At 34.0% G+C, this 72,089-nt stretch overlaps 6 protein-coding genes, 1 long non-coding RNA gene and 1 pseudogene across 7 annotated transcripts in view; 4 read left to right on the plus strand and 4 right to left on the minus strand.

Annotated features, from left to right (window-relative positions):
• Window positions 1–9,541: 9,541 nt before the first annotated feature.
• Window positions 9,542–12,241, plus strand: LOC120127629 (nuclear transcription factor Y subunit C-1-like). Its single transcript, XM_039145488.1, has 2 exons — window positions 9,542–10,319; window positions 11,944–12,241. Exons 1-2 carry the CDS (start codon window positions 9,601–9,603, stop codon window positions 11,945–11,947), a joined length of 723 nt encoding a protein of 240 aa, XP_039001419.1. The 5' UTR covers window positions 9,542–9,600; the 3' UTR covers window positions 11,948–12,241.
• A 1,946-nt stretch (window positions 12,242–14,187) lies between these two features.
• On the plus strand, window positions 14,188–15,715 carry LOC120127632 (protein transport protein Sec61 subunit gamma-1-like). Its single transcript, XM_039145490.1, has 3 exons — window positions 14,188–14,344; window positions 14,467–14,582; window positions 15,546–15,715. The coding sequence occupies exons 1-2, from the start codon at window positions 14,251–14,253 to the stop codon at window positions 14,580–14,582; spliced, it is 210 nt and encodes a 69-aa protein (XP_039001421.1). The 5' UTR covers window positions 14,188–14,250; the 3' UTR covers window positions 15,546–15,715.
• A 658-nt stretch (window positions 15,716–16,373) lies between these two features.
• Window positions 16,374–17,845, minus strand: LOC120127628. Its single transcript, XM_039145487.1, has 3 exons — window positions 17,590–17,845; window positions 17,412–17,504; window positions 16,374–17,314 (listed from the first exon to the last, which is right to left on the minus strand). The coding sequence occupies exons 1-3, from the start codon at window positions 17,635–17,637 to the stop codon at window positions 16,376–16,378; spliced, it is 1,080 nt and encodes a 359-aa protein (XP_039001418.1). The 5' UTR covers window positions 17,638–17,845; the 3' UTR covers window positions 16,374–16,375.
• Window positions 17,846–20,019: 2,174 nt separating this feature from the next.
• Window positions 20,020–30,873, plus strand: LOC120127555 (annotated as a pseudogene).
• Window positions 30,874–31,113: 240 nt separating this feature from the next.
• On the minus strand, window positions 31,114–32,993 carry LOC120127556 (ubiquitin-like modifier-activating enzyme 5). The gene is made up of 5 exons (XM_039145425.1): window positions 32,593–32,993; window positions 32,347–32,433; window positions 32,149–32,270; window positions 31,707–31,873; window positions 31,114–31,238 (listed from the first exon to the last, which is right to left on the minus strand). Exons 2-5 carry the CDS (start codon window positions 32,398–32,400, stop codon window positions 31,114–31,116), a joined length of 468 nt encoding a protein of 155 aa, XP_039001356.1. The 5' UTR covers window positions 32,401–32,433; window positions 32,593–32,993.
• Window positions 32,994–33,109: 116 nt separating this feature from the next.
• LOC120127582 lies at window positions 33,110–36,067 on the minus strand. Its single transcript, XR_005516555.1, has 5 exons — window positions 35,700–36,067; window positions 35,146–35,212; window positions 34,065–35,028; window positions 33,879–33,915; window positions 33,110–33,398 (listed from the first exon to the last, which is right to left on the minus strand). It is a non-coding gene; the product is annotated as an uncharacterized LOC120127582 (long non-coding RNA).
• Window positions 36,068–62,557: 26,490 nt separating this feature from the next.
• Window positions 62,558–64,086, plus strand: LOC120127593 (F-box protein At1g67340-like). The gene is made up of 3 exons (XM_039145450.1): window positions 62,558–62,847; window positions 62,943–63,105; window positions 63,193–64,086. The coding sequence occupies exons 1-3, from the start codon at window positions 62,696–62,698 to the stop codon at window positions 63,913–63,915; spliced, it is 1,038 nt and encodes a 345-aa protein (XP_039001381.1). The 5' UTR covers window positions 62,558–62,695; the 3' UTR covers window positions 63,916–64,086.
• A 1,132-nt stretch (window positions 64,087–65,218) lies between these two features.
• LOC120127557 overlaps window positions 65,219–72,089 on the minus strand; it is a 16,189-nt gene continuing 9,318 nt past the window's right edge. Inside the window, exons 5-13 of the mRNA XM_039145426.1 lie at window positions 71,279–71,484; window positions 70,591–70,908; window positions 68,951–69,357; window positions 68,655–68,841; window positions 68,311–68,561; window positions 67,555–67,666; window positions 66,980–67,072; window positions 66,239–66,382; window positions 65,219–65,631 (exon numbers count right to left, since the gene is read on the minus strand). Coding sequence (XP_039001357.1) covers window positions 65,515–65,631; window positions 66,239–66,382; window positions 66,980–67,072; window positions 67,555–67,666; window positions 68,311–68,561; window positions 68,655–68,841; window positions 68,951–69,357; window positions 70,591–70,908; window positions 71,279–71,484 — 1,835 coding nt within the window. The 3' untranslated portion in view covers window positions 65,219–65,514. The remainder of the gene's footprint in view (window positions 65,632–66,238; window positions 66,383–66,979; window positions 67,073–67,554; window positions 67,667–68,310; window positions 68,562–68,654; window positions 68,842–68,950; window positions 69,358–70,590; window positions 70,909–71,278; window positions 71,485–72,089) is intronic.

Here is a 72,089-nt window from a genome sequence, read left to right on the forward strand (position 1 = left end):
ATTTTCTTATAAGGAGGGGAGAGTTGTAACATCCGCAATACCGGGTTAGTGACTAAATTGAAAAGTTTCAGATTTGGTGATTAACGTATAAGAATGAAATAATTTAATGATTATTGGAAATATATGATGAAGGTTATTTAGTAATTATTAAAGAAAATTAAGGGTTAAATGGTCATTTGACCAGAAATATTTTTATCTTTCTTTTAAAGGTGATATAAACGTGGGAAATGAGAAACATCCAGAGTTCTCTTCTCCTTTCTTCTTCTTCATACGTGGGAGAGCAAGGCAAAGGTGAGAGTTTTATTAGTTGATTATTATTTGAATTTTAAGTTTGGTTTTGATCTTTAGTTGATGGATAAACTTAAGGAAAGCTTGGGTTACGGTAAAATCAAAGAATGGAGGGGTTAAGAGAGATTAAAGATTTGAAGTTTTTATATGAAATTTTGGAAAAGAATTGATAAGTAGAATTTGAAGTTAAATTTGACTTGTCAATAGTTAAATTAAGAGATTTGGAGTGATATAAAGGAATTTAGAACATGTTAAAATTTGAGTATGATTATTGAATTTCATAAGAGGAAAGGTTTTTGAGAATTAAGATGGGATAAATGAGTACAAATGGGTTTAAGTATGTGTGTTTGAATTTAGTATATAAAGAGGTTGAAATAGGAAGTGTTTAAGTTTAAATGAAGTATTTTTCGTGCTGAAAATGTAATTCTGGGCTAGGGGAATCGGTACCCATTCAAGGGGAACCGATACCCCTTCAAGCGAATAAAATTTCCAGAATGTCATGGGGGAACCGATACCCCCACAGGAGGGAACCGATTCCCCCTAAAGGAAAATTGTAAATATTGGTTTAATAAGTTCGTTTAAGTTGCTAGTATCAAATTACAAGGTGTAGGTATCTAATAATTGTCTTAAAATGTATAATTATGTAGATTCAGAGCCTAAACGAGTTCCATAATCATTGACAAGTAAGATCGATAAAAGGGAAGATAAGAGATTGGAATGGACTAGTGAGGCCAGGTGAGTGCATACAAGTTAGTTTATGATGTTTAATGGAAATAAGACTTGCGACGAGTCTATTTCCTATATTATAATGCATTAATTTATGATCATAGGCATATGTTTGATTTGGGTATATGTGATATATACAATATGTGTTAAATGATTGTGTGAATACATGTATTGTGATAAGTATAGGAATTAATATGAATGGTCTATATGATTGCATGGGAATGTGAAATAGGTTATATGATAAGTGACCATACATGTTAATAGTATAAGTGATCAATTATAAGAATTAATATAATAGATTTATATGACTACATGAGAAAGGTGATGAGTTAAATAAGATTAGACTATAGAGTAATATGAGAATAATATATTAGTGAAGGGAATTGAGTATAAATGATGATACCAAAACATAAGATAAGTATTTACTTATAGGATAATATGATAATATATGAATATAACGTGTAACTTTATGAGGAAGAATTGGGTGTTATATGATTTAGGTATGAAAATGATCTATGCGTAAGTAAATTACGTGATTATGTGACTATGTGTGAAATATAGTAAATTAGGTAAGTATAAGGTTTGTAAATATATGGCTATGGAACAAAGTATGTAATAATAATACAATGTTATTTGATTTATGATTTTGATATGTGCATGGATACATGAAATGGATATAGGTTATTATATATGTTACATGATTATATGCATGTGTGATATGTGCTATGAGACAAGCCAATGTGAAATGAAATAAGCCAAGTGACTATAAGAAATATGTTATTGTAAGATCAATGATTACACGTACATATGGTACGTGACAGAAAGGAAATGATATGAATAAGTGAAGTGAACTGTTATAAATGGCAATGCCCATGTTATGTGTCATGAGAGCTAGGGGTATAGTTGGCATGCCAATAGTCGAGGGTCTATGTTGTCCTTCGGGACATATATGTATTCTTTGGAACATGTGTGAAGTCTGGTGAGACACATACTTGATCCTTGGCATATGTATATGATTCTTAAGGAATGATATGTGGTCCTTCGGGACATATATGTATTCTTTGGAACATGTGTGAAGTCTGGTGAGACACATAATTGATCCTTGGCATATGTATATGATTCTTAAGGAATGATATGTGGTCCTTCGGGACATATATGTATTCTTTGGAACATGTGTGAAGTCTGGTGAGACACATACTTGATCCCTAGTATATGTATATGATTCTTAAGGAATGATATGTGGTCCTTATGGACATTATTATATGGCACTACGGTGCAATTCTACGCGGCACTACGGTGCAATTCTATGTGGCACTTCGGTGCATTTATATGAGCTGTGGTGACAGCATTAGTGCACAACCTCCATAAACTCACATATCTATAGTTCTCACATATGTACATGGGCTAATCAAGAGATATAAACAAATATATGTTAGTTGTATGATAAATGTTATAGAAATGATATGATGTTGTGTGTGTATAGTGTTTGATTGAAAAGGTTAAGCATAAAAGTATGTGATTACATGATAAACTGTTAATGATGAGTTATGTGTATGTATGTATTTACTGTAATTAATCTGATATGATTTTATATGATACGAAGAAAGCATGTAATTTGGTATAACATGATAGAACAGAACATGCATGTATTGATATATGTTATAAAGTGCATTATAAGTTTTTATGCCTCACTAAGTCATAGACTTAGCGTGTGATTGTTTCACACGTAGGTTTCGAGAAGAGTAAAGAGTAATGCGGAGCAAGACAGGTCAGTTCTCCTTACCAAATGTCAGATCAGAAAATATATGTACTGTATATAGAGTGTAGTTGGTATGTAGTCTAAAGATATAAATTGTATGAACTCTGATATATTTTGTAAACGTTTTGAATAAGTTAAATGTTATCAAAGTTTTTAAATTACTCACTATTTTATACGAATAAATGTTTGAAAAGTCAATGTGACACTTCGGACTCGTATCCGGGTCGGATACGGGTTGGGGGTGTTACAATGTGGGATTGAGCATTACCAACACTTGTTTCCAATACAATGTGATTATTCAGGAAACAATTAACAATCATGCACCTTAAAACAACTGAATCAACAACCAATTGCATTAGTATTATACGATTAAATATGTCATAATTAAAAGTCTATCTACAATCAATCGCGATTATTGCAATTTTAAACAAAACATTCAAAAATAATATAACTATTTAAGGCTCAATCCTACATAGTATTGGGAACAAGTGTTGGTAATGCTCAATCCCACATAGTATTGGAAACACAATTGGGAATGGTATTTAAGGCTTGTCTTTCCCATTTCCTTGTTGAGTGATAGAGAACAAAGGGGACTCTCGCGCGCGCGCCGCCGCCGCCGTCCGTCTCGTCTCAGGTCGGGTCGGGTCGGGTCGGGTCGTGGTCGTGGTCGTGGTCGTGGTAATACGTGTCTTCGACACGTCCGCACGAATACTATCTTTTTAGAGAAAATTCTTAAGAAACAAATGCAATACCGTCGTTGCAATTTTGGACTATCGCAACGAATTTGGAATAAATCGCAATGAACTTGGACTACCGCAACGAATTTGGAATAAATCGCAACGCGAACTTCGACTATCGCAACGAATTTGGAATAAATCGCAATGCGAACTTAGACTATCGCAACGCGAACTTCGACTATCGCAATGAACTTGGAATAAATCGCAACGCGAACTTGGATTATAGCAATGCGAATATGTAAATCGCAATACGATAGTCGAAGTTCGCGTTGCGAATCTGGAAACTGATTTGCGATACCGGAGATCGCGTTGCGAATTATCGATCGCATTGCGATTTAGTTGGTCATTTTGGCAAATCCAAAAAAAGTTAGTTAAAATCGTATATTATAAGGTATTTTTGGTCTCTGAGGTTATTTTCTCTTATTTTAATTGATGGATTCGTTAAATCAAATATAATTAAAATATTTTATTCCTTCCCTTTTTCCTAAGCAGAAACTATTCAAATATATATATATATATATATATATATATATATATTAAAATATTTAATTAAAATCTTCAATTTTCAAATAAGACGTTAAAAATAGAATAAAATATGTAATTACAAAATGATGTAATTAAAAATTTAGAGATGATAATTTAATTTATATTTGAAGGGTTTTTATGAGACCCTGATTCAACAGGGATAAATTTTTTTCTTTTAAAACTCGGGTTTAAGAAGAGCGGATCTAAATTTATGGTAAAAGCTTTTTGACCTAACTCGACTCGGCCTAAGATAATTAGAATTTTGACGTTATATATATGTTAGATTTTTAGGTTTTTCTTCATTTTCTTTTTTCTTTCTTTTTCACGCCGTTCAGTCGTCTCTCTATGACAAGTCATTTTCCTTCTCTATAAGAATTATCTCCCTTTGATCGTTCAAAGGGTGGCGTTACCATCCTTAAATTCAACGGCGCCACCCATCATTTTTTTATCTTTATTTTATTTTATGCAATACAATTTATAAAATATCATCGAATCTTGATCGATAATAATATTGCGAGGCATCATCTTCTCCATGATTGTCTTCGTTCGATGGTGTTGTCATCGTTCGATGACCATTTTTATGTTTCTTTCTCCTTATGACTTGGCCTTCTTGTTCCTCGTTGATTTGAGGTCTATTTTGTTTCAAGATCTTGTCGATTATAAGTAATGTCGAGCCTATGATGTCTTTGAATCGAATTTTTGGTTCTGTTTGTTGATAATTGCTCTAATGGTTGGGATTCCTCATTGATAATGCTTGTGTTTGATTCTCATATTTGATGTTTCTATCAGAGTTCTATCGTGACATGACCTTACCTGAGGCGTACATTCTGACTTTAGGTACAGTTGTTAATCATAGTTATGAATTTATAAGTTACAATATATATTTTTTATTTTCTGAACAATATGGAGTGATTACAAATTAATATTCTCGAACTCGTATTTTTTTAGAGAGAATGATATTCTCTTTTATTACTAAGGTCACTCAGCGAGTTCTATAAGTTACAACTTATAATATACAAAAGGCATAGTGATAGAAAGGCCCTTGATGTTTGACTAAATAAGCACTTTGGACCTTTGGTCCTTAATTTTTTTTAAAATATTTTGGTTCTTAACGTTTTATTTTTGAATAAAAAGACATTTCCATAAATGAAAACATCTAGTAAACAAGCATTTAATACTCCAAAATAAATATGGTTCTATTTCAAAATGAAACGTTATGGAATAAAACACTAAAAAAATAAAAGCTAAAATGATTGTCTAATTTTGAATTCCTTAGTAACATTTCATTATTATTTAATGTTGGAATCTTCTCTGATGTTTTCTTGATGGACAAATTCAGACAATTAACTGACGAGGGAAATAGAGCTGAAGAGTTTGCTTGGGAAAAGAAAACTTGCCCAGATGGATGCTGTGGGGGCAAAAGGATTTGCTTTGAAGGCTGAATAATTGTACCCGGAGCTCGATGGTCTTCCTCGGTTGCTTACAGCCCTTGACATATACATATATGCAAGTAAAAGATCAAAGGAGAAGTTGACTGGTACAGGGTGCTTGGTGTTCGACCATATGCCGATGAGAACGCAATTTGGAAACAATACAGGAAGCTGGCTCTCATTCTTCATCCGAACAAAAACAAATCCGTAGGTGCAGAGGGGGATTTCAAAATTGGATCCGAAGCTTGGAATTTGTTGTCTAATAAAGCAAGGAGAATTGCTTATGACCAGAAGCAGAACTTAAGGGGCAGTTATACGTTGTTTTTCATGGGAAACCATCAACAGAAGTGACCAGCTCTAATGGTTTCCGTGATTTCTTCAATGCTAATAATTGAAACACGGGTGATCTAAACGGTGCTACTTATTCCCGACCTGCTCCTCCTCACTCAAGCAAGAACTGATGCATTTTGGAGAACCTGCTATTCGTGTAAGATGAGTTTCGAGTACTCCAGAGTTTATGTCAACCTCAATCTTCCTTGTGTCAACTGCTGGCACCCTTTTTTCACTGTTGAGACATCGGCCCCATCTATAAATGGAAGTAGCAAGTATACTCCATTTTCGAGGTCTTCGTGCAGAAGTTCCATCAGGTTCATAATGCAGGATGGGACAGATTTTCTGGCTTGGGCTCATCTACCAAATTTTCTCGGACAGATGCATTTCATGGATCAGCAAGTAACAAAAATGGGGCACTGCAAGCTTCTTTCGCTGCTCGAGTTGCTGATGATACTCATCCAACCAGTAAAACATCAAGAGAAGCCGCAAGGAGTCAAAGACAGGTATCAGGACGGGGGAAAGCCTACATATGAGAGTTCCTTCTCAAAAAGCATACGCTGGTTTAGGTACTTGGTCTTTGGGTTGGTTTCCTCTCTGCAGCAGCAGCAAAAAAAAAAAAAAAAGAAAAAAAAAAGAGAGAGAGGGGCCTAAAAAGAGGTGAATTGATGCAACGGAGATAGGAAATCACATGGCAATGGAAAATGAAGGGGTTACCCTTCCTTGTCTTCAAAAGAATGGGATGCTGCTGGAATCTCTAGTAATAGCATAAAGGAGCCTCCACACCTGGGAATTCAGAATATTGTGATGGAGATGGAAAGAAATCTGCAAGAAGACAAATTCATGGATCCTGACTTCTTTATCAAATGCTTCAAATAAACCCAAGATTTCAGATGAGGAGATAGACAAGAAGAATACAGGAAATGGAAAAGATGCTCAAAGTAAGAATTCCAATGCACACAAATCTGCTGAATTTGTTGATATCAAGTCTAGAATTCAACCCAAAATGTCCTGTATTGCCGATTCTGACACCGATCCTACTACAATGGGACCTGAACCTGTGTCCATGAGTGTTCTTTATCCAAATTTTCATAATTTGAACAGGATCTTGGGGAGTGGTTTGGGCTGCTTGTGATGATGATGATGATGATCCATAGGGTGATATGGTTAGAGCCATTTAAAATGCTTGGCTTAACTCTAAAAGCAATGTGGAATTGGCTCCACTAAACCGGATCGGTTTTGGCTTTTACAAAACTAGTGGGAAGTTCTTTACAGGAACCTGTCCTCCAATTGGAAAACGCTTAGGCCGGACGAAGTCATACACAAACGTGACATGGTTGAGGTGCTGGAAGCGTACAATGAGCTTGACGGTGTTGCTGTTGGCCAGCTCGTTAAGGTGCCTGGTTTCATTCAAGACGCAAAACGCAAGCACTCGGGACCAAGTAAAACCTTGGTGATTCAAGAGCTGTTTCGTTTCTCTCACCAGCTCCCTTCTGATTTGCTAACTGGTCAAGAAGGTCACAACTCACAAGTCTTGTAAGGGCTGTCTCAAGCTTGATCCTTCCGCTACTCCTTTAGAACTTGTCTCAGGTGAAAGAAATGGAGTCAAAAAGATCCAAAGGAAAAGAGCTGGTGGAGAATGACCAAGAAATGAAGCCAAATATAACTGACGAAGAGATCAGGAAAGAAAAGGAGCACCAGAAACCCGGGCTACCTGTTTATGTTAGACGACACCTGAAAAAATGGAAAAACTAGGGAAACGGTTTTGGTGCATAGGGTTTTACAGGTGTTTTATTTTTCACGGTGGTAGGAAAGAACATGCAGCAAAAACAGTAGAAGTAAAAGAATATAGAATAATCATAGTTTTTTTCTCTTCTCCTCGGCGGTGGAATGTGGCCTGTGGAACTGGGCAAAAGCTGCAAACCGATGGGATCGGTAAGACTCACTTCAAAGCAATAGGTTCTTCAAAACTGGTTTTCTTGTTTTCTAAATCACAGCACGGGCTCTCAAAGATTTAGGATACCTTTGGTTCACGAAATGTAACATTATGGAAATAAAAGATTATCAAGAAATTGAATTACTGAAAATATTGTATTTTGTGTTTGGTTGGTTTAACTGGAATGTAAGATTACCGTGTTTGGTTAAAGGAATAAAAGATTATTAGAATGTATATTTGATCAAATTGTCCTTATTATGTATTTATTTTTTAACAAGTTGAAAAATATTTATATATTTTCTTTTAAAAATTTAAATTCATAAAATTTATATAATTTTTTTACAAAATTGAAAATATAAAAAGGTTTAATGAAAGGGTAAAATTTATTTTAACCCCTGAATTTCATATAAAATTTTAATTATAGATTTTTTTTTGTAAATCTAAAATAGTTTAAGGATAAATTTATAATTTAATTTTCGTAGAATTTTTATTATTCAATGACAAAATAAGATTATTTTTAAAAGAAAAAAAATTTAAGGGTATTTTAGTTTAAAACACCGGTAATCCAACAATACCTAAAGAAAGGGAGGTAATGACATTCCCAGTAATATACCCCAAAAAATCTACTATTGATAATGTAAGATTACCGGAAATGACATTCCCGACCAACCAAACGGGGAAATGTAGATTCCATTCTCATGTGAATCTCACATTCCCCAACCAAACGCACCAGATATGATTTGATTCATAGAAGGTTAAATTATCAATTAGTGTAACCAATGAAATATTTTTCTTTTTTAAAGTTTTTTTTGGGTTAAAATAGTTGTGCTTTTGTGCGTGCACTCCTGCATTTTTAACAGTTAAAAATATTTTAGTTAGATAATATTTTCTTATAATCAACTTAAATTATTAAAAACTAATATATTGTCATTAATATTCGATTTAGAAAATGAGATTGTCAAATAAATATTATTAAATTATTATGATTTAATTTTAAAAATTATATTTATATAAATTTTAAAGAATTATTTTATTACACTATTTAAATTTTATAAAATCTTTATATAATATATTATTAATATATAGTATATTAAATAATGTTTCTATTCGCCTTTAAAAGGGGAAATGAAAATTTGAGTTCAACTTGCTTAACTTTAGATCATGAATTAGAAGCATGAATAAATTTACTTCGGTGATCAAAGTAAGAGTAATTAAATAATGTTGTTGTTTAACTTTTTTCTCATTTAGGTGTCTAAATTTTTTTGGTCAATTTATATATCTAACGTTTAAGAATTTTACAAAATTTTGATACTAAAGTTTTAAAAATTTCAATTTAACTACTCAACTTTTAAATTGCGCTTATTTTAATCACTTTAATTTATTTTTTAATAATTTTTGTGACATGAAATTTATTATTATTATTTATTAATACAATTAACAATTTTAAAAAATAAATTTGAAGTTAGGGTGATTAAATTAGGAATAATTTGGAAGTTAAGTAATTAAATTAAAAAAACTAAACTTTAGTGACCAAAATAGAAATGAAAAGATAGTTAAGTGATAAATTATACAATTTATCTATAAAAAATATCACATGTAAATCACCTGTTAAGTTTTTAACGGATAGGTAATAAATGAAACATAAATTAAAAATTAAGTATGATTTTTAAAAAATTAAAATTTTAAATATTAAACTGAATCAAAATGGATAGTTTAGACATTAAACTCATAATTTACTCCAATATGAATACAATCACCTTCCCAATCTCCCACCATATCCCTTTGATCAATCAAAGCCCAAGCTCATCCATCCATTAGTTTCTGTTTTCCCTTCATTTGCCTCAAAATCTGCCGTTGATCTGTCATCCAATGGACAGCAACAAGCAAGCCCAGTCCTCCTCTTATCCTCCTCAGCCCACCACTTTTTCTATTACACATCCTCCCAACTCCGCCGCCATTGCCGGCACTCCACCGGTACCCTTCCACCACCTCCTCCAGCAGCAGCAGCAACAACTCCAAATGTTTTGGTCTTACCAGCGCCAAGAAATCGAGCAGGTCAACGACTTCAGGAACCATCAGCTACCTCTCGCTCGCATCAAGAAGATTATGAAAGCCGACGAAGATGTCCGTATGATCTCAGCTGAAGCCCCCATTCTCTTCGCCAAGGCTTGCGAGCTTTTCATCTTGGAGCTTACCATCCGTTCTTGGCTTCACGCCGAGGAGAACAAGCGGCGGACGCTTCAGAAAAACGACATCGCCGCGGCAATTACTAGGACCGACATTTTCGATTTCTTGGTGGATATTGTTCCCAGGGACGAGATCAAGGATGAGGTTGGTTTGGGTGGGATGGTGGGTGCCACTGCTAGTGGAGTGCCGTACTTTTACCCTCCCATGGGTCATCCAGCTTCTGGTGGTCCAGCTGGACCTGGCGGGATGATGATCGGGAGGCCTGCCGTCGACCCCACCGGTGCTATGTATGCGCAGCCTCCCTCGCAGGCTTGGCAGAGTGTTTGGCAGACGGCGGGTGCTGACGATGGGTCGTTTGCGAGCGGAGGTAGCGGCGGTGAGCGAAATCTTGACGGACAAGGGTATGCGGAAAATTACTTTCTTCCATTCTGTAAAATTTTTGCTCTTATTTTACTGAAAATTGAGTTCTTTCTTAAATTATAATCATTTTGAAGGATAGGTAACATCTGCTAGAGCTAAGTTTAATTTGTTATTTGAGATTCTATTTATTTTATACGGTTCTGAACTTCTGATAGCTAAATTATTTCCAATGCTTTGAACTTTGGTTAAAAATGAAGCTGCTTCGATATGCTTAGTTGAGTATAATCATTGTAGGTCTTGTTGGCGTGTTTGTATTTTCAAAATGTCTTGGTTGCGGTCGTGTTTATTTCAAGGACCAGTTAATGACAATGGCGGGTTTGGTTGGTGATTGTAGTTTGATCATTGTAGGTCTTGATGTCTGGTCTGTATTTCCAATATTGCTGTCATGCTTTGATGCTAATACTGGTCAACGACATTGTTGAATTTATTGGTTGTTATGGTATGAAAATCCCATCGGGTGCGTTGCAGTGATGATGTCGCTGATTCTTCGTCGTAGCACATGATGCTTACGTTTTACTTAAGCAGGTGTCATTTCTATAGATGCTTTAGTTTAGTTTTATTTGATGAAACATATTTTTTGTATTCTCTGGCAATAGTTGTCATTTAGGAAAAGCTTGGGAAGAACAGGAGAACCTGTTTAGAATGAGGAATTATGTTTCACATTTCTATAAAAAAAAAGGAATTATGTTTCACATTGTTAAACAAGATGATTAAGACTCAAGAAAGCTTGACAACAGAAAAAAAAGGGAGAGTTTACTTGGAACAATTTGTCGAAGACATTTCTTGACAGAACATAGATGACATTAAATGTTTTCCTATGGTGACGAACAAAAATGGTACTGTAAACCATCTTGAATTTGTTGAATAACAAAAAGGTGGTATGGGCAAGAAAAGTGAAGAACGGGCGAGACTTTAGGTGGGGATGGGGGCGCTGGTCTTAGTCATTCTTGAATGCTGATTGGTTTTTGGTGGTTCTTTTTATTTTAGTTGTCTATCTGTAATCCAACAACTGTGCTTGTGTTTGTTGCATTTTAACTTCGAACCAAGTATTTTTCCTTAACTACATAACCACGTAGCAATCAGGATATGTGTAGTTAATCTTATTGACATGGTTGTTTTTTATTACTTGCGTTCTTTGCACTTGCATTATATGTTTTACTGTCTGGCATTTCTTTTAATCATTGCATTGTTTTTAAATTATCATTCATGTTAAGAATGTTTGTTTTGTTTATTTCCTTCGGTTATGTAAAAGCATTCTCCTCCTCCTGTGATGCAATCTCTTTGTCTTTTTGCTGCCTGTCTTAGTTTTTTCGTGTTCCAAGGGCTGGACCTTGGTCATGACTTATCGTAATTCGGGATTGCCTGGCCTGATATTTATTATCGTTGACCACTAAATATCTTTAAGCGGTCATTTTCTAGTGTTCAACCCACATTGGAAGGATATTCTCATTTTGTATATCCAAAAAAGTGGCAAATCCAGGTTATTTGAGCATCAATTGTTGAGTTGTCAATGAAAAGAAAGAGGATTGGTTTTACCACACGATCTACCATTGTTTCATACCGGTCATTGTCTGAACTCTTACGTGATTTTGTTGTTTTCTGCAGTTAAGCAATTCATTGGTCCGATATGAGTGCTCGATGGTGTTTCAAATCGGGAGATGCTCTCGGGTAAATTAATTGGGAATTTTGTTTGCTTGTGGTTTATGAATGTGAACCTGCCTGCCATTGGTTATGGAAGGCTACTTTTTAACTGTGATTTACTTAGGAAAGACCCTTAACTAATTGAAGTGCAGCAAAACAAATGGCGTTTGCTGCTATGACTTTGCCTAATCGAAATATCTTCTAATGTTGTGCAGTTCTGGGATTATCCCCATGCTGTGTACTAAAAGTTATTGTGCATCTTTATAAATTTTCATATGAATGAACATAATTTTGAAGTGCATTATCGGCGACAATCTATGTTGCTCCCATTTTTTTTTCTTTTGTCGAAGTATTCACGCCTATATCCGATGCATATCTAGACATGTTATATGGATGCGATTGGCCGGTTCGCCGAATACGTAGAAAAACTTTGGAAAAGATTGAAATTATATTTGCTTATCTATATTCGAGTCCTGAGGATCACCATAGTTAAGAACTTCCCTTTCATGTTCATATGGTTTTCATAGTAAGATTTGAGAATCATTTATGTTTATGGCTTACGCATTAGTAGCAGCTTTTTATCCATATTTGTGAATCGCCTGACGTCATATATAGAATGAGTATTGTTTAACTCATGAAACTTTTCAGTATATTTAGCAGATTATGTCATTATATCCATGGTTGGAAAAGTTCGTTGCATTTCCTCCGGATATCCTCCGCTTGTCCGAGTTTCTATATCTTTGCATTTAATTGTTGTCGCCGACAAACTCTATTACGTAATGACCAAGTCAATTCGCTTTGCCGATTTACGAATAAAAATTATGATCCTAAGTTTGACATTTGCACGCACCTACTAGATGGGCATGGAACCCGAACCCGACGGGTTCCGATCGGGTCGTATTTTTAAAAAAAAAAATTGGATTAGGGTTGGTTGGATTTTATATTAAAATATTTGGATTCGGGTAGGAGTCGGGTTTAAAGTTAAAATAATCCTACCCGACCAAAACAGTAACCCAATTATTTTTTTTTTAATTTTTTACAGCTTTACTTGTGCTTTACAACTTTATTTTACTCGCTTCTCTATGTCCTAAACAATTATAGTTTTTTTCCTTTACTTTACTCTCCTTGTATGTCCCAAATTCGGTGCTTTACAGCTTTACTTTACACGAGAAATTGTTTATTGCCGGGTCGGTTTTTTAGTAAATAAAAAATAAATTGGATATAGTCGGGTCGAGTTTTATTAAATAAAAAATTAACTCGGATCGGGTCGGATAAAATTTTATTTCTATCGGGTGGAGGATTTTTTATTCTCGGATCGGGTCGGATGGACCAAAAACCCGATCCATGACCATCCCTAGCACCAAGAGCTCTTAGTATAAAAGCTTTCCGGCACAGCGGATAGGGCCCGATCTCCCTAGAATTCTCTCTTTCTCCTCTCTGGCATTGCTCATCATCTTCATTCTATTTAAAACATCCGGTCACGACATTCTATTCAAACTAGAAAGGGATTAATCGTTTATAATATTAATATGGCTTAATATAAGAAATAAGTGCCTAGGCTATATTTAAAATTAATTTTTGGTGTCTAAATAATTTTTTTTTTAAAAACAGGTTTTTAAAGATTTTTTTGCTACACTTTTAGGTGCCTATTAAAAATAACCGTTAATTGGTACGTGTCACATCCATATTTTTTTTCAAAAATATTTTAAAATAATATTTTATTTAAAAAATAATATATATATATATATATATATATAAATGTGACACCTGTCACTTCATGATTTTTTTATAACGGTAGATACCTAAATATATAACAGATAAAATTTTAGGCACATATTTTAGCGAAAAAATCATTAGACACTCAATCATTTTTCGATGCATAATTTAGGCAATTATATTTGTATTAAACCTATTAATATCAACATATATATTTCAATATATGAAAAGTGAAAAAGGTCGCCGGGTTGAATTTCGGAACCCAATCACGGTCCAGCTATACTTTCTTTATATATAATGGGCCTAAAATATAAGCCTAATGTCGGTCTAAGTATAAGGAAAGGTTGGGTTGGCTAAGCCGGCCGAAGGTGGCAGTGGGTCCAGCCAGAGGCCCATTGACACAGATACGGCCGAAAATGGTTTCCAAATCTGACTGCCATCAATGACGTTTTATGAACACCACGCCTCCTCTCAAATCGTCTTCCTACAAAACAAGTATCTTGGAAATCCCCTCTCTTAAATCTTAGCATTCGATTTTCGTGTTGAGAGAGAGAAATGGACGCCCTTGACAACGTCGTAGATCCTTTGAGGGACTTCGCCAAGGACAGCGTCCGCCTTGTCAAGCGTTGCCACAAGCCCGATCGTAAAGGTATCCCTTTCTTCTTCCCTCTTTTTTGTTTTTCAGAGTTGGATCTGTTGGGTTTTTTCCCCTTCTTTTTCAAGGATCTGATTTCTGGGGAATGTTTTTTTTTTCTTTTGCTTTCCATGCAGAGTTCTCGAAGGTGGCGTTCCGTACAGCGATTGGTTTCGTGGTGATGGGATTTGTCGGGTTTTTCGTTAAGCTCATCTTTATTCCCATCAACAACATCATCGTCGGATCCGCTTAGGTAATTTTCCTTATCTGATTTTGCATGCATGTTTTAATTTATAAAGTGTTATTTTCATTTGGATGAATCTAAATTGAAGGATTTTAGTGTGTTTATGGAAAAGGATTATATTCAATCTGCTTAAAATAAAATTTGGAAGCAATAGCCTTTTTCTTCATATAACTGAATTGGGCTCTGTTGCTTACAAACGAAATTTATTGGAATTTTTAGCCTTTTTTCCCATATCAACAGCTGTGTAATTTTAGAAGACTTGGCTTATTGATTCTCCACTAGAGACCCTTTGATGAATTTGTTCAAATCTATTGTCTTTTGTTCTATAATCTATATGCTTGCAAAATTAGCAACTTAGTTCGCTCTTTGACAAACTAGCATTTCACGTGGGTCTTGCTTGGATCCGAGGATTAAGACAATTTTGAATTTCGATTTCATCGAATCATTTATTATTTTGTTGATCTGGCCTAGTGATGCTATGTTGAATTTGATATATGCATGTGTGTATCATCTGTAGCATTACTGATGCTATGTTGGGTCTAAAAACCATCACTCTGGTCCATTCTAGTTTCTCCTTTGGTTAGGACAAATGAGTTTATGATTTACCTTTTTCTTTACACTACCTTTAAATCTAATCATTCATTTCTAGGGACATTGCTTCTGAGATCCAGCTGCTGTTTATTTGTTTCTTTTTGCCAAATTTTAGACTATAGTTGAGGCTGCGATTCTTGTTTAGCTTTCATCCTTGGCCCTCATGTATAACTGTGAAACACAATCTCATGATCTGGCTCTGATGTTTTGTGATTTAGCAAAGTGTGTTTCTTGAGTGAATAACCTTAATAGTGTCGATGTCTAGCGAATTAACATCAATACAAATTTATAGGTTTTAATACTTGGTACTTTTAGTTCTTAGATATTCATGGATATCGATTTTAAATCTTTATGATTTGGTTTTCGATATATGAATTGCAGGCTTGTAGAAACTACTGGGGGATGTGACCAGATGGGATTGTTGCAGATTCTTATGAAAGAAGGATGTTATAATGCCAGCTCTTCCCTTATTTTACATTTTATTAGTTGAACCAGTAGTCTTGAATCTAGTCTGAACTCACTTGGAATTTCTTTGAGCAATTTGTAATAGATTATGGCTGATATAAATAGTTTCAGTATTATATGACTCTTTCAGACAAATTTAGCACAAAGTTTGAGTTGGGAACATTTTGGTGGATTTAGTATTCTATTATAATTTTATCATGTTTTTGGGTAAAAGAGATGAAGAGATTCATTCAATCAAAACAAATCTTTCTACACCATGGAGGACGTTGGTATCAATAAATTCTCTGTTGTCCAAGAGTTAGTGAAATCTATGATCAAAGAACCCATTGAGCGGTTTCAATTGTAGAAGAGGGTATTGTTTTTTTGTGGAGATTTCAGATTTGAGCAGTTGCGTCTATAAGGGGGTGTGTGTGTCCATTATTAATAAATTTATTAATCTTTGACAAGAGCAAGAGGAAAGAAAAGTTGGAACTGTGATCAACCTTGGCTACATGAGGCATGAGCTATCGAGACTTGGAGTCATTGGTGAAGTTCTTGCAGTCAGGTTGATGATGTTCGAAGGGCCATTTGACAAGGATATAAGCATTAATTCCAATGAAACTTGCTGCAATTCTGATCATATTTCATATGTGGGAAGCATTAATTCGAAGGTTTATTCCTCATGAAAAACTCATTTTATTTGTTTCAAATTCCAATGTATCTATAGCTATAAATATTAAAACAATTGAAACATATGATGTAACGTATTAGCTGATCTGAGATGTCGATATTGTTGTATCAAACGATTTCTTCCTCACCATAAGGCAAGTTATCCTTGATGATTGAGCATGTGTATTCTCCAGACTGCAAAGCACGAAATCAGGCCGATGAAGTGCGAGGGTCAACCGGTCTTGTCCGACTACTATACCTGTTGCATCAAGAAGAACGTGCCATGAATTCCTATGAGCTTCCGAAATCCAATGCATGGAGTAACGCATTCCATTAACGTCGGCCGGATATGAGAACAATCCCTTGGGGCTGTGCTTACATTTTTTCCTGAAATATTGGCTGAGTTGTGATCCTTTGATTCTCAAATCCAACCAAGTTTCTGGTGCCAATATCACTTTTGATTCCTTGTAACTGGCAAATTCTCTCACATAATCAAGTTCTTCACCAATGATGCTCATGTAGAAATTCCCTTTAAAAAAGGGGTAGCTTTCTCCTACAAGCATCATTGCATCCTTGTAGTTCGGTGTGAAGAGAACTAGGTAGTCGTCGTCCGGTAATCCGCAATGTTTCAGAACTTTGTTTCGAGCTTGGATTTCCGGGATCGAAATGAAACTTCCGGGAAAAGACGATTTCTTCGTGAGGATGTCGAGCAATCTCGATGGTTCCAATTGAATCCGGTACAGGTCAGAATGGCTGCTTCCAAAGAAAGGCGAGGAGGACTCCCTTAAACTAGTTCTTGGTGATTTCTTCTTATCATCAATCGCTAGCTCAGAGGACTCTTCATTGACACAAAGACTAGAAAGGTCTATATTTTCTAACTCAACTTGACCCGCATACTGTGGATATTTTGCCAACACATATTGTTCAACATACTCCCTTTCCATCGGTGTGATTGGCCCCGACCATCTGAGATCGAGACCGTGAAGCGTCGAGATCGCCTCGGCTACGATATGCGCTGGAATCACAGTATGCGCTTTCTGTTTTTCATCATACGCAACAGCCAAAACTTAGTTCAATGGTGAAATCTGCAGAAACTTGTAAGAAAAGTAAACAAAAATGGCAAGGATTGTTTACCTTAACAACCATGCTGCTTGGTCTGCTACTTTGTATAAGTGATTTCGGAATAGATGCGAAAGGGGTTTCTTTGACTTCATTCTCCATTATACCCTAATTTTGTTTTTCAAAATACTTCAATGAGAAACTTGGATGAAAAGCTTGCGTTACAGAAACTTTGTGGGGTAAATTACTTTACCTTGGATCCTCCATGTGAAACCACCTCGTTTTTGTTCTTACACCCCATGGAAACTTGGGACAAAAGAAACAGACGTCTGAACCAAAACTGGTGTTGAACAACAAAACTGGAAAATTTTTCAAGAAATGGAACAATCAAGGAAGATATGCAACGATGAGAGAGAAGAAAGAATACCAAGTCAAACTAGAACATCTGTTGCTCCATTTGAGAGTCCATATCTAAGGTTATTAAGAAATTCCGATGAATAAAGATATGCTGACAGTGACAACAGCCATGGTTGATATCAGACAACTTTATCATTCATTTTATTCGTATACGATATCTCACACGTACTCGAATCTAAAATGTCACAAGTATCCGAACCTAATGCTGGCCGACTCTAATAACAGAAGCTTCGATCCACCTGTGTGGTGTGCAATAGCTGGAGGTTCAAGGTTTTACCGTGGGATGGATTAAAATGTGAGTTGAATTCTCATATGGTTTTTGTTTAAAATAACAGAACAGAAAATGAAATCAATTATGGAGGAAACGTCAGCTTGGGAATATTAAATTCTTGAGTGTAAAGTGACCATTTCCAGGTATTATATTTTTCTAGCAAAGCTGAGTGGGGAAGGAATCTTGAGGATTGGAAGACCAGGATTGGAGTCAACCCTTTTAGAATTGTGAAACAATGTGGCGCGTTGAGATCAGACCGGACACTGTAATTTAGGTAAGAGGTGCAAACTTAAGAAATTATATTAGAAATTTTAAAGGTGCGAAGTTATAAAATTTTAGAGGATGCGAAGTTGATACTCAATAAAAAAATATAAAGAAAAAACTTAAAATATAAAGGAATTTCAAATTTTCAAGGATGCAACCACATTCCCCTCGATCCATCCCTGGTTGAACTCCTTGGGACTGTATTTTTTTAACTTTTAAGTTATCGCAAAAAGGGTAGTTGCTTGCTTTGCAAGAAATTAAACTAAGCAATCACCATGGTGTTATATATATATATATTCAATAAAAAAAAAATATCATCCTATCTATTGAACATCAACAAATTTGATTATTTTACTTTAGAAAATCAAAAAATTAATCCAATTGTTAGTACGTAAATGAATTTTAACGATTATTTTTGTTAATTTATTGCTCCCAAGTTACTTGAGTGTTAACGTTTGCTACTCTTTACGTATAAATGATTGAATTATTAGTTTTAAAGTCAATAATATACCGACAGTGTTTAACTATGTTAAACTTAAACAATTAATTCAAAAGGGTATAAATTATGCTCTTCACATAGATGCCCTTGATTGAGACCTTACAAATAGACAAAGGCAAATTTATAAATTTTAAACTTAATTTTATGTAAAAATTGATATTAACAAAATTAATTAAACAATACTTATATGCTTTTAAATAAAAACTATTCAAACACAATTTCCAGTTCAACCTAACCGCGCAATTGCATTAATTTATCTATAAATATCATACTCCTACGAGGAAACTGAAATATAATATTTTTTTATTAAGTTAAGATTATTATAAAGTATTATCCGTTCTAAATACTCTCAATCATTTGACACCATCATTTAATCACTCTGATATAGTCGCTGATGCTCAAACCAATAACCTCTAAGAATAACAATTGCTATATCAAAATAAATAATTTTAGTATCGCATATATGTTATATATATATATATATATGATATTATCTTTGATATTTAATTATTTAGTAAATGGGTTGGTTGAAGTATTCGCCATGGGACTTTCCTTGAAGCTGCCCTATGAAAACGACTACAAAACAAGGCTGAATTCATACTTTGACTCTCTTTTTCTCTCTCCCTTTCACTCTCTCTTATCATATATTATATATTTTTTATTTTGTAGTATTCGAATATTCTATTTTCATGATTATTAACTTTATTATTGAAAAATAATAATTATATTGATGTGAAATTTGGTTATGATAATTATTTGAGACTACAAAAGTCACTTACATTTTAAACAATTATCTTGAAATTGAAAAATCTATAAAAAATATGAAATATTATATATATATATATATGATTAAAATCTTTTATTTTTTAATTGTTTCTTATAGTGGCGGATTTAGAAATTTAAGAATAGAGTCCAAAATTTTAATTTTTTTAAGTAATGGGTATGCAATAATTTTTTTTTCCTTTTTCTTAACACATTAAGTTAAATTTAACCATTTTTCAAATAATGGGGATGCATTAAACCCCTACTTGGCTCCTATGGAGGCTTAGTGCATTTGCCACTGGTTGCTTATATTTTATAATTTGAGATATAAATATTTATTTTATATTATAAAAATAAAAATTTAATTTAATTTGAGTAATTAAAAACTTTAAATTTATTGTAGAGTGACTAAATATTTGATGGAAACCCTAGCGAACAAAACCCTAAGGAGCGAACACTGCAAAACGATAATGGTGTCCCGTCGGCGGATCCCTTCTGTTTTACCGCTGGGGAATCCGCTTGATATCAATTATGACGTCTCTGAGATGGAAGGGATCACCCTGAAAATCCCTGAAGCTTTGGAGAGACCTAGATCACCAACTGAGAATGTTCGTGCGATGAAGAAAGACATGAATGATGGCAACAATATGAATTCTCGTATGATGGCTATGAATTTCTGTCCATGAATATTCGTTCTTGGATGTTGATTGATCGGTCAAAACCGGATCACTTTATAAGGGTTAAGGAGTGGGATTTGCTTTTTAGGGCAATTTTATGGAAATTATGGAAACATCCAGACCCGTTTATGAGATTTTGGTGGCCCTGGGCGAACTAAAAAATTAGGCCCCTAATTAGATGTTTAAATTATAATTTGTATTTGTGTATTCGATCGCGTTGTGTTTATCGTTATTGTGAATATAACATATGATATTGTGATCACTACAAGTATCGTGATTGTGAATTTTTAATAACATATATTATTGTAGATATAACGATTGTTGATATCGCAGTTTTAGACAATGTCATTCAGCTGCATAACAGATATTATTGTGGTTATATACTGTTATTTAAATAATTGTTCAAAATAATAAGTGCTGAAAAAATAAATTTTAAGGGTAGTTTCATAATAATAAGTATTGAAAAAATAAGTCCCTAATAACAAATATTAAAAAATATAAATTTTAAAAGTATATTCATAATAACAAACAATTAAAAACTGAACATCCAATAAAAAGTAAAGGAAAAGTTGGATTCATAACAACAAATAAATATTAGAAAAAATAATCTTAAAAGCATATCCCTAATAACAAATATTGAAAAAATTGGACCATGATAATAAGTATTAAAAAAATTAGGCCTTTAATAACAAATATTAGAAAAAATATTGACAAAAAATTGAATACTTATACAAATATTATAAAAATAAATTATTTATATAAATATTACAAAAAATAAATTAAAAAAATAGACCCCTTATAAAAATATTAAAAAAATAAACACATAATAATAAATATTAAAAATTTAAAATAATAATAAAAAATATTTCAAATAATTGAGCCGTGTAATATATTATAAAAATTCTGGGCACTGGCCCCTCCTGCCCAAGCCGAAGTAGTTCAAATTTTCAAAAATAAAAAATGAAGTAGGTGTTCAAAGCCCACCTGACAAGTGAAGGACTGCCTAGTGATATCCAAAGTACTAGGGGTGTGCAAATTCGGGCGAATACCCGCAACATCCGGGTCGGTGATTTCTTTGCCCGTATTTCGACCCGGATGTTATGGGTACTCGGTAATCGGATAGCCAGATTTTGCGGATACCTGGTAATCGGGTACCTAATATCCGATTTTTTATTTTCAAATTGTTAATTTCAAAAAAAAAATATACACAAATTTAAATGTTCGAAATTTTGAATTATATACACAAACTCGGGTAATCGAGTACCCGAAAAAGCTAGATTTTGTAACCCGGACCTGACCCGGGAAATGTCGGGCAGGATAACTTTTTTAAGAAAATTACTCGATTTTTTTAGGTCTGGGTCGACTAGTTGCACACTCTCCAAAGTACTAGACTAAACATGAGAAGGATGAGGAGCATTCAAAATTAAAAATGGCGTTTATTAGATTTAGGGTAAGCTACGAGATTGACGTGAATTATGAGCTGTGCAACTAATCATTCCTGGGATCACCTTGGCGTTCGAGGGCGAAATGGAGTGCTGGAGGTCTTACCTTTCAGCGCTTGCATATATCGGCCGGATTGGCGCGAAAAGATTGTGGATTTTAAAGGTAATCCGACGGAAGAGGATCAACCTTTCAAGGTTGAGTCGTACACTTTGAATCTGCAAAGTCGAGAAATCAGTGAGACTCTGAGTACGATGCCACCCGAGGCTTGTGATTTTTGGAACTGCCGTTGCTTGTGGCAACATCGTTTACGTCCTTGGGGGACTGTGCCGTGGGGATTCCTTCTGTCACCATAAAATATTTGACGATCCCCACTACGACAACTCTATTTTCTACCTATCAAAAGTCAGTTTTGGAGGCTTAAAAAATCAGATTTTTCGGTGCAATAAATGCACCGAATGGGGCACACAAAATCAGCTGTAAATTATTGAATTATTTGGCAAGGGATAATTCATATTTAGTCATTGTAATTTAGGGTATTTACAAATTAGTCCTTAAAGCTTCAACTATAAATACCCTAGCTCATTTAGCTTCAAAACCATCCCAAAGCATTCTAGCTTTCTTTTAATACTAGAGAGAATTTAGAGAGTTTCTTGAGAGTTGTTTTCTCTTTTTTATCAAGAGAGAATTATCATTGTTTTCTCCTTGGTAGATCGAGAGAGGTTGTAATTCCTATTTTCTCATAGTGAAATTCTTCTACCATTGCCCGTGGTTTTTACCCTATATTATTTAATGGTTTTCCACGTAAATTTTGTATCTCTTTTATCTTCATTTTTATTTTTTCAAATTATCAGTTGTGATTTTGCTCTATCCGATAGATGTCTTCCGCAACAATTGGTATCAGAGCTAGATTAGAGTGTGTAATATCTGCTTATTATCTTTGTGGTTGCCACCAAAAGGTGGATCCTCCAATATAAGAAAGTAAGAAGGTATTACCCATTCTTTGAAGGTTCCAAAGAACTATTCATGAAAGTAAAATAGTGGAAGTTATCCGTAAAAGAAGCTATGGCAACGAAATTTGATATTGAAAAATTCAATGGGAGAAATTTCTCATTGTGGAAATTGAAGATGAAGGCCATCTTGAGGAAAGACGGGTGTCTAGCAGCTATCAGTGAAAGGCCGGTAGATTTCACAGATGACAACAAATGGATCGAAATGGACGGGAATGCTATGGCAAACTTTCATCTAGCATTAGCACATGAAGTATTGTCAAGCATCGAGGAGAAGAAGACAAATAAGAAGATATGGGATCATCTCACCAAACTGTACGAGGCCACATCGATGCACAATAAAATTTTCCTTAAGAGAAAATTTTACACTCTCCGTATGCCAGAATCTACTTTAGTGACGGAACACTTAAATACACCGAACACTTTATTTTCTCAGCTTACATCCTTAAGTTGTAAAATAGGAGAACAAGAACGTGTTGAACTTCTACTTCAAAGTCTACCGGATTTGTATGATCAACTCATCATCAACTTGACAAACAGTAATGTCACTAGTCTAGTCTTCGATGACGCTGCAGCTGCTGTTCTACAAGAAGAAAATTGGCGCAAGAACAAGGAAGACAGACAAGTAAATATGCAACAAGCAGAAGCATTGACAACGATGAGAGGGAGATCAACAGAACGTGGCCAAAGCAGCAGTCACAAACATGGTAGATCAAAGTCGAGGAGCAAGAAGAATTTAAAGTGCTACAACTGTGGAAAGAAGGGTCACTTGAAGAAGGATTGTTGGAGTCTAAATAAAAACTCCAATCCACAAGGCAATACCGCAAACACTTCAGATAATGGAGATGCTCTATGCTGTGAAATGTCAACCACCGTGGAAGGTAGAAAAAGATTTGCAGATATATGGCTCATTGATTCTGGAGCAACATATCACATGACCTCAAGAAGAGAATGGTTCCATCATTATGAACCTGTCTCAGGAGGATCTGTGTATAGTTGCAATGATCATGTCTTGGAGATCGTTGGCGTGAGAACCATCAAATTGAAGATGTATGATGGAACAATTAAAGTTGTTCGAGATGTGCGGCACGTGAAAGGCCTGAAGAAAAATTTATTATCCTACAGATTGTTGGATAATAATGCAAGCAAGATTGAAACACTGAAAGGAATCATGAAGGTGTTATGTGGAGCACTTGTGGTGCTGAAAGGCGAAAAGATAGCAGCAAACTTGTACATACTGAAGGGAGAGACTTTGCTAGAAGCAGAAGCCTCTGTTGCCTCATGTAGTTCATATTTTGCAATGTTATGGCATCAGAAACTTGGACACATGTCAGAACAAGGAATGAAAGTCTTTGTGGAGCAAAAACTACTTCCAGGTTTAACAAAGGTAACGCTTCCTTTGTGTGAGCATTGCATAACAAGTAAGCAGCACTGGTTGAAATTCAACAAATCAAATTCTAGAGGAAAAAGTGTTCTAGAATTGGTTCACTCTGACGTATGGCAAGCACCAGTTACATCCCTAGGCGGAGCAAAATACTTTGTCTCATTTATTGATGACTACTCCAGGAGATGTTGGGTGTACCCTATTAAGAAGAAGTCAGATGTGTTTTCAACTTTCAAAAACTTCAAAGCGCGAGTGGAACTTGATTCTGGAAATAAGATCAAGTGTTTTAGAACAGATAATGGATGAGAATACACTAGTGAAGAATTTGATGACTTTTGCAGGAAAGAAGACATCAAAAGACAGTTCACAGTGGCGAACACTCCTCAACAAAATGGAGTGGCGGAGCGGATGAACAGAACCTTGTTAGAAAGAACAAGAGCAATATTAAGGGATGCAAGCCTAGAAAAATCATTCTGGGCAGAAGCAGTCAATACCGCCTGTTATTTGGTGAATCGAGCTCCATCAGCTGTAATAGAGCTGAATACACCAATGGAAATGTGGACTGGTATACCAGCTGATTATTCAAACCTCCATGTATTTGGAAGTATTGTGTACGTGTTGTACAACTCCCAAGAAATTTCAAAACTGGATCCAAAATCAAGGAAATACAAATTCTTGGGGTATGCTGATGGAGTAAAGGGGTATCGCTTGTGGGATCCCACTGCCCGCAAAGTGATCATTAGTATAGATGTTATCTTTGTAGAAGATAAGCTACAAAGAAAAGAAGACGATGATAGCGCTGAAAAGTCAGAGACTACACAAATACATGTTGAAAAGGAGTTTGAACAAGGAGCTTCTTCTGAAGGAGAACCAGCACAAGATGAACAAGATGATAGCACTGTACGAGGCCATATCGTTGCACAATAAAACTTTCCTTAAGAAGAAATCGTACACTCTCCGGATGCCAGAATCTACTTCAGTGATGGAGCACTTAAACATACTGAACACTTTATTTTCTCAGCTTACATCCTTAAGATGTACAATAAGAGAACAAGAACGTGCTGAACTTCTACTTCAAAGTCTACCTGATTTGTATGATCAGCTCATCATCAACTTGACAAACAGTAATGTCATCGGTCTAGTCTTCGTTGACGTTGCAGCTGTTTTTCTACAAGAAGAAAATTGACGCAAGAACAAGGAAGACAGACAAGTAAATCTGCAGCAAGCAGAAGTGCTGACAACGATGAGAGGAAGATCAACAGAACGTGGCCAAAACAGCAGTCACAAACATGGTAGATCAAAGTCGAGAAGCAAAAAGAATTTAAAATGCTACAACTGTGGAAAGAAGGGTCACTTGAAGAAGGATTGTTGGAGTCTAGGTAAAAACTTCAATCCACAAGGCAATACTGTAAACACTTCAGATGATGGAGATGCTCTTGTTGTGAAGCGTCAACCACCGTGGAATGTAGAAAGAGATTTGCAGATATATGACTCATTGATTCATGAGCAACATATCACATGACCTCAAGAAGAGAATGATTCCATCATTATGAACCTGTCTCATGAGGATCTGTGTATAGTTGCAATGATCATGCCTTAGAGATTGTTGGCGTGGGAACCATCAAATTGAAGATGTATGATGGAACAATTACATTTATTCGAGATGTGCGATACATGAAAGTCCTGAAGAAAAATTTATTATCCTACGGATTGTTGGATAATAATGCAAGCAAGATTGAAACATGGAAAAGAATCATGAAGGTGTTCCGTGGAGCGCTTGAGGTGATGAAAGACGAAAAGATAGCAACAAACTTGTACATGCTGAAGGGAGAGACTTTGCTAGAAGCAGAAGCCTCTGTTGCCTCATGTAGTTCAGATTCTGCAATACTATGGCATCAGAAACTTGGAAACATGTCAGAACAAGGAACGAAAGTCTTTGTAGAGCAAAAGCTACTTTCAGAACAAATGTATCAGTTACTTTGTGTGAGCATTGTATAACAAGTAAGCAACACCGGTTGAAATTCAACACGTCAAATTCTAGAAGCAAAAGTGTTCTATAATTGGTTCATTCTGACGTATGGCAAGCACCAGTTACATCCCTAGGCGGAGCAAAATACTTTGTCTCATTTATTAATGACTAATCCAAGAGATGTTGGGTATACCTTATTAAGAAGAAGCTAGACGTGTTTTCACCTTTCAAAAACTTCAAAGCGCGGGTGGAACTTGATTATAGAAATAAGATCAAATGTTTCAGAACAGATAATGGAGGAGAATACACAAGTGAAGAATTTGACGACTTTTGCAGGAAAGAATGCATCAAAAGATAATTCACTGTGGCGAACACTCCTCAACAAAATGGAGTGGCAAAGCGGATGAAAATAACCTTGTTAGAAATAACAAGAGCAATGTTGAGGGAAGCAGAACTAGAAAAATCATTTTGGGCAGAAGCAGTCAATACCTCCTGTTACTTGGTGAATCGAGCTTTATCAACTACAATAGAGTTGAAGACACCAATGGAGATGTGGACTGGTAAACCAGTTGATTATTCAAACCTCCATGTATTTGGAAGTATTGTGTATGTGATGTACAACTCCCAAGAAATTTCAAAGTTTGATCCAAAATCTAGGAAATGCAAATTCTTGGGATATGCTGATGGAGTAAAAAGGTATCGCTTGTGAGATCTCACTGCCCGCAAAATGATCATCAGCAGGGATGTTATCTTTGTAGAAGATAAACTACAAAGAAAAGAAGACGATGATAGCGCTAAAAAGTTAAAGACTACACAAAAACATGTGGAAAAGAAGTTTGAACAAGGAGATTCTTCTGAAACAGAACCAACACATGATGAACAAGAACCAAAGAGTTCTGAAGCTCCAACATCTCATCAATCAGATCATGTGAAAAGACGTCCCAATTGGCACTCAGATTATGTTATAGAAGGAAATATTGCATACTGCCTTTTAACAGAGGACGGTGAGCCATCAAAATACCAGGAGGCAATAAATAGCTCATATCCTTCACTATGGATGATGGCGATGCAAGAAGAAATTGAAGCCCTTCATAAAAATAATACATAAGACCTTGTGCCACTACCACAAGGAAGGAAACCAATTGGTAACAAATGGGTCTTCAAAATCAAGCGAAATAATAACGATCAAGTGGAGAGGTATCGTGCAAGACTGGTGGTCAAAGGATATGCTAAAAAAGAAGGTATTGATTTTAATGAAATCTTTTCTCCTGTGGTTCGACTAACAACAGTTCGAGTAGTCTTGGCAATGTGTGCTACATTGAATTTACATCTAGAGCAGCTAGATGTTAAAATAACTTTTCTTCATGGAAATTTTGAAGAAGAGATTTATATGCTCCAGCATGAATGTTTTGAAGAAAAAGAAAAAGAAGAACTTGGTTTGCAGGTTAAACAAATCTCTGTACGGTCTAAAACAGACGTCGACGTGTTGGTATAAGAGATTTGATTCCTTCATTATGTGCCTTGGATACAACAGACTTAATGTAGACCCTTGTGCTTATTTCAAGAGGTTTGATGATAACGATTTTGTTATATTACTGTTGTATGTAGATGCATGTTGGTTGCAGGACCCAACAATGATCATATTGAAGAATGGAATGCACAACTGGTTAGGGAATTTGAAATAAAGGACTTGGGATCATCAAACAAGATTCTAGGAATGCAAATTCACCGAGATAGAAGTAATAGGAAGATTTGGCTTTCATAAAATAATTACTTGAAGAAGATCTTGTCACGATTCAACATGCAAGATTGTAAGTCATTTTCTACCCCTCTTCCTATTAACTTCAAATTATCCTCCAATATGAGTCCTAGTAGTGAAAAAGAGAGGATGTAGATGTCTCGAGTACCGTATGCATCGGCAGTGGGAAATTTAATGTTCGTTATGATATGCACAATAACAGACATTGCACAAGCAGTGGGAGTGGTTAGTCGGTACATGGCGAATCCAGACAAAGATCATTGAAATACAGTAAAGAGGATCCTGAGATACATCAAAGGGACCTCAAATGTTGCATTATGTTACGGATGATCAAACTTACTTATAAATGGTATGTCGATTCTGACTATGCAGGGGATTTGGATAAAAACAAATATACTACAGGATATGTGTTCAAAATTTTTTGTGGAGCTGTAAGATGAGTTTCAAAATTACAGTCAATTGTGGCTACATTCACAACAGAGGCAGAATATGTAGCAGGTAAACAAGCCGGTAAAGAAGCAATCTGGTTGAAAATGCTATTGGAGGAGCTTGGGCACAATAAAGAGTATGTCTCTCTGTTTTGTGACAGTCAAAAGCGCCTTGCATTTAGCAAGGAATCCAACATTTCATTCAAGGACAAAGCACATACGAATTCAGTACCATTTTATTCGTGAAAAGGTGGAAGAATGGACGATAGATATGTAGAAAATCCATACCAAAGACACCATAGCATATTTCATGACAAAGGCGATCAATGCTAATAAATTTACTTGATGTTGATCATCTTGTGGCCTGTCAGAGACGTAAGCAACATAATGATACAAGGTAGAAAAAATGGTGTGAAAATATGATTGTTCCAATCAAATCTTCGTGGGAGACTGTTGAAAATTAGTGGCACCGAAAGTTGGCCAAACTTTCGGTGATTTTCGATTCAACAAGTTGGCAACTGAAATTGTTGAAATAAATGGGATGGTAAAATTGCACATTTAGTCCCTGTACTTTAAGGTATTTATAAGATTAGTCCTTAAGCTTCAACTATAAATACCCTAACCCATTTAACTTTAAAACCATCCCAAATCATTCTAACTTTCTCCCAATACTAGAGAATTTAGAGAGTTTTCTTGAGAGTTGTTTTCTCCTTTTTATCAAGAGAGAATTGTTATTGTTTTCTCCTTGTTAAATCGAGAGAAGTTGTAATTCTTATTTTCTCATAGTGAAATTCTTCTATCTTTGCCCGTAGTTTTTACCCTATATTATTTAAGAATTTTCTACATAAAATTTGTGTATTCTTTATCTTCATTTTTATTTTATCAAATTATCAATTGTGATTTTACTATATCCGATAGCCGTGTTCCGCAACACTATCTTTGGCGCTTTAGCCTCTGCTTTTGCTTATCGTACATTCTTCATTTCTTCTCCAACCCTAGTAAACGATCTTCTCGAAACAATTCGTCCGAAAACGATGACATTTCAAAGAATCGGTCCTCTCAGGATCCCTTCGACCCTTCGAAACGCAAAGGGTTAGTAAAATATTTGTGATTTGTATTCTTGGTTAAAGATCTCGTCTATTTTTATTATTAAAAAATGGGTAATTTGTGTTTTGTTGCAGATATATGTCCTGGGATGTCTATTTTATGGCAATTGCATTCTTATCCGCTAAAAGATCTCATACTTCTTTTGTTAAGAGGTTTCAATTTTTCATTAAACAATGTGTAACCGTACCTACCCAAAGTGCTTAATTTTGCAGTTGGCATGTTTGTTTGAAAAACCAAGTTAAAACTGTGAACTTTGATTTTAGTATTTGACTATTTGTATTGTTTTTTCCCCCTTCTTTCCAGGTTGGTGCATCCTTGGTGAGTCAAAACGGTATAATACTTGGTAAAATTAGAGTTGAAGTTAGCAAAACAAGGCAGGCATTGTTTATGGATTATGTTTTTTTTTCTTTTGTCAGGCATCGGATATAATGGGTTCCCGAGAGGTTGTTCTGATGACTAGCTTCCTTGGGCAAAGGTTTGATATATGTTATTAATGCATAAGCTTCAAAGTTCCAACATCTTTAAGGCCTATATCTTGTAATAAATTTGTGCTTTTAATGATGTCTCAGATGTCCACATCTGGGGATCCACTGGAGTCAAATTATCCGTGAGTACCATGTTTCCCTGATCTCTCACACATCTTGATTTGTGTTTTGATCAAATTGTATGCCCAGAATATGAGTTAGTTGCTTCTTCTTTCATCGAATCGAAAATCATTCTTGCCGTTGATTGCATGCGTCCTTAATACTTATTTTGAACCATCTATTGTAGGTATGTTTGCCATGCTGAAGTCAATGCGATCCTGAATACAAATCATGCATCTGCACTGGTCAGGTCAGTTAACTTCTCTATTTGCGTTGCTAAATGCACGAACCCGCAATGCTTGATAACGTTCATGATTCAAAATTTAAAAGACTCCAAGTTAAAATATAGTATGAAAACTTCATATTTGTATTTTCTTATGATTTTTGTACTCAATTGCTTTCCTTTTAAAGGCTTACTAGTAATGGCACTCACAGGATCTTCCATCTTGTAAAATTTTGCAGAAGCTTTATGTGGCCATGTTCCCTTGCAATGAATGTGCAAATATAATCATTCAGGTTTGGTTCCAATGCGTCTCTTGATACTTCAAACCAATTTGTCAATTTATGTTTGCTAGGTCCTCATTGTGGTTTACCCTCTATGGCTTTGGCTATCATGCAGTCAGGTGTATCAGAAGTCATATATTTTATAGAAAAAAGACTGAATACAGACACCTCATATGTTGCTTTACGCAAGCTGCTCTCGATGGCTGGTGTTAAGGTAATATAAGCCTTCATCAACAGTATTAATTTTACTCAGTAAAGCTATCTTGAACTATTGTAGCTTTTATGATCAGAGTATCAAGTTTCTGAAATGAATCTGTATTTTCGCTTGCAGTTCAGAAAACATCAGCCACAGATGGACCAGATTTTGTTGCAGTTCAAAGAGCTGTAGTTTTAGATCCATGTATCACTTTTCAACTTGACAAACAAGATTGTTACTTATTTTGTATTTGATGTTGTAACTGTAGCACAGTAACTATTTATGCTCATTTTGTATTTAATATATCTGCATGCTCCTAAACTTTTGGTATAGTATAGATTTGTTGAATGAAAATCTGTTGAACACTAAAAGGTATAAAATTTTGGGAATGGCTAGATCATTTGCTTGAATGTTGAACCCCCGAGAGCTGCTTTTTTAAACTCTAGGAGTGTTCCTAATTGGCCAAGGACGTTACCTGTCTTTCAACTAGCAGTTATGTCGGGGCATTAATTGGCATCCAGAGCATCAAGTTGCCTCCTGAGATCTTCAAGGTCGTCGATAGTGGTAGCTGTGGCTCCAGATGGCTGGGGCTTTTGAAATTCATTGGCACTCGGGAGCTCACGAGTGAGGCCTTCAGGACCTCACTCAGGAAGCGCATCTGTATGAATAGGGGCAAGTGGCTTTAGGGAAATAAAATAGTGAAATCAAACAAAAGGGGTACATGAAAATAACAAGAAAAATGAAAGGTAATAAAAGGAACGATTTAAAGTTTCAAGGTATGCATGTATGTATGTTAAATCAAGAAGACCAGAATGATGTCCATGCACTTTTATACCAAATGACTTGGCAGTCATGCTGAATGTAGAAGAAAACCGGTCCCAAAACGAGATTTTGGTGTACGCTTAATCTTTATAACCAGGATGAGAACGGCATGCTACCGGCTATTACCATGTGTCAATGAGCAGCTAAGACAGCTATTTTTTTTTTGGGTACGGTAACTGTGCCCTTTGAACATCCAAAGCTCAAATTTTTAAGAGATTGGTGAGTTTAAAAAGGAAGCGACTGGACGTATTAATTCTAAAAATTTGGTATAAAGGACCTCTATTCGCATATTCAGAACTTTGTAAGAAGATGATACAATCATATACAAAAGGAAAACAGGCAAATGGAAAACTTGAAGAATGTTCAAAACAGAGAGCATAGAAAAGAAATATACATGAGCTTGAGCCACTTGTACTCTTCTCCTTCTCATTATCATCGACAACACTACAAAAAACAAAATTGCAGAGGCTGGTTAATCCCCCGAAGTAAAAGCCATACAACGATATGATCCATGAATACAATAAATGCAAAAAATCTCTAACATCTTTTAACATTATAGGAAGTAGTCAGTCAATCATTATATATATTTGTAAATCCGGAAAAATGTAAGAAATATATAACTAGGTAAACCAAAAATAAAATGAGTACTAATTTCCAGAATTTGAGTTGAAGGTTGTGTAAGATGGCACTAGTCCATCTTCCCGAGTTGTGATTTGTACCTTATGTTCCATTCATTATCAACATGAAGTGGCACACCTGCTGCTGCTGCAGCTGAGGCTTCAGCCTCTATCTTGGCTTTAGTCGCAGCAACCCTAGATGGATTTGCAAGAATATATTCTTTCTGCAAAGCAATAATCCATTCCATCAGATGAAGAAAACCGAAATGACTGAAAAGACAGAAATCTCTTTTATCTTACCTGCTGCTTCAGACAGGCAGCATTTGAACATTGGGGATTTGGCTTCATTGCCATTGTTGGGAAGAAATCTTTAAGAGAATTGTATCCCTACAATCAGAAACAGAGCAAAATTTATCAAAAAACAAAGGTAAGCACAAGAAGCCATTAGTAACCCGGTAAGAACAGGTAACATAAAGCAAAGGATTAAACTAGAGACACAGTTTACAGAGATGGGAGGGAGGGAGAGATAGTTGATGTATGATTTACCAAGTAGGGAGAAACATGTCCAAATCCCAACAAGAACTTTAAAGTATTTTGGACTAGAAGCCGAGCCACAACTCCCTGAAAAGTTAGTTCATATACTGGATATTAGGAAAAGGATGATAAAAGTTCTTTTACCAAACAGTATATTGAGAACTTAATGATTTCCTAATAAAGATGCTAAAATTCAATGTAATGATTTGGGTGCCAAATAGTACATGCTGAAAGGACAATAAACAATCACATCTGCAGTTGCAAGACATAAACAAGTACACGTGTGCACACACATTGACACACATGCCTTACGCATCCATAGATGTATGTGAACATATGTGTGTGAGAGAGAGAGAGAGAGAGTATAGATAGAATCATTCATGCATTATAATTGTATCTCTCTCACTCCATATATATAAGTAGATGAATTCATGCTGTATGTTCACATGCAGATGCATGCAAGAATACTACAAACAAGAAAAAGCCAAATGATGCCGAAAAAGAGGAAAAACATACCATGGTAGTTGGCAAGGATGCGGCACAAACCCCTTGTTTGTTCATCCATTCCTGATGCTACAACCTTAAACGGAATAGTATAGCACACATATTTCTTTTTGAAGATTATATAACCTAACTGTACACAAATATGCACTAGGCGTTTCACATCTACATTAAGCTGATATAATAGATTAATTGATGAATGTACCAAAGGAGGTGCACATGCAAAGGAAGCAGTTTCTCCCGGAATTAGCAACTGTATATGACCTGAAACTGCATCCTCAGATACACTTGTTCCAAAATTTCCTCTGTTCAGTAATCTGAAGCAGCAGCGGACAAATCAAGCATTTTTTTATATCTTGGAATCTTCTCAGAATGTTCAAGGCTGAAGTGAAACTTTACTATTCACTAGTATAAAAACCTCTAAAAGGTCAAATGACACATGAAAAGGAAATACACTGTAGCATAAATTAGCATATGTTTCAATGATAAGTCCAATTCTGCAAATAAAATTTTATGTCATTATACGAATAATTAATCCATGTATAGTGAACAGTCCATATGCATCCTAAAAGTCTCATAGTTTAGCTTTAACTATTTATTGTGGAAGTGCCTGAGATCAGGCTTCTTGAAGCTTTCAATAAATGTAACTAGTCTTTGATTTCAGGATTACAAGAATCTTTCAAAAGGAAACTTGTCATCCGATTGAAATATAAAAGCACTAGAAGATACTTCTTACCATATCATACTTCTACCAATGAGTTAACCTGATTAGTAACTATTGAAAAACAAGCTCTTACCAGATTCCATCCATGCTTGATTCAACTCATTGCCAGCCTGTATATAAACAAAAAATCAGAAGCAAAATTCAATATTGTATAATGGTAAACAGTTCATATACAAGGAGTCATCACTCATCAAACTCAGCACCTATCAACGTAGGCCTAAAAGAATGAAGTGTGTTTACTGCAAAAAGTCAGTGTTACCTGGTTGACCACCATCCTTGCTTTGTAATTTGTCTACACAGCTTAAAACAAGATCCACTCCGGTACCTTCCTTTCTTGGGCGAAATGTTTATTCTTTAAGCTTGACATAAGGGTTTCAAAGCCTTCTACAATGGTAATGTTCAGTGTATAGCTCTAAAGAAATGAACCAATCAATGGGGTAAGTTCTAAAATGCACAGTGGAGTAAATGATAAACGTATGCATAACACGTTTACCATATCAAATTCTGATAAGATTAGAAATCAAACATTACCAAATGTAGAATTTTTTTTTTAAAGAAAAACACTTACCTCAAGCAAAACATCAGGATTTATGTCCGACAGGGTATGAACAGCAGCATCAGTCTTTGTCATACCAACTTTCATAGAGAAGGAAAATTTGAAAATCATATTATTCAAATTAAGGTACAAAACCAAGCTTCTGGCTTTATATCAATGCAAAAACCATAGTTTCAAGGGGCAGGGAATTGGTGGCACTTTTGGTAATGTATATGATAAAACATGCCGTTTTCCAACAGGAAGCCAAAACGAAATAATTTGGAAAAGGGCATGTACATACACCTGCTCTGGACGAAAAAATAGCCTGTTCATGTTAGCGAACTCCACTTTATCATAATCATACAACAAAAGTCGACCTATGCCGCACCTTGTTAGCATCTCAGCTGCAACACTGCCAACACCACCAATACCCTGCAAGTTCAAGAAGATTATCAATGAGAACAGAATCAATACAACAAGAATTTTCAATCTACAGTGACATGATGGAACTGATAGTATGCGCTAGACAAAGGCTTTATCGAAAAATGACATAGAAATCAGAAGACAAAAACATAAACTATTGCAATGGAGAACTCCCGGATCCTTTCATAGTTCTCTACAATTCCCATTCTTTGAAGTGCCATGAGCGTACTATAAGGATTGCTATCAACCACTCAGCACTCATATCCTGCCGCCGGAGTGATTAGACATGCATTAGTGTCACAATCAAAAACCATAACCAGAAGACTATGCCAATAGGAACTAGAAAAATAAATGCCACGGACAAAGTGCATGAAACAGAAACCTTGACTTTCGTTCGCCGAACAGGTACAGACTTAGCAAGATGAGTAACGATCAACACACGATTGCAGCTGGAAAATGTATAAACAAGTTACAATTAAAGTAAATGACTCGAACATCGTTAACTACAAAGTTCTCCATCTTCATAACTAAAACATAAATTTTAAACTTTTCCCCTATGTCATATATAAATTCTATATCACAGAAACATTAATTGATCCATACCTAACAGAACCTAATCATTATAAAAAGAACAGGGACACTACATTAGCAACCTTCATTAGTAGATAACGAAAAGTGCATGAAAAAGGTATTCAAATACACAAATTAGCAAACTAAGTAAAAAAAAAAAGTCTACTTCCGAAACCGAACAAAACCAAAAAAAATGTAGCAAAAGAGACGGCGGATAGATCGACAAGGATCAATCCAGAACTGAGACGAATCTCATTCTTCACAATTCAACAACACAATAAAGCTACAAACTTCGCAGATCACCCAGTGGTCTAAACATGCTATTAAGCATGCTTGTATGTAATCTTAGATAGACGAAAACTGAACCTTGTCAATGGAAGCATGAAGAGAAGGATCAGACAAAGATTGCCTTAGAGACAAGATGTCATCCAGCATCTCTTACAATTCTACCTCCATTGTAGTTCTGTCTGCTTTCTCTAAGAACCCAGAAGTTTCCTTTGTCTTAGAACCCAAGAAATGCTGCAAAACTGCTATAACAGTGGGTTTTTCCCCCTGCTTCTCCTTTAAATTCGTTACCGTTTTTGCATGCCCAGGGGTCAACAGTTTGCCAAAGCTGCATTTTGCTGACAGAATCTCCTTTCTTCATAGTAATTCAATTTGGGTTAAGACACCAAAAATCAAAATTATAAAAGACCAATGAATCAATTGGGCTCAAACTTCCCAATGTTATTTTTCGTCTGGGTTTATATGCCTGAGAGAGATGAAAGACCCAACAAATGTTGTACCAATTAAAAAAACTTAAAATTTTTCGTCTGGGTTTATCTGTCCGAAGTCTTCAAATTTTTTAGAAAAATTCAAAATTTTATATTGAATTAATTTTTTAAATAAAAATTAATTTAACTAAGCTTTTTTAACAGTCTTAGGTAATTATAAGGTAATATATGTTTCGAATTTTATTAGTCATTAACAACGCACGTGCATCTTGTAGACACAATTGCTCAAACCTAAGACCTTTAAAAAGAACAACATTTCATTTTTATCACTGAAGTCACATAATTAATTTAATTAATTAAACCCTTGATTTAGAAATTAAATCAATTAAATTTTTAACTAATTTTGACTAAATAAAGTTATATTTTTCCTAAGGATAATCTATAGACTTATATTAGATTGAAAAACTAAAAGATGTTGGATTTAGCTAAACATGCAAAACCAACTTTGAGAATATATATACACACACACATATATATATATATATATATATATATATATGAACTTATATTTTCTCTAGGGATAATCTATAAATTTATTATTTATTATTTAAAATATCAAATTGTATCTAATAATTTTTAATTTTTTTATGAAATTCTCCATTATCAATATAATGTACAATTATCCTGAATTTATAGGATATTGATCAACAATTTGTATGATACAAGCTCATTTTTCAATATCAAACCTCATTAAATAACGTGAGCAATCAATGGACATGTGTATAATTTTTTTTTAATAAATTCGGTACTCATTTTATGATTCAGGTTCGGAATTTTTAACAATATTTTTAAATTCAAATATTATTTTTTCTAAAAATATAATACATTTTACTACCCCATATGAACTTATCGATTAATAAATATACATATTATTTCGTTATTTTTAGTTTTCCTATTTCATAATTCATTTTTTTTGAATAATGACAACTGTGTTGCATTAATAAAAATAATGAAATGAATCAAAATTACAATGCATCCAAAGAAAAAAAAATGAGGAATAGTCACACACAAAAAACTCTTACATAAAAAAAACAAAATCTTGCATTGAGAATGACATCGAACATTAAAAGAATCAAGTAATCTTTATGCAACTTGTAATCACCATTTTTACCTCTCCATTCCAGCATCTCCACGTTGCATTTCCAGCAATTTCCAGCAGCTGCAGCAGCCCCTCCACGCAGCATTTCCAGTAGCTTCCAGCGACAGCTGCCCCTCCACGTTGAAGCTATAGGTGAGTCACCACCATAGTTTGGTGACTCACCGAACTCCCCCTTATTACCCGGTCCATAGAGAGCTTTGTGGTGGCTATAAAAGCCACCACCGAGCCTGCAAAAAGAAGAAGGGAATCGATAGAGAGAGCAAGAGAAGGAAGCTAGAGAAAATACCCAACAAACAAGCACCAAAACAGAAAGAGAAGATCGTGAAGAAACTTACCGGAGCAAGGAACCCGAACGTCGCCGGAAACCACCGGAGTTCGAAGGTATTATTGTAGATATATTAAGATTAAATGCTCTTTAGGTTAAAATAATCTCAGATTCGGGTTTAGGAAAAATAAAAAAAAATAGTGTAAAAAAAATATTTCCGACCACCGCGGGTGGTGGCCGGCGGGGGCTGCCGGCGTCGGAGCAAGTCGACCAATCGATGACCGGATCACCTCCGGTGAGAGAGGACTAGAGAGAAGTTAGAGAGAATTGTCATCTCTCTCTTTAAGAGAGAGAGTGAAAAAATGAAAAATGAGGGAAAATGGATCATTTGGGACAATTAAAGGGTATTTAAACCCTCACCAAAACTACGTAGTTTTGGTGAGGGATGTTTGTGTAATTTCTAATTTGGGTAAACCATTTATGTAGTCCTCTTGAGTTCTATAAATTTACAATTTGGTCACTGAAATCAAATCCTAAACTTCTAATTCGGTCTTATAGTTTTATTTACTTTATAATTTAGTACATGATATGCTTATATATATTTTAAGGTAAAATAACTTATTTAACCATTGTAGTTTTAATAATTATTATTCTAATCACCGATTAATAAAGGGATATTTACACTATTATCAAATATATTTTTATATTTCGAGTTAGGTTCATTAATTTAGATATCATTTTCTTTTGGTCATTTTTTTATATTTTTATCATTTATATGTTTAAATTAGTATTTTATTTATTTATTTATTCATATATTTATTATTCATATTTTTATTCACTAATATTTATATGAAATGCAATATTATAAATTTTTAATTCGATTAGATAACAATGTTTACTTATTTTTAAATATTAAGAAATGGCAGTCTTAAAGCAACTCGATGTCAATTTTCTGATATTTTAAATAAATAAACATCTTACTTTTATAAATTATATATATTAATCTATTTTTTATTATTATTTTTAGAAAAATGTTTTTATATTTATTTATTTTTTAATATCAAAGAAAAGAGCTGTCTTAAGGCACCTAGAAGTCCTTTTCTGATATTTCTTAATAAATAAATATTTTATTTATATATAAATCAATAGATTTTATTACAATTATAGTAATAAATTTGAAATAACATGATTATGAATTAAATATATTTTGAAATTTTAAATTTTCAATAATAGAGATAAATTCTAATTAAAAAGTACTAATTTTGGGCGTTGTAGGGGTGCTAATCCTTCCCTAAATGTAACCGACCACGAATCCCTTTTTATAAATAAAAAGAATGAATTTTTGGTTATAAACGCAGATCAGTTCATCTTTTAAATGATGTTTTCTTAAAAACTCTTTTAAAAGATAATTTTTAGGTATTCGACCTACCTAACCCAAAAGGCCGATGGCGACTCCTAAAACATTTTAAACCATTTATTCACATTATTTTTCCCGCCAAGTTAAATTTTTCGTGCCCGGACGAAAACCGGTTACGACAGCTTGGCGACTCTGCTGGGGATTTGTCAGGCTTTTAAAAATCAATTATAAATTGTCTCTATTAATTATAAATTAAAAATTCATATATTTAATTTATAATTTTTTTATATATATACATATTATTTTTATAGTATTTATATATATTATTAATATTTCATTTTATTTGCAAGTATTTTTTTTCATTATTTATTTTTATGTCAGAGGTTTGAACATTTCTCCTCACACACAACACTTGCATTGCATAACATAAAGCTCTATAATTGAGTTTGTCCCTTTTAAGTGGGAGTGAAAGCGACGTCTTCGTGAGAATTTATTCTCCGTGTCAGACCTAGCAAGTAACTTTCGGGGTTCATATGCTCTATGTCTTCGTGAGAATTTATTCTCCGTGTCAGTCATAAAGAAATGTGTCCCTTCGAATTGAACTCGATTCGCTTAAGTCTGTAATGGACTAGGATTGAGGGTTTGACAGCCCAAGGGGGCATCAATAAGGACAGTTCGAGTACCTTTACTCCTAGAACTAAAAACCTGCATATAATAAACCCTAGAAACTCTCCCGATCTGAAACCATGCTGAAATTTTGTCAGTAGGTATACACAAAGGAGAAATAAACTCTAGCTTTTAATTTATTTCTTTTTCCTGAATAAATGCATGCGAACTAGAAATCATGCGGTTAGGTTAAATTTTCCAAACAAAGCATGGAACTAGAAAGCATGAGGTTAAGATTTATACCTTGATAGATATATTTTTCCATTAGTTGGTACTAATTATTCTATTTTTGTTTTTTTATTTTTCCATGCATGTTACATTGCTCTAATTTGTTTATTTTCTTTTGTTTACATTGCATGATCATGGCATAATCAAAAGGTGTTTACTGGAAAGACTGTTCATCATATTGGAAAGAAATCGTAAATGGACAAAAAGTTTTATGATCAAACAAAATATGATGCGGCCAAGGAAAGACATCCTGAAGAAACTACGAGGATCGAGGGAAGTTCTGCACACAGAGAACCGGTTATATTAATACCAAAAGTACTCCACAAAGATTCTGCCAGATTGATACCAAAAGCAGTCTATGGTAAGAGTATCAGTCGGGACATTCAGAGTAGTGGAGATTTTTATGAAGCTCAAGCATGTTATTTGAAGGACTTGAACGACCAAAACGAGAAATTGAGCACAGAAATGAAAACCATGCATGAAGATTTTCAGAAGATCAGTCAAACCTTTCAAAATGCTGGCCTAGGAAGTACCCCAGAAGAATGGATAACAGGGGTCACCAAGCTGAAAAAGAACTGCAACATATATGAAGATCTTGTTCAAGAACTTCTTGGACAGAAAAGATCTCTTACAAGGGAAAATGAGCAACTCCGAGAAGTGACAGAAAATGAAAGAGAATGTCATGGAAAAGGTTGCAGTCCAGACAAGCAATATGTCCCTTAAGTTGATAGACTAATTTGGCTTTGGAGAAGTTAGGAATGAAATATATCCCTACATGTAAAGTTTTGTTTGATGTACCGAAACTTTTGCGTTCAATGAAATCTGTTCTAAGATGATCACTCTTGAGTAACACCTTTTCATACATGCATTTGTATTTTGCATTTGTACATTTTTACGTTTGTATTTACATTTACATTTTTAAATTTACATCATGCATTAAAACATATTTAATTAAATAATAATGTTTATTTATTTTCAATATCAAAGAAAAGGGCAGTCTTAATATAACTGGATGTCCTATTCTGGTATTTTAAATAATTTACATTTACATTTTTACATTTGCATATTTACATTTGGCATTTTTGCATTTGTATTGCACAATTTGTATTCTTGTTATTACATTCACATATTTACATTTGCATTTGGTATCTTTGCATTTTTTATGTCATAATACATTAAAACATTCATTCATTAAAATAAGGATTTCAAACGAAGTGATCTTAGTTTTTCCTTGAAGCAAGAACGCTCAGCACGACACAAGAAAAATGTCTAAAGAAACTGAAGATAGGCTAGCCAAATTTGAGATAAAGCAGAAAGAAATACAAGAGGAATTGAGGAGCAAGTTGGCACAAATCGAAGCTAATTCTCAGATCGATCTACTGAACAATATGAAAGAAATGATTGATAAGCATTTGACTGCTGGAAAGAGTCTTGTTGAAAACCCCACAAATTCTTTGGGTGTTACACCTGTTCATATTCCTGAGTTCACCTCTGTACCCCAGGAAATTCAGTCACCAATTTATTTTGCTGTTAAGAACTCACCATATCAAGCTGGAGCATCGTTCCCCACTGATTGTCCTACTACTTCTGAGTTGAAGCCTGATGAATTTTGTAATGAGGTCCTTGACCTAAACAAATCAGTTGAGAAGGAAAAATTCACTCAACTACTGGAAAATATAGAAGAGGTGATAAAATCTATAGAGACAGTTGAGACATTTTATGGGTTTGACGCCAAAGAACTAAGTTTGGTCCCTGGCCTGGTTATTCCACCAAAGTTCAAGGTTCCAGATTTTGAGAAGTATAATGGGACTACATGCCCTTCATATCATATCACTATGTATTGTCGTCGTATGACTGGCTATGTAGAGAATGAAAAACTGTTGATCCACTGTTTCCAAGACAGTTTATCTGGGTCTGCATCCAGATGGTATAATCAGCTAAAACGTACTCAAATACGTTCTTGGAGGGATTTAGCTCAAGCTTTTTTGGGTCAATACAAGCACATGACTGATATGGCCCCTGATCGAACAATGTTGCAAAGCATGAATATGAAGTGCAATGAAAGCTTTCGACAATATTCACAATGATGGAAAGACGTTGCTTCTCAAGTACATCCACCATTGACTGAAAAAGAGTTCACTACTTTGTTCATCAGCACATTAAAATTTCCTTATGTTAATCACATGATAGGGGTTGTCCCTAATAATTTCTCTGACATCATCATAAGTGGAGAAATCATCGAAATGGCTATCAAGAATGGCAAGATAAGAGGTTCTGACAATACTAAAGTCAAGAAAGAAGCTGGGGTTAATACAATGAGATCTTATTCAGTTAAACATGGTGCCAAACCTTATAGAGTGATCAAGAAGAAAAAGAATGTGCAGGGATTTCAATTTCCTCCCTTCCACTGTTCGAGTGAAAAATTGCATCCAAAAATGCTCTCAGCCAGATCAATTACTCCACAACTTGATCAATCACAATGGCCTCCAAATGAGAATTGGACCTATAAGGAAGTTCCTTGGATAAATCAGACTAGAATTCCAAATTGTTCAGCTAAGGTTCCTGGTAACCTTAAGGGAAATTTCCAAGACCCTTTAGAGCAAGCAATTCAAAAATGCAAGATAAAAGAAGGGGTTAATGTTCAATGTTCAGAAACCATTGTTGCAACAGAAACTAATATAACCAAATCCTACGAAGAATATCAGGCACAAGAAAATGGGAAAAGAAATCAAAAGGCTCCCATAGATGTAATTCGAGATTGGCCTATATGTCTAAGAAAGAATGAGGCAGATATAACCCAGAAGATACCTCAGATACCTATATCAGATTTTCCGAAAACCAGTAAGGCAAGGGGAAACTTAAGGAGTCTGGTTAATACTACCCCAGTTATAGCTGAAATGAGCATTCAGAACCCCCTCAATAACGTGAGAGCATTCATTCGTTCAGAACGATCAAAGAAAGTGATAGCCTCGCGAGCGAGAAAAACTCTAAAGGTGTTTCAAGAATCTATCTCAGACCTGTACCCTCATTTTGTTAAAGGTCAATACATTACACCAAGATTGGTGAAGGTGTCACCAAGGCCTTATGCTCATTGCTATGATCAAAATAGCTTCTGTAATTTTCACTTGGGAGTATCTGGACATTTAACAGGGAATCATTGGTCACTGTTAAAGGAAATAGAGACGCTCGTCGATAAGGGAGTCTTGACACAAGAAATGATCAAGAAATGGGGAGCAAATAAGGATAAAAATCCTGGGCCAAGTACACACCCAACAATAGAGGAGTAATGATGCATAAACAAGTGGAAGTATTATTTACCACTGTAGTACCTTTCTACTTTCAGCATCTTGTTTGAATATGTTTTCTGTTCCTTTCTCTGCCTTTTGTGCAAAAAAATAAATTGTGTTGCTTTTATGGTTATGAGCAAAGAATCAAGTTTTAATCTTGAGATTATTGAGTATCAAGTAGATTAAATATTCTTTTAAATTTGCAAGAGTTATAGATCTATTGGAAAGTGGTAAAATTATATCTTCAATATCCCATCCAATGTCAATTACTCGACCCTTACCAAAACCAAATCCTGACACTACATTTATCTGAGATTCTGAAGAAATGTCTCTACTTGTTTTTGAGACATCAACTCTAGATGTTTACCTTCTCGGATAGAGTTGGTTGGTTTATGATATTACCCCTTCCACCATATACATGACTTTAAGAGTCACACATTTATCCTTCCAAACACAAAACCATCATAAACCAAAAGACCTCAAAAGAACCAAACTTTCAATTATCCGTGAATTTTACTGCAAGAAGAGACGAGATGAGGCATCATGGACCAACTCATTGATGATAATTTCGAGTGATTAGGGCATACTCAAAGAAGAAGGGGAAAGTGATTGATTGAAATAAATATATCATGCATTAATTACATTTTTCATGTAAGTAAAATTAATCTTGAATATTCATCCACCTGGAGATACCTCTTTTTACAAAGGTTTCTGTGTATGAGATGACGAACGGCATTGTTTCATTTATCCTTTAATATATATATATATATATCCTTTGTTGTCCCCACTTGAGCCTGAATGATTTTTCTTCTGATTCAACCCTAACCAAGGATCACCCTCCACATTAGGAGGCAAGGCGAAGGATATTTGCTCACAAGAATAAAGATTGTTAATACATTTTTATTACGAAGACAAGTTTCCATGAAGTCATGAAAGTTTTGAACTATAAAGTATGTCAAATACAGAGTGCTTGAAGATCAATCCAATCAAGAATAATGGAAAACCTCCAAAATGCAAAAGGAAAAGGAGATGCTCAAAGCAATGGAAGTATTATACTCATTCAGCAAAGAAAGAAAAAAAAATCCAACAAAGAAAGGAAAAAAGAAAAAAGAGGAAAAAAGAAAAGAAAAAGAAAAAAATTAAATCAAGATGGGTGAATTATTGAGCCTCAAGTTACAAGGTTGATCAAGTACAAACAAGAAGAGCAAGAAATGCTGAAGATATTAGAAAATGGAAATGAATCCAAAATTTGGCAGTCTAGAGGGTTTTAGATGATGGAAAAATCTCCAACAAAGCAGATCCAAGTTAAGCAAGGCAAGATTGATGGCATCAGAATGAATTGATCCTTAGTTTGATTACCCTTAAACACTTATTTGGGCCTTTTTATCCCTTTCTTTCGTAACCATAAGCCATGACCTACATTACGTACCTGAAAAGTCCATTTTAATCATACATGGATTTCTAAGTAAAAGATAATATCTTTAGAATTCATTCCGCCTCTCAAGATTGATTTTTTATTTGCAAAAATTAGTTTTTAAAATCTTTAATACATGATATGAAAAATGATAAAAGGGGGGTTCAAGATGTAAATTTTTAAATAACATCTTAGAACCAAAGGAGGATTTGAGTTGAAAACCTGAAAAGGCGGCTCGAATATTGAATGGTGCAACAACGACATAAGAGACAATTTTAAGCTCTTAAAAGAAGCACCCCACATCCCAAAGACGTTCCTGAGATTTTGGAAATGAGAAGCATCTTTACAAGATGAGCATAACAACATTTTCTTCAAGATAGTGGAAGCCGAAACGACATACTGAACCAACTTGAAAGAACCTACTTTACCAAAATCAACCTACACCTCAAATCAGTCAATAATTTTGACACTTGCCATAGAACTATGATTTTTGAATGATTTAAAAGTGTACTTGATTTATTTGATATTCATTAAACTCATTGTTTATGATTCGATTATATTGTGAACCTGAAAGGGGTAATACTTTGCAAAATTCTTTCATTCTTCAATAAAGAAAGGAGAAAAAAACATTTTCAAACAATACAGTCTCAAATGAGGAAGGTCCTTAAAGCAATTGTTGCTTATTCTACCTCTGTTATAGAAAAAGAATGAACGAAGCCAGAAGAATGAAGCGCTTCACATTTTTGAAGGCAAGTGGTCCAAGAAGCCAAAAAGTCTGGAGAATTGAACTTGTGACACTCTCCTATGACATTAGCAATTCATCAAGAAAGATTATCGTTTATCTCATGCTGAGGGCGATAAGCATCACCAGACAGATTATTTTCCCCAACCATCAATTCATGTTCTCTAGAAGATTACATCATAAAGCCATGAACAAGTTACTACCTGCACTCTGGTGTTAGCTCAAGTCTTGATATCATTGCTACATCTTCTACGCCGATCACTTTCTTTGTCAAAATGATATCCATTATGTCCTTCAGAAGATTATTGAATTTGAATTTGAGGACTTATGGCACAGAATAAGACGTTGGAACAAATTCTACATTTGTATGCCGTACAGGATTCTAAAAGTTGAGATAACCAGTTTTACCATCAACTAAACCTTTCCATGGTTAGGGAAGAGTGGGATATGGCAGTGTGTATTTTGGAGCAGCAGAATAGACAGTCACTGTGGCAGTCATTGCAAGAAAATGCACTAACAAAAATCTTCTAGTTCATCATGATGATGTTTATTTCTTCCAGTAAGGTTGTTACGCTGGATGACACTGACAACAAGGTCGAATTCGCCAAAACTACTCATCAATTGCTCCAACCGATCATCATTCAGTTCTTACACATCTGTTTTCAAAGATATGCCAAGACAATAGAAGGCAATCTCTGCATCACTGATTCCAGAGAAAAGAGACAGGACATTGATAACCTAGAGGAACATGTTTCTAATGATCCTCCTCCTCGTGTATGGTTTTTAGGGAAACCTAGAAGCATTTCCACCTCATCAGATTCAAGTGGAACAATTTTATTCTTTTTAACCCATACCAGATTCAATTTTCAGCACTCATCAAGAACATACTTCTGGATATTCGAAGGTGGCTCATTGTCATAAGCTTCAAGAGCCTTACAGGTCCTTTCTGTCAATTTGGCACTTCATGTACATGTTTATAAATAGTTCAACTTTGTTCTTGGATCCCAGGAAGGCCATCATTTCTTTGTCAATGGAAAAACATCAGCACATGGAGGAAGCAGAATAAGAGAAAATCTGTTCTCAATTGGCAGAATTATGAATATAGCCCTTTTCAGTGTAGTAGCATGAAAATGCTTCGAATCTACAAATTCTAGCTCTACATCGAATAAGTATTGTGATATTCCAGTCCAAACATTAACTGGAGCAAGTGCCAGGTGATCATAGTAGAAATAAGAAGACTCAATAGCATCTTCTGGAAGTGTTCTTTGAGTTATCTGATCTGATTTGGTATGAACCCCAAAACTAATCATTGGATTTAAAAGATGAATTTGCTCATAGTAGAAATAAGGAGACTCAATAGCATCTTCTGGAAGTGTTCTTTGAGTTATCTGATCTGATTCGGTAGGAACCCCAGAACCGATCATTGGAATTGAAAGATGAACTGCATGATCGTCTTCATTAAGAAGCTTCTTTTCAAGCTTCCTATGCTTATTTATTTTCCACAAATCATAGCCCAAGTTTCGCATTTGCTTGTAATTAGGATCATTGCATAATGGCTTCCTATCTTCTACCATAAGAAGTGCGTCAGTAATCTTAGCCATTTGATCAGCACATATAAAATCTGTCAATTCTGCAATTGATGAATCTGAACCACATCTCTCCATGGCTATTGAAGCCTCAGCCTCTTAGAATCCCATTTTTGTCAAGTATAACAGTTTATTCTCCTCATCAGAATCAGAATTCAGGATTTCCTCGATATCAGAAGAACTATCAATATCTGTGAAATCATCCTGAAAGATCACTTCATAATCAGATGAGTTATTATCAGAATCAACATGTTGCATGAGTGTGGATTTTTCAAGAGCCTGTACCACTGTATATGTAGTCTTGCTATTGCATCAGATTACTGTTCACATAAATTGGTTTCTCTCCCACAGAAAAGTATATTTCAGAGACAACCTTCACTGAAAGCTGATAAAACATTGTGTCAGCCTGAAATGGATTACCAAGCAATTTATACCGCTCTGTCTGACTAAATCTCTCCAGATCCAAAAAAATGGTCACCTCATTCAGAAGACACATATCTCAGACATTTCTTTCAGAATGATTGAGTACTTCTTAATTTTGTGACAACAAGAAGAGAATTCCTCCAGTTACTTGACAACACTGTTGTTTAGTGACACCAGAATGAGAGCATTCAAAATAAACAGATTCGGGGCATGAAGAAAGCTACAAGTACCTAAAACCATGCATTGTCAAAATTAAACCTTGTAGGAGCATGATATTCAAGTCAAACATACATTAAGAGTGAATATGCATCAGCAAATATTGGGGCATCTCGAAAGCCCATTTCAGACAGAAATGTTCCATGTGGGCATCTCGAAAGCCCAGTTCAGACAGTTCCCTGTGGGACATCTTGAAGGCCCATTTCAATCAGAAATAGAATATTGTGGCATTTTGAAGGCTCGCAGCAATATGAATATTTGGCCATTTTGAAGGCCCATCTCAACAAGAAGTAATGTTGAGCATACTTTTAGCATCTGTATCAGCCAATGTTGAGGCATTTAAAAGGTTCCTTCAGACAGATCCATGTGGGGCATTTTTAAGGCTCAGATTAACAAGAAGCAAATGTCGGGGCATGCTGAAAGCCCCTTTAAATCAGAATGAAGAATGTTGATGTAGTTTGAACGCTCATATCAGTAAATATTGGGGCATGCTGAAGGCCCACATCATCCTATGTGAAGATCATTGACTTGAACAAATATTTACAATAAGACAGAAAGGTATGAAGAATGAAAATGATGAAACAGTGACAGTTGAGCTGACTATACATAATTTCTTCATTCATCAAACACTTACATCAGGGTCCTGTTGTTGAACAAATATCTACCCAACAAGGATAAAGATGGTCCCCAGGTAGACTACTCGATCCAGGGTTCAGTTCCTCAAGATCTCAGCTTTGAATTTTGCATTCTCTGTATCAGTGATAATTGAAAATATTTCTTTGAGGTTCCTGGCAGTTAGTTTCAACCATACTGTTAGGATTAGGAAGCTGTTTTTCACATCAGTTTTTACTTACTTGATGACATTGGAAAGGAATACTCGACTCACTTACATTACTGTTATTCACGTTGTTATTGGGGTCATCATTGCCAGCCAAGATGAACTGATTTTCCATCTATTGGGTTTTATCATGCTTTCATCCCCAGCAGCAAGAATTCCCTGGACCTTTTTCTGTACGTGGATCCTATAGTTGATGTGTTTCTACTTCCTACAACGCTCATTATGGAAAAAAATGTGATCAGTATTACACTTTCCCTTGCCTGAGATAATATCAAGAGCAATTAGTATCTCCTATTCAATTCGACACCAGCACATTTTGTGAATTTGACCAACTTTTTTGGTCATACTAACATTTCTCTTGTATTCCCATTGAGTTTTGTTCTCAAGTGATTTTGTTACATTATACAAAAACTTTGAACACTAGGCAAAGAGCTTCAATGATTGAGACATCTGAGCAGAATACACAGAAAAAGATGAATGTGTTGTCAAATGTTTTACATCTGAGTAGAAACCACATGAGATGATGCATGTGTTGTCAAATGTTTTACGAACCAGTTATTCTGATGCTGAACCAATGTTGTGATCATATGGTTTCCACTTTTTGATCAAAGATGAAGTTTGTCTTCTTCAACACCAAGCTTAGAAGTAATATATGATGAAGATTTATTTCCACAGAAAGAAAGCTGAAATTTTAACAACAAGAAACTAGTGGAGCCAACTAAGGTTGAAAGACAGGTTGTTGTTAAGTATCTCGATATGATATGGTCCAAGTTGCCTTATTCGAGATTTGATTAGATGTGGAGACATGAAAGGAATTAGGATAAATTCTCCTTATGATGTGTTTCAAGAGTCAAATGAGAACAGACGTTTCCCTGCTGAATTTGGCATATCTACATCTACATTCTTCAAAGATGATAGATTCTCTTTTTAAAGATGATAGATTCTCTTTTCAAAGATGATATATTCTCTCTTCAAAGATGATAGATTCTCTTTTTAAAGATGATAGATTCTCTTTTCAAAGATGATATATTCTCTCTTCAAAGATGATAAATTCTCTTTTTAAAGATGACAGATTCTCTTTTCAAAGACGAAAGCTTTATTGGATTTCTACACAAGTCAAAGCAAAGAAAGTTGGTTTTATCCAAGATAAGATAAGGCATCAAGGTCATAGTTCTGACTACAGTAAGAGTTCCACAAATGAAACATTTCTTATGAGACTTAAATGAAGCAAAGAAGACACAAAGATACAAGTTGATCAGATGGTTCTTCATAAATGCAAGCTTAATAGCATAAGTTGCTACACTGATATCCAGAGGTAACCCTAACAATAAATGATCAAGTGAAGGAAGACCGAGTTCACCACTTTTAAGACAAATGAAGATTGCATCAACATTCATGCATTCATAAAAACATCATTTGTATAATAGACAATGCATTACATTGATACATCTGAGTGCATTCAAACATGAAGTTTTACAGATCTTCGTAAGAACAAGAAGATTCATGGTGAAAAATACCTTACAAGAAGAAGGTATTCAAAATCGCAAATGCAGGAATCACGCAAACATCTGAAGAAGAGATGGACGCAATCCACGAGAATGAACATTATCTTAATAATGGGGCATGTTACCCAATCAACATGTTATTTTGCAAAATAATGAGAAAACGATTTTCATAGTTTCTCATTCAATCTTTTCTAAAAATGAAGTTGTTGAATAGTAAGAAAATGATTTTCATAGTTTCTTACTTAGTAAACTATTTCCCACATCTGTAAGTCCTACAATGCATGATGTTTCCAAAAAGCCTTCGGGAGCTTTTTGATATTTTCAAAGCCTTAGGGTCATCTGTAAGTCCTACAGTGCATGATGTTTCTAAAAAGCCTTCGGGAGCTTTTTGATATTTTCAAAACCTTCGGGTCAGCTATAAGCCCTACAGTGCATAATGTTTTTTCTTAAAACATTTCCAGGTAGAGTTCATAATGAGAAGAACTCATCTGAAGAAGGAAGAAGAAGTTCATAATAAGAAGAACTTGTTCAACCTTTTGCTTGAATTCATCATTCGATGGATCAGCATTTCCAGAAGAGTTCATAATGAGAAGAACTCATCTGAAGATGAAGAAGAAGTTCATAATAAGAAGAACTTGTTCAACCTTTTGCTTGAATTCATCATTCGATGGATCAGCATTTCCAGAAGAGTTCATAATGAGAAGAACACATCTGAAGAAGGAAGAAGAAGTTCATAATGAGAAGAACTTGTTCAACCTTTGCTTGAATTCTCATTCGATGGATCAGCATTGCCAGGTCGAGTTCATAATGAGAAGAACTCATCTGAAGAGGAGAAGAGTTCATAATGAGAAGAACTTGTTCAACCTTTGCATGACTCTATCACAGAAGGAGATATATCAGCACCAACATTGCCAGAATGAGATAAATTGTCAATCCCAGTGGAAGAATTCATAATGAGAAGAATTCGTCCGAAGTGAGCAAAAAGTTCATAATGAGAAGAACTTATAGCTCAGAAGTTTAAACATTTCAAGCGAAAAATGGTGTTTTATGTCTTTGCTCCATTCCTGTTCCACCGCAACGAGCAAAGAGGGGCAGCTGTAATCACCATTTTTACCTCTCCATTCCAGCATCTCCACGTTGCATTTCCAGTAATTTCCAGCAGCTGCAGCAGCCCCTCCACGCAGCATTTCCAGTAGCTTCCAGCGACAGCTACCCCTCCACGTTGAAGCTATAGGTGAGTCACCACCATAGTTTGGTGACTCACCGAACTCCCCCTTATTACCCGGTCCATGGAGAGCTTTGTGGTGGCTATAAAAGCCACCACCGAGCCTGCAAAAAGAAGAAGGGAATCGATAGAGAGAGCAAGAGAAGGAAGCTAGAGAAAATACCCAACAAACAAGCACCAAAACAGAAAGAGAAGATCGTGAAGAAACTTACCGGAGCAAGGAACCCGAACGTCGCCGGAAACCACTGGAGTTCGAAGGTATTATTGTAGATATATTAAGATTAAATGCTCTTTAGGTTAAAATAATCTCAGATTCGGGTTTAGGAAAAATAAAAAAAAATTAGTGTAAAAAAAATATTTCCGACCACCGCGGGTGGTGGCCGGCGGGGGCTGCCGGCGTCGGAGCAAGTCGACCAACCGATGACCGGATCACCTCCGGTGAGAGAGGACTAGAGAGAAGTTAGAGAGAATTGTCATCTCTCTCTTTAAGAGAGAGAGTGAAAAAATGAAAAATGAGGGAAAATGGATCATTTGGGACAATTAAAGGGTATTTAAACCCTCACCAAAACTACGTAGTTTTGGTGAGGGATGTTTGTGTAATTTCTAATTTGGGTAAACCATTTACGTAGTCCTCTTGAGTTCTGTAAATTTACAATTTGGTCACTGAAATCAAATCCTAAACTTCTAATTCGGTCTTATAGTTTTATTTACTTTATAATTTAGTACATGATATGCTTATATATTTTAAGGTAAAATAACTTATTTAACCATTGTAGTTTTAATAATTATTATTCTAATCACCGATTAATAAAGGGATATTTACACTATTATCAAATATATTTTATATTTCGAGTTAGGTTCATTAATTTAGATATCATTTTCTTTTGGTCATTTTTATATTTTTATCATTATATGTTTAAATTAGTATTTATTTATTTATTTATTCATATATTTATTATTTATATTTTATTCACTAATATTATATGAAATGAAATATTATAAATTTTTAATTCGATTAGATAACAATGTTTACTTATTTTTAAATATTAAGAAAGGGCAGTCTTAAAGCAACTCGATGTCAATTTTCTGATATTTTAAATAAATAAACATCTTACTTTTATAAATTATATATATTAATCTATTTTTTATTATTATTTTTAGAAAAATGTTTTTATATTTATTTATTTTTTAATATCAAAGAAAAGAGCTGTCTTAAGGCACCTAGAAGTCCTTTTCTGATATTTCTTAATAAATAAATATTTTATTTATATATAAATCAATAGATTTTATTACAATTATAGTAATAAATTTGAAATAACATGATTATGAATTAAATATATTTTGAAATTTTAAATTTTCAATAATAGAGATAAATTCTAATTAAAAAGTACCAATTTTGGGCGTTGTAGGGGTGCTAATCCTTCCCTAAATGTAACCGACCACGAATCCCTTTTTATAAATAAAAAGAATTAATTTTTGGTTATAAACGCAGATCAGTTCATCTTTTAAATGATGTTTTCTTAAAAACTCTTTTAAAAGATAATTTTTAGGTATTCGACCTACCTAACCCAAAAGGCCGATGGCGACTCCTAAAACATTTTAAACCATTTATTCACATTATTTTTCCCGCCAAGTTAAATTTTTCGTGCCCGGGCAAAAACCGGTTACGACACAACTCATTGTCTATGTCGAATGAGACTTTTTAAGAAGTAATAAAGTAGTGAGCGAACCAAACAAATTAACATATTGCTTCGCTACACAATTTTGATTATATCTACAAACAATTTTTTTATTAAAGAGTGGATCTGACAATAAGTGACCACTTACAACTCAATCAGAAAACAAACGTCATGAGAATCTATGTGCGAACACCAAAACCGTAAACGTATGCGAAAAACTTACCAAAAGTCATAAGAAACGTGTCATAAGAACATAATAAAATCATGCCACATAAGAAAAGTATGACATATGGGCATAAATTCTTATTTAAAATTATAAAAAAAACAAATAACATAATATAAAAAGAATAAAAAAATAATAATCATCAACGATCGAGAATTAATATTAAGATTAGTATCGTCGTCAACTAAACGAAAATCGAAGGAGAAAAAGAAAACATAAAAATATTAAGCAAAAAAAAACCTAAGATAGAGAGAAAGAAAAAGAAAATCTTAAATATACTATAATTCCATCTTTATCTTAAATTAAATAAAAACAATCAAATAAGGATGGAGTTTGATACGCCACCCACCTCCAACACTAAAGTCTTCATTAATTGTTTCATTCAAAGATAGGAATTTTGTCAACCCTACATGTCCATGTTAGTGACTGTCAACCTCTTTAATTTATTAATATAATGACATTAAAGAAAAGAAATAAAAAACCATCTTTCTAGATTTATTCAAACAATTCGCAATCTTGTTAATTTTGAATTTGATTTTAAATTAATGATTAAAAATACATTTTATGTCCTATTCATGTATATAAACATAAATACTTGCTTAGCAAGGAAACCATGCAATATTCATGCATACGGGTGACACTGACATAATAGTATGTGGTACTTCTTCAGATTAAAATCATAATCTATGATGAAGTCAGAAGAAAATAAAATTATAATTTTTTAAATTCGTAACTTATAATTCTATAATTTAAAAGGATTAGGTTGAAATTCTATCATTTAAAGAAATAAATTATAATTTCATTATTGTATTATCTTAAAAGTTAAAATTTAAAGGACTAGACTCATAATTTTACCATTTAAAAAGGTCAAATCCCCTACATGTCTTCCCTAACCTTTGCCTTTAGGGTAAATATTTGATCGAGTCAAATAAAAAAATTAGAGTTAATCGAGTTGATGAGTATTGTTTTATGGCACAAACTTTATTTATTTTTTGGCTTAATATAAAAATAAGTGCCTAAACTATACTCAAAATTAACTTTTGGTGCCTAAAGAATTTTTCGCTAAAAATAAGTGTCTAAAGTTTTCTCCTTTACACTTTTAGGTGTCTACCGTTAAAAACTCGTTAAGTGACATGTGTTATGTCTAGATTTAAAAAAATATATTTGTAAATAATATTTTATTTTAAAAAAATATGTACATTAAAACTTTAGACACCTAAAAATGGAACTGTAGACACCTAAAAATGGAACGAAAAATTATTTAGGCATTAAAATGTTTTTCAAAACATTCTTTATGCACTTATTTTTATATTAAGCCTTATTTTTTTAGTCAATTTGAGTTGTTCAAATTTATGTTTATATTTAATTATAAATATTTATAGTATTATGATACTAATTGATTATAATTTAAACAGATTTCTATAATCATAGATGATACACACACAGAGGATAAGATCATGTTACACAATGTAAAACTCTTTTAGTTTTACATAGATTTAGGATCTTTGGATGAGTGAAAATAGATGATTTAAATTAATAATAGGAAATGAGAGAATATTCACTGGAAAAGAAAACAATGAGTCAATCTCAACCATCTATTTTCACTATAACGGTCTTGAATCTGTATAAAACTAAAGAATTTTACATTGTGCAAGTTATGGTCGTTTAGTGAGCTTGCTTTTCTTAGTGCGTTGCTTCTGCCAAGTTATGGTTTTTGGTGTTTCGGTTTGTTGTTTCGGCTTTTCCTCGGGTCTTGATGTATGTGTATGGTCCTTAGTGTGTCCTTTATTCACCTTGTGGGTTTGTTTGAGGTGGCCTTTTTATGTGTAAGAATGGGACTTGTGAGAGGGCGGGGTACCGTCCTAATGTTGTAAGTGTTTTATGTGTATTTTTCTTTACCACCCCAAGGCACACTCTTTTTCCTCTATTTAGGATTAGGGAGGTTTTTTAATGAGGTTCTTGAGGTGGTTTAATTTGTTATTTCTAATACAAAGTACCATTTTTCAAAAAAAGTTTTACATTATGCAAGTAAATCATAACCTTATATATATATATAACACATATAGTTGAGGGACTCTACTTGAACATAAAAATCAATCTACTAATAATTAAAAATTTTGAGTTATTTAAGTCTTATTTTATAACTCAAATTTTATTTGAAACTTTTTTGAATTTAGTTTATAAAATTTAACTCAACTTTAGTGTCAAATCAAATTAAGTCAAAAATTTTAAAATTTTAGAGTCGAATCGAATTTTTATCAGCCTACTTCGGTACTTCCCTCTGGCCAAGCTTTTGCCTCCGCATGGCACACACACAAAGATGGGGAAGAAGTGAGTGCACCCCAACATGAATACCACGAATCCTGGTGCATGGGATCATGAATTTCCAGTTCAGGTAAAGCTATAATCCCTCCTTAGAAAGTGAACCCTAATTGTCTCACCCCGACCACTCGCCCCCTGTCTCGTGCCTAACAGCAACAACCCACGCAACAGAAGCCTGTTCTGCCCGATTCGGGAAGCCTTCAACTCTGAGCATTTCCTTTGTGAACCCCCCCTTGTTTTCAAGGCTTTGGGGTTTCTTTATCTACACACAATTTCGAGTTCAACATGTGGACAGCCATTAGTGTTGTAATTATGTCGGTAAAATCACAGTCACATGCACCGCTTTTCATTACTTTGTTTTGTGCGAGGTGGTACGTTGCACTCATCTGTCTATATTTCATCTTTATTTCTGCAATAAGTGCTCTTAAAACTACACGAAACTACAGTATATTGTTCTAAGAGACACTGTCAGATAAATTCAATCTGAGAATAAACAAAGTAAATACGGGTCTGCGTTAAATGGTCCTGACTTTTGCCTATGTGTCGAAATATGGCCTGATTGCTTTAAAACCCTAATTTCTTTTCCAAGCAATGAAAAAGAAATCCAAAATCTAACTTCATCAACTTAATTATTCAGTATTGACTAGTGAATGCGAGTACATGTTTGATATGGATATATTCATTTTTATGTATTTGAATAAATTTAAAAGTTTTATTTTATAAGATAAAATATATTAAATATCACTACGTTTTAGGACATATTTATTTACCATTTAACTTCAAATTAATTAAATTGTATATATAAACTTTGATTTTGACCTCAAACTTTCTCACAACCTTTTTAAAACACATGAAGCTAAACAAAAAAGTTATCATTTTTTAGATTTGAGGGTTTTATCGAATTTGAAGTGTTCGAGGTGTTTGTTCAAAAAAATATATAGTGAAAAATATTATTTTGAGAAGATTAAGAATAAGTCTCGAAATTAATCTCATCAAATGACTATTGAAAGAGATCGAAATGACTATTAAAACTGTTTTACATTACTATATATTCACACGCATATATCAAATTAATATATATATATGTATATATTCCATTATTGACTCGGTTTAGAGGTGGCAAGGGCAATCATGCAGCTATATTTTTAAATAACTTATTTTCGAATATACTACAGAGTTAAACTGACGGACCAAACAAAAGGTGAAAACAAAACAACACTTGATGATGCAAACCTTTGCTTGTATCTCTGGTTAATCAATTCAAGCACACATGCAGCCTCTTAAAAAAAAGGTTTATTAGATATGCATAATATATAAATTAGGCATGTTTTGTCCCTTGCAGAACATGGATTGTCATAATTTTTTTCCATGACTGATTTGAAATCTCATCTTATTTTAATTCTCATTTATTATCATTGTCGACAACTTATTGTATTCATATATATATATATATATATATATATTAGGGTTAGTATTCAAACATTATAATATATTTTTAGTTTTACATAGATTTAAGACCATTAGATGAGTAAAATATATGATTGAGATTGATTCATTTTTTTCCGGTAAATATCTTCACATTTCTTACTTTTAATCTCATCCATCTATTTTCACTCATCTATTTTCACTCATCCAACGGAACGTTGACAACTTATTGCATTCATATATATATATATATATATATATATATATAGGATTCACTTACACAATATAAAAATCTTTAGTTTTACATAGATTTAGAAACGTTAGATGAGTGAAATAGATGACTAAGATTGACTTCTTATTTTTTCCCAGTAAATATCTTCACATTTTCTACTTTTAATCTCAATTATCTATTATCTCTCATCTAGCGGTACTAAATCTGTGTAAAACTCTTAGTTTTACGTTGTATAAGATGGTCATAACAACAACAATGAATATAATTGTATATACTGATTAATAATTAATTATATTTTAGACAAGTTCATTGTTTATTAATCAGGGAGGGGAGGATTAGCAGTTGCTTTATATAATATATACGTACAGAAAAGCTAAAGTTGCACGCAATAATTGCATCTAGATTATAATAACATGAACTCATTGTGCGTCTAGCTTGTAAGAAATTATCAAAAAGAAGAAGAAACTATTGTTTTATATTGTCTTATAACTGTGTTCTGTTTTGTCCAATGAAACAGATGGCTTAATCTTGTTTTAAGGTCTTGATGGACGACGAATTAATTTATTTTCCCCTTTTACGTGTCGGTTTTACTTTATTTCTTTGGAATATATAATAGGGTAAATTATATATCATCACTTATTTTTCTTCTTACTCTTATTTTGCTCCCTAAATTTTAAAATTTTCAATTTACTCATTAAACTTTTATTTTACTCCTATTTTGATCAATCAAATGTTAAACCGTAAATGAAAGGATGACATGTAGATTATTTTTATTACATAGAATCTATGTGTTAACTACGTTATTTTTTTTTCTCTAAAGAGGAAAATTTTATAGCTTCATGTGCCATGTCGACACTACAATTGTTATTATTTGGTGTATTCTCCTACTGCTCAAGATACATATGAACTCTGTCATCGTCTCATATCACTCTATCAGGTTAGATTTTCCTAAAATCCCCTTAAAACCCATGAAAACCTAAATCCAAAACTCATGAAACCTTAAATCATTCTAATTAATAGGATGGTTTGAGGGGGCTGAGTAGGGGTAGTTACCCCTGAAAATATTAAATTATTATAAATTTTAGATTCTTTTATGTATTTTCTATTTAAAATTTGTTTTCTTCCTTAGTATTTTATAAGTTCTTCGCTCTTAAAATTTTAAAGTTCGCCCCATAACATAAAATCATTCATTTGTTCTTGCTAATCAATAATATCACCATTCTATTAACAAAAAATCATAAATCTCGCTTCCTCATCCTCCACCTCTTCAGTATTTAGATTTGGAATAAAATATTTTTTCATAAAAAAATCAAAAATATATAAAAACTAGACATTTTTCCACAAACAAAGAAGAAAATCTGGGACATTTTATAATTTTTAAAAGAAAATTGTTAAAGTATAACACTATTAAATATTAGACGATGGAATGATCAGATCAAAAACAAGTTAAAAATTTAATAAATAAATTTATAAATTTTAATTTTAATGATCAAAATAAAAATATCATAAAATTTTAAATTTATAGTTTCCTAAAAACAATATAAAATCTAATCTTTTGGCACGTCGAAGGATGGGAAATGATTATTAAATGTTGTGTTACTGCTGCATTCCATTGATGAGCACAAAAGCTAAGTTACACCTACTTTTCTTTGTTGACCAGAAACTTTGAGAAATTAAACTTTTTAGTTCCCATTTCACCCACCCATTTTAGCAATCAATTGCGCTGTTCTTCTCAGCTCCCACCTTTTAACACGTTTCACTCTTTCCGCCTTTAAATTTCCCCACACCTTTTACTAAGCCCTGCTGTGGACTGTTTCTCAAATTAATATTTGGAATTGTTATTACAAAGGCGTTATGTCAAAATTCGTGTCCAATATTATTAAAATAATAATTTTAACACCTTTTTTTTTATCATTTTGGTTTCTAATAACTCATTTTAAGGTAAAAACGTCGTTACGTGTTTGAAATTGTTAATTAATAAACAAACAACGCTTCAATCTGAAGGTCCAGTAGAAAATATCAACATAATAATAAATAAGTATCATCTTAATTAGTTACAGTAATGTTAAATGCAACCTTAAGAAAAAAATATAAATAAAATAAATAACCAAATGACTGAAAAATACTAAAATTAAAAAAAAAACGTGTCGTAGATGTAGAATTATTAAAAACTAAAGAAATAAAGAAAAACAAATATGCAATATGAGAAAATATATACATATATAAAAGTATTGACGATGATAACCAACACGAAGGTTAGTGTCGTTATTTATCATCTAAAGGAAACAAATAAAAACACGTTTAAAATCTTATTTGTCTTTAATTGTACTATTTAATCTTTAATAAAATGTGTTAATTAATACACTCTTCAATTAGAGTGATAAATACATTTTATAAGAACATGATAACTAATCAAATAATCAATATTACTTAAGTAATGTCTCGAGCTTGAGTTTTTGTGTATGTAAAAAATTCATGTCGGGAGACATGCTCCAAAACTAGATGTACCATGTAGGTCGATCTGAATTAGTAACACAAAACCTAACAAAAAAAATTAAACAAATATCCATAAATTGATTTAAAGAAAATAATGATAATAATTTTAAAACGGCTTGAGACGGGCAAGATTTGAGGGCTTATATCAAGCTTTGTACACTGTGTCAGCAGCACTCAATTCACCACCAAACCTTAGGTTTGATTCATCTCTATCCTTCTTTGTTATTTATAACCAAGTGGATTTGCATTCCACCAACTCCACATCTTCCAACCTTATCCAAATCTTAAACCCCAAATTTTCACATTATCTTTTTCCTATATTAATAAAATATTAAATACAAATAAAAAACTAACTCAATTGATAGTATTTGTTTTGGTAAATAGAGATGTATTATATTTTTAAGATAGATGCTGAAATATAAATACATATAAGATAAAATAATATGAGTATCGCTGATTATTTGATCAATTAATGAATCTCGTTTTCCTTTTTATTATTGATAAAATTCATACAATTTTTTATAAAATTATATTATCTCAAAGAAGTATGCTCTTCTTTATTACTGAAATTATTTATTCAGTTCAATTAAAATATATGTTTTTAAAGAGGTTCATTCATTAGCTGAGTGATAAATATTCTCATGTTATCCTATTTTGTGTGAATTTAAATTTCGATATATGTCTTAAAAATAAAATCCTTCCCTACTCGATTATATATATATATATATATATATATATTTAAAATATTTTAAACAATAAAAAACTAATAATTTAAAATATGGTATTATTTTTAAATTGAAATAAAAAATGCGCGTATAGGAGCATTTAACGTGATTTGCAAAACTCTTTGAGGATCAAGTTGTGGCTTCAACTTGTATTTATGTGGTAGAGCCAAATATGATAACAAATGTACCCCCCCAAAAAATCATAAACGGAAAACATTATTAAAATGCATGTGTTCATTATTCATAGCTAATCTTGCAAGTTAACTATTTCTTTTTATTTGTTTTGCAGTCTACTGTGGGAGTTGGTTTGACTTTGGTTTATTAATTAATTATATTTAGCCAATAGATTTTTCTATCAATATGATATGTAAAGGAATTGTTGTTATTGCTTGAGGACTCAGGTTCGAGTATCATAAATGCTAGGGGTGTAAACGTTCAATGTCAAAAGGTTGAGAGTTATCGTTGAACAAGTATCGTCTTGTACTTATCCCATATTAATAAAAAAACAAGTTTACGAAGCGGATTGATTCGGATTAGTAAAACCCTAAAACTAGGAGGGCAACAAAAAAAATGATTGAAAATAACAGTAGAAAATGAGAAAGTGTTCACTAAAAAAATAAAAAATAATTTTAATAATTTATTTTTACTCATTTAACCGTCTTAGATCCGTGGCACCACACGGATAAAGAATCTAAAGGCACTCTTCATAGTTGAGTCTAGGTTCATACCACACGGAGGCTTTAAAAGTTAAGTCTTTAACTTCAAAGCTTTCTTATAAGTAAACTACTGGTGATTAATATCAAACGTGAATTAATCATCATTCCCACCTTTTTAAGATTCATGTCTTCTTTTTAATGTTTATCTATTTATATTTATTGTTTATTATTGATTTGAATTTAGAGTTAAAATTAATGAATTTGTATACGTTTAATTTAAAGTTAGATTCATTAACAAATTTTATTTTAACTTAATTAAACTAAAATTCAATTAAGATGAAGGAAAAAATGCCTAGAACCATTACTATTTCACAAATTTAAGATTACAAATATTTAACTAAAAAAATACTATTTATTATCGAATTCATAATTTAAAATTAATCAAAATTACAAATATAATTGGATCATACCAATTATGACACCTAGTACTTGACAATTATATTGGTTAATTTATTAGAAAATTAAAGGAGACATAAGAACTGGATACCCTTATTTATTTCTTTGTATTACTCATTAAACTAAAGTTAATTCAGTATAAAAAATTATTTTATTGTTTACCTTAATCACAATTTATTATAAATCAATATCTTTGTAACTAAATTCAATTAATTTTTATTTTTTTTCTTTTTTAATAAAATCAGAAAATGAACCAAAAATATTGATTTCATACTTTTCTTTTTCCTTTTGTCATTTTGCTCAACTAAACCCATTGATTGTGTTAGGCCACTTTGACCAGCTTCGGCTTTCCCAATTTTCATAAGGTAAACTCTAATTCTCTACGTTATCAAAGGGATTTGGATCATTCACAACAACTATGTTATTCAATTGAGATTCTAACTATACTTTTAAATTTACTTATTTTGTCTGTTAATTACTTTATATACCATGTTCCAGTAATATTGTTATTTAATATATAAATTTGTGTGAAATTCTTAATCAAAAAAATTGTATAAAATTTTTTAGACAAACTATATAGGTGGTCGCTTTTGTTTTCAAACTGTTATTTTGGTCACTAGGTTTGGAAAAATTATGATTTGATTTTATCATATTTTGATCACTTATATGTTATCCCTAGTTAGTTTAATGACATGACAATTAAAATAGTTAATTTCATATTTAACCCTAAACTTTTAAAATCTATTTTTTCACAATCATAACAAAACCTAAAAACTCTCTTTCTACGGGAAAAAAAACTTCTCTTCTCCAACTCAAACGTAACCCTACTCCACCCTCTTGTAATCTTGTTCACCCTTTTATAAAAAACCTACAAACTTTCTCCCCCAATAATCTTCTCTAACCCTCAAATGATCAAAATCAGACGGATCACACAGAACAATAATCATTCATAGGGTAGAATTTATTTACACAATTTGTGCCTTTTAATAATAAATCCAAACATCTAAACTTTAACCCTAAAAATTAGATTCTAGACTACAAATATTAAATTACAAACTTAAACACTAAATTTTAAATCATAAAATTTTAATCCCTTTATCTATAAATTCTGATAAAAAATCATTAAAATAAACAAATTTATATATTTTACCCTAATTATATATCATATATATTTTTAAAAATAATTATTTTAGTTTGTAATATTACCGGGTATAATTACAACTCACAAGCAAACGTTAAACATGAAAGTGAAATATATTTAAGTTAAATTCCGTGGGTCCAAATCGAAGCAAGTTGTTTGCACTAAATATTTATCTTTGCCTTCTTCAACTCTCAATGACTATATACACACCGTCGTTTGGAATTTTGCTTTCATCTCGAAGAACGGTTAGATAAAAAGAAAAGCAAGCAAACGCGGATTCGATATAAAAAGTACAACAAGGAAGATGGGAAGATTAATTTGAAGTTGAGCTGCAAATCTTTTCTCTGATTCTTTTGTCTCCTTTTTTTAGAGGAAAAGAAGTTATGTCGCAGCGGAAAAGGCAAAGAACTTCTCGTAAATGCTCTGGGAAATCAGATCTATTTGATGGATTACCAGATGATCTTGTTATCTCCATCCTTTCAAAGTTAGCTTCTTCCGCCTCTTCTCCTCCTGATTTCATCAACATTCTCTTAACGTATGATTGAATTTTGTTTTCGTTTTTTATTTGAATTTTTTTAGTGTTTTTTTGGAGTAATAATAATGGAGATTTTGAATTTTTTATTTTGATAGATGCAAGAGATTAAACCATTTGGCTGTTCATCCTCTGGTTTTATCAAAAGTCTGTTGTAAAGTGTTTGCCGTTAAAGCTCGAAATTGGTGTGACTCGGTTCATCGTCTTCTCAAACAGTGCGTTAAAGCCGGCAACGTTGAAGCTTGCTATACTCTCGGCATGGTCGGTGCTTTCTGTGAATTTTTTTCTTATTTTGTATTTTTTAAAATAAAATTTATTAGGAATTAACATAATTTGCCGCCGTTACAGATCCAATTTTACTGCCTGCAAAACAGACGAGGTGGAGCGTCGTTAATGGCTAAAGCAGCAATCAAATCCCACGCGCCAGCTCTATACTCGCTTGCAGTCATACAATTTAACGGGAGCGGTGGTTCAAAAAATGAGAAGGACCTCCGGGCCGGAGTAGCCTTATGTGCGCGAGCATCTTTCCTCGGTCATGTGGACGCGCTGCGTGAACTCGGCCATTGCTTACAAGACGGTTACGGTGTGCGCCAACATGTAGCGGAAGGACGGCGGCTACTCATCCATGCCAACGCACGGGAACTCGCGTCATCGTTAAATGAATTAGTCCAACGAAAAACTCAGCAACAACACCATCGTCGTTTAAACTACCACTATTACAATTTTAAAACGGGTTCGAGTTGTCCGTTGTTAAGTGATTTCGGGTGTAATGTACCACCGGAGGTCCACCCAGTGAACTCGTTCTTAAAAGAATGGTTCAAGTTAGAGGTGGTCGAGTTAGCGCAAGGGCTAAGACTTTGTTCTCATGAAGGGTGCGGGAGACCGGAGACAAGGGCTCATGAGTTCAGGAGGTGCTCGGTTTGTGGCATGGTAAATTATTGTTCGCGTGGTTGCCAAGCACTCGATTGGAAGCTAAGACATAAGGTGGAATGTACACCGATCGAACGAATGTTGGAAGAAGGCATTGGTGGTGGCAGGGAAAGGGAGGAGGTTGCGGAAGCGGAAGAGTAAGTATATAATTATAAAGAGTAAAATCGTGAAATCGTAAATGCAAATTTATGGGTAAAAGAAATTCTTTTTTTCTTTTTGTTTAATGTTTGGAATGTTTTCATTTATGTACATAGAAGAAATGTTTCAACTTTTGAGATTTTAATTCTGTAGTTTTTAATGGAAAATGAAAAAGGAAATGTTGGGATTACATTTTTAATTATAATCAAGTTTATTTTTCAAAATAAATTACACTCGTATTCAATTGATTTTGAGATATTTTAATCTGATTATTAATATTTTAATTTTACTAATTAAATTATTTAACTATTTAAATAACATCAACTAAATCATCATTTGACAAGAGCATTGAAAAATAAATAGATAATTATATAAAAATTTATTAACTTCAAGAAATATCTCATGTAAACTGTCACGGGTTAGATTACTATTAGCAAGCTCGTGCGGACTTAATTGCTTTCAAGATAAAAAAAACAGCTACGTAACCAAACACAAAGCCAAGAGAACTTAAATGTGAAGAAAAAAAACTAAGCAAAAACAAAGAGAGGGACTCTCAAAAGGATAAAAGAGAAAGTATGAGTTAAAACTAACTTGTATTCCTCAAATGATATGTGAAAATTAGGCGGGATGAGCGTCCTTTTATAGTTGAAATCCCTTACCTCAACGGTTACATATAGATTATATCAATGGTTAAGACGAGTCTATCTTTTCTATAAAACTAAATTCTCTCATGATCTAGAATTCAAACAATGATAATTGTGGGATTTATTTATAAGATAATTAAGAATAATAATTATGTTTTTATCGTTTTATCTAAGATGAACAAGCCGGCTCCCTAGATATTCTGGAATGTCTGAAAGTTCCAAAATGTGGCAAAGATAGTATGTGGTTGATCTCTTACCTCAACGGTTACATATAGATTATATCAATGGTTAAGATGAGTCATCTTATCTATAAAACTAAATTCTCTCATGATCTAGAATTCAAACAAGGATAATTGTGGGATTTATTTATAAGATAATTAAGAATAATAATTATGTTTTTATCGTTTTATCTAAGATGAACAGGCCAACTCCCTAGATCTTCTGGAATGTCTGAAAGTTCCAAAATGTGGCAAAGATAGTCTTAGGCAACCTCAGCCTTGATCACATTTGGCTCGATCATGGACCAATAGTTCGTGACACAACCAATAGATTATTTGAATTCAATATGCACTACTAAAAAAAAGAATTCAATTGGCATGATAGCTCAAGTTAATAATTATCAAGCCTAATTCGAGTTTCTTTCAAACCAAATCCAAATCACATGCTATACATATTTGGTCACGCACAAAGGGCTGCTTATGCTGGCACAGCAGTTATGTATGATATAATCTCCTCCTCGACATTTTCCTAGGCAAAAAAAGAGAGCAATGTGGCTACAACATAAGAACTACCCTTGGCCAAGCCAAGTGAAATTACATACCCACCAATTTACGCCAAAAACACCAATCTCATGCTACCATGCATGCGATTCATCTTCATTGTACTCGGCAAAGGGCTTAAAATTAGCAGCACGCACGGAACACAAATATTGAACCTTGAATAATTGTATTAGGTATAGTCAACCAACCATTTCTATGTCACTTGGTATCTTTTCTTGATCATCTGGGGAGTTAATAGATGCTAGTAAATCATCTATCTTTAGAGGAGAATGCCGAACCATGAACTGGAATATAACCTGCATAGCGGATTCGAGAATATTTATAATTTGAAGAAGCATTAGAAGATCTACATGCAATAATTTCGACAGGCTGATTACAGAATGAGAAGCAGTGATCACTTAAAGCGAAAAACACAGAAAGGCAAGCATGGACGACATGTCATCGTGTCTACTGAGAATCAACAGATCTTCGAATCAAGGCAGCCAAAAAGAAAGAAAATAAGGTAATAAACAGACAATTTGGTTGGGGATACTGTCTGAGCAAGGAAGCAACTGATGCAATGGTAAGTGCATCTATAGCCCCTCTACAAAGATTTGAATTGAATTCCCTGATTTCCCCAATCAAAATGAGATTGTAAATATGACAGTGACGGTGCAAACACCGAATGATCATAATAATTATTGTGGAACCAATTTTATTAAAAAAGTTTTTACAGCGGACAAGGGATTTTAAGAACTATCCTGATAAGAACTACTCCAAACCTTTGTCAGAAAGAGAGACAGTACGCAAAATGTCTCAAACATTAGCTAAATATGGCATTTACGTTTTCACCAAATGATTTGGGGATCGATTTTAATTTCAATAATAGAGCTATAAATCATATCATGCATTCTTTCTACCAACCTTTGAGTAGCTATCTGCAAAAGTACGTGCTCGGTTGGACTTGCCAAGATAAATCAAATCAGCCTTCTCCAGCTTCCCATCCACAAAACTCAATCCTCCATCACCAATAGCAAATCTTAAAAGGTTCCCTGATTGTACCCCTGACTGTGCATTTTGGAAGAGAGAAATATTAAACGTTAGCCACATGGACTGTTAAAAGCAAGGAAGGAGAGGAAGGATGCTTAAAGTTCTACAATTTGTTTTCCTTTCTAGCTTGTATTTCAGGAAATCAGGCTCATGAGCCTGCCATTTAACTCAAGTAGTAGACAGCCTTCATAGTGGAAGGAAACATGTCGGCATTATGGAACGTCAACAAGATGAAAACGTGGGTACTAAGCTCATTTGCATCAATTAGACAACATTTGTAACTATCACCATCTCAAAGGGGCTGCCAACTGAGACAACTAGAAGCTTGTTAGCTCGAGTCAGGATTTAAATCTTGGGAGGCGAGCGGGGGATTACAGGATGATAAAGAGCTACCGTATTTTAACAAGCTCACATCCCAATTACCTATTTGACTAGCTCACATCCCAATGACCGCACAACTTATCAAATTGAAGCAACAACTAACCGCACTGATATATCATAGAGTTTGACAAACAAAATAACAATCACCAATTATTGACGAACAAATCATTGTCATTAGTTGGAAACAATAATCGCATTATGCATTTGGCTCAGTATGGGTATTTACTACCATACCTTTTCTATGAAATCCCCATCTAAGCAGCCAAACAGCACTGGAGGGTCATCTGATGTTACCAGTTTTCTATCATCTTGTAGCTCCAAAACTACCTGACAACAGAGGAAATAACAATTGATTATACGTTACTTCATATATATAGGTTTAATAAAAATGAGATGCTATTTGTTTATTATTCGTCTTAAACCCAATTATCATATTTTTCTCTTTAAGGTATCCTCTCCAATTTAGTCCAAGAGCGCGACGCAAATGTTATTACGTGTTTTAGTGAGCTTTGTTTTTGAATTCCATAGCTAAATGTTATTATACAAAGTGTAATGGTCTGAACCAAGCCATCGGACAGAAACACGATTTTCCCTGTTATCAGCATGCACGGATTGATGATCATAAGATCAACCTATCTATGTTAAAATTGCAGCTTATAGACTACAACTCGCACAAATTAATGACACTAATTGTTGCTCTTCGGTATGGCAGTAAGAAAGAAGCACACCCTAATTTGTTTGAAGGGTTCATGAAGAAGAGGCAAGGGCATAGGAAGCATAGATGAATAATGGATAATATATCAAGATGCCTGTTGTTGGCTTGGAATCTCTCCTTTACCATCTGTGTCAATAGCATATTGACTACAATTCTCATCTTTCCAGACCAATACTAGTGTGTTTCCAGTTTGATAGTGTGCATGCCTGTGAATGAATTAAAATAAAACTCACTGGTTAAAATACATAAACAGCAGAGACAAAATATGCTATGCAGATATGTTGAGAGGTCCTAACAATAACAAAGAATTTAATAACAGGAAAAATAAGAAAAGAAGCAACGAATGTCCATCTTCAAGGGGATGGAAAAAGAAAAAGCTTCATCTATGATATCCGAAGACATCTTTAAATAATATAAGCAACTTTACCTAGTAAATAGGAGCAGCATCTTACTTAACAAGGGAGAAAGTCCAATTTTACTGGACAAAACCATTAAAGTAGGATAAAGACTTTACTCTACTCCTGAACTCTCATCTAATTATTTAACCAGCAGTCAGAAAGTGATAGATAGACAAGCTTTGGATTGCCAATGGAAAATAGCTTCTGAACATTAATAATAGAAAATAACAAAGTACCCAGAGTTTACACCATATATCATATTGTAGAATTATACCTATTTCTTAAATCACAAGAGAATTAAAATGAAAGCAATGCCCGTCATCCATGCACAAAAAAGCAAAGACATGACACTTACTACAGAGTAAATCTGATTCAAGAAAAACCTATTAAACTTAAGGCAATGGAAAAATGATAATGAAAACAGAGTAATATTCTTTAGGAAAAGAACTCACTTGTTATAAAATAGTAATCCATCCTTAACATAAGGCACGGCTCCAGTGTATGCTGCATATAGCCCACTCTGATCACAGTTATACACTGAAACAGCACTGAATCTAAATTTATGATAATGCGAAGGCGCATTGCAAGCACAGCTCTCTTCAAGCTTCGAGTTCAACCAATAGAATCTAAACTCAACAGTGCAATCATAGAGAGAGTATCCATTCCAACAAACCGTATCAATCACATAGTAAGTCTGATCCGACTGCAAAAAAAATTACCCTTCAACAGAATCAAAACCTAACAATGTACCAGCAATAACATGATTTTGATCTTCTATGTTTCGGGATTTTTATACCTCGTGGAAAATAAAATCCAGGATACAGTATGATTGAGCTGAGCCCGAGCCATTTCTGGTCTTGGCTCCAGCTGGTAAAGCCGACGGGAAATAATGCAAAATGGAGCCGTTCAGTTGTCTGCTGACAGTCGTTCCGTTTGATGAAACCACGAAACATCTCTTTCCAGCTGGCCTTGCAAGTACATACAAGATATTAAAATCGGAACTTTACTTCAGAAGCAAATTACAATGGTTCACAAATCCCTAATTAATACAACGAACGAATAGAAATATTTTTTAAAAAAATCCCTAATTACCAGTCTTGGCTCAAGCGATCAGGGACGTCGATCATCCACTCAGGGAGTATAAGCTGTCTCGCGAACCATTTTCGAACCTCCGGTCCTCGAAGTGTAGAAGCTCGACGGACATCAAGGTCTTTCGACAAATTTTCTGATTCATATTCGGTTTCGGGTACGGTTTCGATTTCGATGTCGGACTGCTCGGGTTCGGATTCGGGTGCTGAAGACTGGAGCGAGAGAATAGATGAGGCCAAGCAGCGAGCTTGATGTTGAGCGTTGCAACGATTCTGCGCTTGACGGAGCAGCGAGAGCTCTCTACGCTTCTGCTGGTCGGATATCACTGCTCGCTTGAACGGACGGCGAACGGGCGGAACGGTGCCCTTCCCTATACCCGTACCCACGTAATATTTTGGAAGATCACTTGCCTATCACTGGAAGAATAAATTTTTTAAATTTAAGTTCCTTATTTTGACAAAATCAAATAACATATTTTTACATTATATGTTAAGTGTTATAATTTTTATTTTATTAACTTATACTAATATAAATATGTATTATATGTTTTTGTCAAAATATAAAGGAAATGAATTTTTAAATAAAAAACATATTTTTATAAAGTATCACGTGTCATTTTGTCAATGGTCATAAGGTTTCATATCACTTTTCGTGAAGGAAGTTGGTAAACCCTTTAACGACATAAAATACTATGTATAAAATCGAGAATTTTAAAACATTATGTTATGAAATTGAGAATTTGATATACTTCATGTATGAATTAGGTAATTAATCTAATTTATAATGGTTTAAAATTTATACGATGTATAATTAGTGGGCGGGTAAATACAGGGTGAGTAGATATGAGGCGAGCGTATGTGGGGCGAATAAGGTCTCAAACTCATCACCTACTCATCACCCACGGTAAATATTACTTTTTACATCCATACCCACCTATTATCCACTAAATTTATATCTATCTCTATCCCAATTAAAACAAATATAATACAAAATCCACAAAACTATACCCATAGTTATCCTTAATTTAAACCTTTCACGATGTTCTCCCTTGTCTCATCTCAAAACGGTTTTGAATGCAGGTTTATCATGTTATAGTTTCGATAACAACAAAAAATAAGTTAAATTATTTATTTAGTAACCACACATTACTTTATTTTTATTTTATTTATTTAATTATTATTATTTTTAAATTATATTTATTTCTATTTTGATTATTCATCATAAAAACCAATAATATTAACATAATAATTTTTTATTTCCACGTCATTAACAAATCTCAATTTTTAGATCTTTATTTTAACTAAAAATATTTATATATTTATTTTGATTAAAATAATAATTTTATATATATCATTCGATAAAAAACATTTTAGTTATTTAAATGAAAATAATATAATTTAGATACTTAATTGTAATATATATTTTTTGATTTACATGAAGAAAAACACTTTAAATATCCATTGCTGCTTGAGCATCCATAAGCAAATGGTCCAACACTTCCGCTGGTGCCTCCGGCAATGATCAAGAATCCAGCGCTCCGTTCCAAGCTAGGCGTGCTAAGCCATCCGCCACTCGATTTCACTCCCTAGGGAAAAAAATCGTAGCTGCCAATCCCGCTGAGTTAATTCCTGAAAATGAGGGACCATCGAAGAAATACCATCAATTTTGGGTTGTCCTTGAAGAACGACAATTGCCTCCTTGCTATCCGATTCAACAATAATGCTCCGATGATTCATATTCCAGGTCAATAGCAGATCCTTATAGAGGCCCCACAACTCCGCATCAATGACTGAGCAATAACCAAGGATTTGACCAAACCCCGCAATCCATTCAGCGTGTTCATCTCGAAGCACTCCATATGTAGAGAGTCCTGACGAAGGATTACGCGCACTATTCGTGTTCAGTTTAATCCAACCACCCAGAGGCTTCGACCACACAACATCTCGATTCACAACATGTCTCTGAGGAATAATGTTGCGCACCTTCTGTCGATACGCATCGTGAGTCGACGACTTTGTTGGACAACATTCTCTCCCATTATGATTTCCGGGTCAAATATGATCTTGTTCCTACATTGCCATATACTCCAAAGCATCGATCCAAACATGATGTCTCAATCCTCCTCCACAATAGGATACCGATTTGGATTCCGGAGGTTTACCTCTAACCATGCCACCATACCCAAACTCAAAACTCCTGTAACAAACTTGGTTTTATTAGTGACTCCCAAGCCATTTTTACCAACTGGTAGTCCCGAAAAATATGTTCCACATTTTCAACGGCATTGCCGCATATATGACAGCTGTAATCTAAAGCCAAATGACGTCTTACCCTCTTTGCATTCGACAACACTCGGCCATGGCAAAGCTTCCATAACAGCGCCTTCACTCTCGGCAGTCCACGAGACCCTTTTAAAACATTCCATGGACGAACCTGCTCCCTAACAATCAGCTCCGAACGCTTCTCGTACGCTCTAGAAATAGTGAAGACCCTCTTCTGCGAATCCTTCCAACCTATAATATCAGCTCCTCTTTCAACTAAAGGAAGACGCACAACAGTTAACGTGTGTTGAACAATGACAGAAATATTCCCGGAGATAATCCCAATATCACTCTCCAGTTTCGTTAGTCAAGAGTGTTGATCATTTGCCTACTGGTAGCTCCTGTTGAGAGGAAAAATACTAGATTAAAGGTCCCAAATTGCCAAGCCATGTATCATACCAAAAATCAATTCGAGTCCTATCTCTTAGAGTCCAGACAATATTATCTCGAATGTCCTTCCAGACCATTGAAATGCCCTTCCATGTCATCAAACAGACACTCCAGTTCACATACTCATACATCCACTCACTCATCTTATACTTTGATCTTAAAACCCGGACCCATAGTTGATCCGTGTTTTGAATAAAAAAGAATGCCAGCTTCATAAAAAACGCTTCATTCTATATATGGAACTTCTTCATACCAACGCCTCCCAGTTCCTTCGGTTTGCAAGTATCTTCCTACTTAACCAAATGAATAGACCGATTCTCACTTGTTCCTCCCCAAATAAAGTTCCTAATTAGCCTCTCAATATCATCATATATATTTTTTGGGAGATAACTCGTCTGCATAGCATATAACAGGATGACAGCCAACACCGC

Source organism: Hibiscus syriacus, unplaced genomic scaffold (assembly GCF_006381635.1).
Source record: "Hibiscus syriacus cultivar Baekdansim isolate YM2019G1 unplaced genomic scaffold, ASM638163v2 tig00110469_pilon, whole genome shotgun sequence".
NCBI lineage: Eukaryota > Viridiplantae > Streptophyta > Magnoliopsida > Malvales > Malvaceae > Hibiscus > Hibiscus syriacus.

Bases quoted from the DNA above. Each gene is read 5' to 3' on its own strand.
- LOC120127629 (XM_039145488.1), top strand. From the start codon at position 9,601: ATGGACAGCAACAAGCAAGCCCAGTCCTCCTCTTATCCTCCTCAGCCC.
- LOC120127632 (XM_039145490.1), top strand. From the start codon at position 14,251: ATGGACGCCCTTGACAACGTCGTAGATCCTTTGAGGGACTTCGCCAAG. The intron at 14,345-14,466 runs GTATCCCTTTCT...CTTTCCATGCAG, and splicing joins CCACAAGCCCGATCGTAAAG to AGTTCTCGAAGGTGGCGTTC.
- LOC120127628 (XM_039145487.1), bottom strand. From the start codon at position 17,637: ATGGGGTGTAAGAACAAAAACGAGGTGGTTTCACATGGAGGATCCAAG. The intron at 17,505-17,589 runs GTAAAGTAATTT...AAACAAAATTAG, and splicing joins TTTCACATGGAGGATCCAAG to GGTATAATGGAGAATGAAGT. The intron at 17,315-17,411 runs GTAAACAATCCT...GATGAAAAACAG, and splicing joins CAAGCAGCATGGTTGTTAAG to AAAGCGCATACTGTGATTCC.
- LOC120127556 (XM_039145425.1), bottom strand. From the start codon at position 32,400: ATGGCAATGAAGCCAAATCCCCAATGTTCAAATGCTGCCTGTCTGAAG. The intron at 32,271-32,346 runs GTAAGATAAAAG...ATTGCTTTGCAG, and splicing joins CTGCCTGTCTGAAGCAGCAG to AAAGAATATATTCTTGCAAA. The intron at 31,239-31,706 runs GTCCTTTATACC...GAGGTCCTGAAG, and splicing joins TTCTGAATATGCGAATAGAG to GCCTCACTCGTGAGCTCCCG.
- LOC120127593 (XM_039145450.1), top strand. From the start codon at position 62,696: ATGTCGCAGCGGAAAAGGCAAAGAACTTCTCGTAAATGCTCTGGGAAA. The intron at 62,848-62,942 runs GTATGATTGAAT...TTATTTTGATAG, and splicing joins TTCATCAACATTCTCTTAAC to ATGCAAGAGATTAAACCATT. The intron at 63,106-63,192 runs GTCGGTGCTTTC...CCGCCGTTACAG, and splicing joins CTTGCTATACTCTCGGCATG to ATCCAATTTTACTGCCTGCA.